This window comes from Scylla paramamosain, chromosome 45 (genome assembly GCF_035594125.1).
Source record: "Scylla paramamosain isolate STU-SP2022 chromosome 45, ASM3559412v1, whole genome shotgun sequence".
Classification (NCBI taxonomy): Eukaryota; Metazoa; Arthropoda; class Malacostraca; order Decapoda; family Portunidae; genus Scylla; species Scylla paramamosain.
This window is the reverse complement of record NC_087195.1, coordinates 11073591-11145679: the sequence shown is the minus strand read 5'-3', so window position 1 is coordinate 11145679 and position 72089 is coordinate 11073591. Positions and strand designations below refer to the sequence as shown.

The 72089-nt window shown below is 40.5% G+C and overlaps 2 protein-coding genes and 1 long non-coding RNA gene across 3 annotated transcripts in view; all 3 read left to right on the top strand.

The window, feature by feature from the left end:
* Positions 1-13153: 13153 nt before the first annotated feature.
* On the top strand, positions 13154-18388 carry LOC135094404 (uncharacterized). The gene is made up of 3 exons (XR_010263793.1): positions 13154-13543; positions 15263-15435; positions 18328-18388. It is a non-coding gene; the product is annotated as an uncharacterized LOC135094404 (long non-coding RNA).
* Positions 18389-54843: 36455 nt separating this feature from the next.
* Positions 54844-56533, top strand: LOC135094403 (uncharacterized). Its single transcript, XM_063994460.1, has 3 exons — positions 54844-54988; positions 55321-55518; positions 56107-56533. Exons 1-3 carry the CDS (start codon positions 54875-54877, stop codon positions 56236-56238), a joined length of 444 nt encoding a protein of 147 aa, XP_063850530.1. The 5' UTR covers positions 54844-54874; the 3' UTR covers positions 56239-56533.
* Positions 56534-70750: 14217 nt separating this feature from the next.
* LOC135094242 (uncharacterized) overlaps positions 70751-72089 on the top strand; it is a 6419-nt gene continuing 5080 nt past the window's right edge. Inside the window, exons 1-2 of the mRNA XM_063994167.1 lie at positions 70751-71096; positions 71658-71764. The gene's annotated coding sequence lies outside the window, so the exon portion shown is untranslated. The remainder of the gene's footprint in view (positions 71097-71657; positions 71765-72089) is intronic.

Sequence of the window (72089 nt, the reverse complement as noted above, 5' to 3'; positions counted from 1 at the left end):
TTATGAATATTTCTCGTCTGGATAATCTAAAGGAACAAATGAAATTACATATAAATGAAAATATTCACATATCTTAAAGTTTATTAGGAAATTGTAAATAATATTAATAAATAGTGATTATATTAATGAATTTAGTATTTATTTGTGTGCTGAAATCGTAATCGTGATTGTTATCATTTGATTCTTAAAGGAACGACGGTTCTTTTATTTTTTTCTTTTAGAATTGTAAATATTAATGAAAAATAATGATAATAGCTATTATTTGATTATGTGCTAAAATATTATTGATTATTATTATTGTTGTTATTATTTTTTTTATCAAAGGAACGGATGTTCTTTTACTCTTTTCAAGTTCTAAGTATTAATAAACAAATAATAATAATAATAATAATAATAATAATAGTAATAGTAATAATAGTAATAATAATAACAATAATAACAACAACAACAACAACAACAACAACAACAACAACAACAATAATAATAATGGGATAACGGGGGAAGAGACAGGGAGAGATTAAACTTAAAGAGAATTTGTGTTGATTAAAATTTAAGTGGTTTTTTTTTATTTTAGTTTGGGGTTAAAAGTGGCGGTTTTCTATGGGTTTTCGAGTTAAAATAAGAAAATGTGTTTTTTAGACGAGTTAAGAATTTAAGTATTTTGGGGCTTTAACATTCTAAAATAATAATCATTTTTTTAGTTTTTGTGCTCAAAATTAGAGTATTTTGATTTTCACTTTAGTTTGGAAATAAAAGTTTTTTTGTTTTTTTTTAGTTTGAATTAGAAAATAGAAGCTTTTTTTTTATTTGAAGTTAAAATTTAGTAATTTCAAATTTCAAAGAGAGTTTTGGCTGGTAAAATAGTGGTAGTTGTGGTATTATTTAAATAGTTGTGGTATTATTATTATTATTATTATTATTATTATTATTATTATTATTATTATTATTATTATTATTATTATTATCATTCAACTAGTTAGTATTATAATCACTACTACTACTACTACAATTCTCCTCGTCCCCCTTCTCCTCCTATCACTACTACTACGAAAATAGTAGTAGTAGTAGAAGTAGTAGTAGTAGTAGTAGTAGTAATAGTTTGAAAAGATTTCTATATTGTAAGCAATAGTAATAATAGATAAAATAATTATTTTTTAACGAAAAATATGCAATTTGTATTTGATTGAAGAAATAAAATAATAATAATAATAATAATAATAATAATAATAATAATAATAATAATAATAATAATAATAATGGATCACCTGAAGATCCGCCACCCCAGCCGCACTCGGGATGGCAGATCTTCAGGTGAGACAATCTGGGGTGGCGGATCTTCAGGTGATCCCATACTTTTAATGAAGTAAACTTTTTTCTGCATTTTTTATATCCACTCAGTTTTTTAATGCGTTCATGTTGTTAGGTTAGGTTAGGTTAGGTTAGGTTAGGCTAACCTAACCTAACCTAACCTAACCTAACCTAACCAAGTGAGAGAGTCTGGGGTGGCGGATCTTCAGGTGAGACAATCTGGGGTGGCGGATCTTCAGGTGATCCATAATAATAATAATAATAATAATAATAATAATAATAATAATGATAATTTTAGAATATGATTTAATTTCTCTCTCTCTCTCTCTCTCTCTCTCTCTCTCTCTCTCTCTCTCTCTCTCTCTCTCTCTCTCTCTCTCTCTCTCTCTCTCTCTCTGTAGAAATTGTAAATATAATTGAAAAAGTCCATTATTATTATTATTATTATTGTTATTATTATTATTAATATTATTATTATTGCAAAAAAATATATAAGTATATGTAAATAAATATTGTAGTTGTGGTTGCTGTAGTTGTTGTTGGCGTTGTTTTTGTTGTTGTTTGTTTGTTTGTTTGTTTGTGGTGGTGTTGGTGGTGGTGGTGGTGGTAGTGGAAGACGAAAGAAATTATTATTATTGTTATTATTATTATTATTATTATTATTATTATTATTATTATTATTATTATTATTATTATTATGTAAATATATTCAAGTTAATTTATATTGTATATTTATCGGAGGGAGAGAGAGAGAGAGAGAGAGAGAGAGAGAGAGAGAGAGAGAGAGAGAGAGAGAGAGAGAGAGAGAGAGAGAGAGAGAGAGAGAGAGAGAGAGAATTTTTTTATCTTTCAAAAATGTATTGAGAAGACTGGCTGTGCATTCCTTCTGCTAAGTTGGATATCTTGGGGTGTAATTTGTAACTGCCAGTGTCATGCAGTCATTTAGGTGACTATCAGTGAGACGTGACCTGTACTTGGATTTGAAAATGTTCATTGTTGAAAATCACGATTCACACGCGTATGTTGACCCAAACCACGAAACGTAATCTCTGATAAGCTTCCTTCAGAAGTGGAAATTTGTCCAACACTACTAATGTGCAGAATTCTTGGTGATTTGGTTTGCTTCTCAGTCCCAAGTCACCCTGCAACGCAATCATTGCAGTCTGCAGGTGAGAGACGTTCAGGGTGAGAGGCAGTGTGAGGTGAGGTGCAGTGTGGCGGATGTCACCTATACAAGATGGGTTTGACATAAATGTGGCTGCTGGCACAACATTACTCAAGTGTGCAAATCTTTTATTAAACTCATCCAAAATTATGTTGAGCTGATTTGTGTATGTATGAATACTGCACTTCAATTTTTCTGTGTTGAGTCTTTTTGCAGCAAATGGAAGTGTTGTAAGAGCCCTTTAGAGATCTGGGACATCCAGAGCTTCAGCTTATGTATGAAGGTATTTACTGAACTTATCATTTGTGACACAGTCTTCACTCGTCCTTGCAACTCTAGATTTAACTCACTGAGCCTAGATGTGATGTCAGTTAAAGATGCTAGATCAGCTTGCCATTGTGGATCATCAAGGTGTTCATGTGAGTCCCCTCTTTCTTGCAAAACTCTTGATTTCAGGAATTAGCTGTTCAAACCTTTGCACAACTTTCCCCCTGCTTAGCCAATGCACTTGTGTGTACAAGGGAAGGTCACCCACCATACTGAGCACTCACTTCATCCAGAAGTGCTTTAAACAACCTGTGCTGAAGAGGTCTAGCACACACAGAATTAATGATCTTCACAACCACCTTCATTACATGTTCACAGTGAATAACTTTTGAACAGAGCACTTGCTGACGTATGATACAATGACAGCTAACAAACTGAGGGAACGCAGGATCATTCTTGCACAGTGCCGCAAAGCCAGCATTGCTACCAGTCATTGACAGGGCATCAGCTGTTGTTACTGACACAAGCTTTTCAAGAGGTAAACTGACCTTGTCTACAAAATTCTTAAAAACTTCATAAACATCCACACCACGCGTTTTCCCCTTCAGCGGTGAGACCACTAAGAAATCTTTTACGCTGTCATCAGAAAAAAAATCATTCGCACAAATACACTTAATTAACTGTGCTGTGTTCACAACACCTGTCCATTCATCAACTTGCAGGCTGAACCGCGTACATTTCTCAAGATTAGCTGTTATTTGATCAAACACATTTTGCGCCATCATTTCTACCCTACGTGTGACTGTGTTTCCTGATAGAGACGTGGATTTTATAGCAGTTACAATTTCAGGTTTATTATTAAAATGTTCAAACAAGGACTCAGATGCTTCAAGCCAACATTGTTTCACTGTTTCACCATTCCTCAAGTAGCTTTCCTTTTTTGCACGGACATGAGCAGCACTGAATGATGCAAGTGTTGATGCTGTAGCTTTGGCAGGTGGCTTCTGGAAGGTGTCTTGTTGGGCCTGCAACTCAGATTTTACCTTCTTCACTTTCTCCCTTCTTCTGTCACTGTGAGAGAGATATTTAGTAGCATAATTTTTGTAAAGTTTAACAAAATGTCTCTCTTTACATTGCTCTTCTTGGACACTGCAACAGTGGAGTGACAAATTAAGCCACACACTTCTCTCTCAAATTGACAAAAAAATAGGTTTCTTCCCATTCTTCATGAAAGATGTAATTGTGGCTTCATTTCTCTGAAGTAGAAGCCATTACTGTTCTCTTCAGTATGAATGAAATCAACATGAATAACACAAGTGTTGAATATGCAGTGGTTTAGCAACACTGTGAACTGCTCCACGCCACGCAAAAAGTAGACACCAACTGCGCTGGTGAACGAATTGAGTAATGGACCTGAACACGACACGTGCCGCTAAGCATCGTGTGTAGTACTTGTCTGTCCTACACCCTCACTCACACACACACACACACACACACACACTCTCTCTCTCTCTCTCTCTCTCTCTCTCTCTCTCTCTCTCTCTCTAATCGTGTGTGTAATAAGTAATAATTTTATTGGATTTATATTACATATTTTCTTAATTGTTATTGTCCGAATAAAAATAAATGAAACAAGAACAATCTAGTAATGTTAGAATGAAGAATGTTTGACAGTTTTGTGGTTGAGCCTTGCGGGTGCCATAATATAGTTCCGAGGGCGCCATGGCACCCGCAAGCTACAGGTTGGGGACCACTGGTATAAGGAATGAGGTCCCTGCAGAGCAACTAACCCATCAGTGCAGTCATCGAGGTAAAATGTGTCTCACACAGTCAAAGTTAAGGTGAAGGAAACGGCTCATCAGATGACTGTGTGCAGATTACATGTGGTACAAGTAGACGTCATCTCTTTCTTACGGTTACGGTTACGGTTACACTCTCATGAATAAAATAATATAATTAGAGAAAAAAATAGTGTTAAAAACCATACGTATGGAAACTTATGAGACACCCTGTGTGTGTGTGTGTGTGTGTGTGTGTGTGTGTGTGTGTGTGTGTATATATATATATATATATATATATATATATATATATATATATATATATATATATATATATATATATATATATATATATATATATATATATATATATATATATATTGAGAGAGGAGAATGGTGCGATAGCGGAAGAAACATCCCTGTGTACGCTTTGTGACAATGTGAAACCGTAAAAGCCATGTTCCCAGATTGTTATGCGGGTCATAAAAAAAAAATAATAATCCTATCACAAGATGTCGTAAGTTAAGTGGACACGTGTAAGAACTGATAATTCTGTGTAATTATGAAGAAATTCTGAGATTGGTGTGTGAGGTCTAAATTTGTTAGTATACAGTGTTAGGGCCCAGTTGTATGTGGGACCATCAGTTAAAATGTTCAACAACAATTTGAAGGTGCAGGAGGCTGATAAACTTGTAGGGATATTACAACAACAACAACAACAACAATAATAATGATAATGATAATAATAATAATAAATATAAATAAATAAATAAATAAATAAATAAATCTTGAAGGTGAAGGAAGTTGTTTGTATAGGGTGCGGCCTGAAGGTTCAGTTGTGTGCAAGTGTTCCCTTCAGCTGCTTGCTTCACTGACCCTCCCATGCAGCTCTTGGCCTGCCTCTCCATCTTCCTCCTGCCACTTCTCCAAACATAAGTCTTCCAGGTGTTCTGGCTTCTGTTATCCTCTCTGCGTGCCCCAGCCATCCTCTCTATCTGTCCTCTGTCACCTTCACTACATGTGTGTCAGTTTGCGTCTTGTGCACCTCACTGTTGTCTTGAACCTTAGTCCTCGTGTTTGGCGTTTGGCGGAAGTCGTATCTTACGCTTCTCCTTTTCTTCTTTTTCCCTCTGTTCCTCCTGTTCTTTCTTTTTTCTTTTTTTTTGTTTCTTCTTTTCTTCTTCTTCTTCTTACTACCATCATTATTATCATCATCATCATTATTATTATCATCATTCTGCCTTTCCTCCTCCTTATCGTCGTGGCCATCATCGTCGTTGTCCTCGTCGTCCTACTTTTCCTCGTCCTACTACTACTACTACTACTACTACTAATACTACTACTACTACTACTACTACTACTTTCCCACTTATCTATCACGTAATGGTTTATGTCCCCGTGACGTCGTACTTTCCAACAGCAAAACTGATGACAATATACTGGTACAGCCTGGCCCCGCCACCCCATCTGACCGCTTATCTATTTTCATAATGATTACATCACAACAAATTAAAATCTTTTCTCCACCTATAAACGATCTAAACAAAACCAATTGGGATGAATTTAAAAGTAAAGCTTAAAGCCAGCAACATCAACACAAACCCTCACATGTCACAGGAAACACTACACAAATTTCTCAGGGAACGAACTACACCTATAACTTCCACGATGAGAAATCATATTCCTACAAAAAATTATAAAACCAAACAAAAACCTATTTATAATAAAAAAAATAAAGGAACTTTAGAGGTCCCCTCCCTAGATGGGTACTCCGATGCTGGTGCAGGAGTCGCCATGCTAATTTTGACTTTTGAGTGAAGGATGTGTGTATAATTAGATGTTTGTATCTATAGTGTGAAGGAAGAAGGTTGTCTTTAGAGGGCAGGCTGTGACTGTCCCCTTGTGTTGTGAGACACAAAAGGGAAACATTCAGTGAGGTGACAGCTGGGTTTAATGACAGGTTCACAGCACTTCCTGGTCCAGTGCTTTAGACCTCACTGGGAGTAATTATCATTTCGGCAGGTGTCTACTGCCTCCTTGCAGCCCCGCGTCCTTGCCCGCTCCTTTGCACGGCCACATGTCGCTGTAGATCATGAGTGATGCTCCACACAATGGCTCCTCACGTAATGATGGTGCACAAGACAGTGGTAGCAGGGACGCATTTTCAAATTTATCTCTGTATATACAAAAACAACAACAACAACAAGGACGAAGATGAGAACAGTGAGATCAAGAGCTGTAGGAGTTGTTGTTGTTGTTCTTCCTCTTCTCAAGTTTGCCGCTGACTGGGTAACGTCTCGAGGCTCAAGTCGGGGAGGAAGGTGAAAAATTACGCCCCAGTAGCACTTACCCGACAGGCCAGGGAGTCACGTATGGGGGAACGTGCTGGCAAGATAGCGGTTGCAATTCCAAGCTAAATATACAGGTGTCTGCTTTCCAGTTTATGCTAAATGTAGCAAGCCGCCCAAGAGATTTGTCTGCCATAGGTGCAGCGCTTTATTCGTCTGAGAGGGAAACTTATAAAAGGAATGCTAAGAGGAAGAACAACAAGAAAATAGAAAGAAAAAGAAAAAAAAGAAGGAGGAAGAAGAAAAAAAAAAGAGGAAGAGCAGGTAGAATAGGAGGAAGAGGAGGAGGAGGAGGAGGAGGACGAGGAGAAATACCACACCGAAAAAAAAAAAACTGAAGAAAAAAATATCAAGAACATAAAGGAACAATAACAAGAAAAGAATGATAAAGTGATAATGACAGAAACGACATAGGTAACGTAATGACGACAAGAGAAAATTACAAGAGATAAGGAAAAAAATAATGTGGCAAACAGTGAGACAGACAAGTGACAGTAAACCCACAGCAATAGGAAGACACAGTGCATGATGCAAGTGTTCCCAGGGAGAGCGTCATTAGTTTGCCTACAGCTGAGAATAACAGATACTTCAAGCAACACGCAACTTCTTCCTGCTAGGCCATCCAAGTTGTAACCAGACCCAACGCTGCTTGACTTCGCTGCTCGGAGGAGAAGCAGTGCGGACGGCGGTGTGTTCAGCGTGGTGTGATCGTTGGCTTAGCGTGTTGCAAACCAAAATAAAAGTGACTCGTATTCTTAAAGGCTTTACATTTTCATAAGGACTATTTTCAAAGACTGTAGTTATGATTGCCTCATTATCACGAGGATTTGTCCTCATTGGTGATGTAAAATCCTTGTTAAATTATAACATTAGAATTTTAGAACATTATCCGAAACTGCTATTTAGATGCTACATAGATGTGTGTGTGTGTGTGTGTGTGTGTGTGTGTGTGTGTGTGATTCATCTATGGGCGTCTGCTGGTCACCCAGCCAGCCGGTAACTCAGAGCTCATAGTGACCAATGTCACTATGCAAACAAAAAGATGTGTCATGTTTTAAAATTTATGTCTTTTATCAATAGGAATAATGATGTACCATTTTATATTAAGAGAAAAGTTTTTGATGCTTGCGTTACTACTTCGGTGCTATATGGATGCGAATCGTGGCTCAGCTGTGACTTAAAACCTATAGAGAAACTATACAAATGGTGCATAAAATAATTATTAGGTGTGAGAATAACTACTAATAATGACATTTGCATGGTGGAATTAGGTTTACCCTCACTTAAAGCGCTTGTTAAGGAAAAACAAAGGAAATATTTTCATAAAGTGTGGACAGAAAGAAACGATATAGTTGATGACCCGTTGATGCACGTACTGAGGTTAGTGTTAAATTACAACGATCAAGTGTCTAGGTATATCACAGATATGACTATAAATGATTTTAACGATGTGGAAGATGCCAAGCACAGAATGAGACTTAATATTAGGAATTCGTTGTCAAATAGGTTGACCTTTTATAAACAAATTAACCCGAATCTAATAGTACATGATATATACACAAGAAGTACTAGAGTGAACGAGATAGAGCGTGTGTCATGGACAAGACTTCGTCTCAGTGCTCATTCCCTGGCGGTAGAAACAGGTCGCTGGAACCGTCGGGGACGTGGTCGCCTTCCCATGGAGGAGAGGCTGTGTCCCTGCGGCCTCGTGCAGACCGAGACACATGTCATCGAGACTTGTCCCTTGTCTTTGACCCTTAGATTAACATATAATGTCACAACTGTTCATCAATTGTTGGTAGACAGAACTGATTATGATAATGTGTGTTTTATAGTGCATAAATTATTAGCGTTGTTTAAGTGATAAAGTTATGTATGCATCTCCAAGTCTTAAGATGTTACCCCCGTAGTGTGATGTTTGCTGGATTCCTGCCCCATCTTTAACGATTATTTTAGGTGTTTTACTTATTTTTACTATTGCATTTGTGTTTTAAATGTGTTATAAAAGTTTTAATGTATATCATTCGCATAGTGCTATTAAGAAAAGTTACTGTATTTTGGACCAGAACTGTATGTATTTTAAATTGTATAATTTTTTTTTTTTTTTTCCTGTGGTCAATAAACTATCTGAATCTGAATCTGAATCTAATCTGGGCAGGACTCAGACCCGTGACACACCACACAAGGGGACAGCGAAGCCACAATCCCTCGGGTTACATCTCTGAATATATATATATATATATATATATATATATATATATATATATATATATATATATATATATATATATATATATATATATATATATATATATATATATATATATATATATATGATGCTAGGTGAACAGGTACTACGTATTAAAAGGCTTGCTCATTTGCCTCGCCTCGCCGTGTGTGTGTGATATTAATGGTATTTGACTTCTTTACTTAGTTGTTACTTAATATTCTCTCTCTCTCTCTCTCTCTCTCTCTCTCTCTCTCTCTCTCTCTCTCTCTCTCTCTCTCTCTCTCTCTCTCTCTCTCTCTCTCTCTCTCTCTCTCTCTTAAACAAAATCCCTATATTAGCATAGTCATCATTACTACACTACACTACACTACACTGGAAGTGTTGTAGAAGTGTGTGTGGGAGGGAGGGTGTCAGTAAAGGCCCCTATTGGCTGAGTGCCCCCGTGAGGAGGACCAGCTTAGAGTTAGTAGTGATCTCGTCCACCAATCAGAGAGCTCTCTTTTTGCAGTCTTTTTGCGATAATAATTTTTTATTATGTGTCGCCCTCAGACCACCCTGTCACTGGAAGCAACGAATACAAACCATGTGCGCCGCTGTGATCGCACCAGCCACCGCGTCCCACCGGCCCAGCCCGCGTCGCCTGGGCGAGGCAGACAGCCGCAGCCTGGGAGCGACGCCAGGTGCAGGTGAGGAACGAAAAGGATGTCGAGAAGCGAGACAGGGATGTGCTGGGGGAGGCGTTCCCGTCCAGTCCCTTCCCTTCCCCTCTCCTCTTCTTTTTTCCTCTCCTCTCCCATTCCCTCCCCTCCCCTCCCCTCTCCTCTTCTCTCCTCTTCTTTTCTCTTCTTCTCTCCCATCCCCTCCCCTCCCCTCTCTTTCCCTTCCCCTTTCCTCTCCTCTCCTCTCCTGTCCTCTCCTCCCATCTCCTCTCCTCTCCTCTCCTTTTCTCCCATACTGCTTTGTCTTGTCCCGTCCCGTCCCGTCCTGTCCTGTCCTGTTCTGTTCTGTTCGTCCCGTTCTGTTCTGTTCTGTCCGTCCCGTCCTGTTCTGTCTCTTCGTCTTGTAAAGTCCCGTCCTGCCCTGTCTTGTCCTGCCCTGTCCTGTCCTGTTCTGTCCGTCCCGTCCTGTTCTGTCACTTCGTCTTGTCCTGTCCCGTCTTGTCCTGTCCTTTCTCTTCTCTCCCCTCCCATCTTTTCCTGTCTTGTCTCTTCCTCTCTCCTCTGATCCCCTCCCCTCCCCTCCCCTCTCCTCTCCTCCCCTCCCCTCTCCTGTCCTGTCTCCCCCTCACATTCCGTCTCATCTTGTTCGTCTGGTCTCGCTCGTCATGTCCCTTTCACTCGTCTCGTCTCGTCTCGTCTCGTCTCGTTCGCCTCGTCTCGTCTGGTCTCGTTCGCCTCGTTCGTCTCGTCTCGTTCGCCTCGTTCGTCTCGTCTCGTTCGTCCCGTTCATCTCGTCTCGTTCGTCTCGTTCGTCCCGTTCATCTCGTCTCGTTCGTCTCGTCTCGTCTCGTTCGCCTCGTCTCGTCTGGTCTCGTTCGCCTCGTTCGTTTCGTCTCGTTCGTCCCGTTCATCTCGTCTCGTTCGTCTCGTTCGTCTCGTTCGTCTCGTTCGTCCCGTTCATCTCGTCTCGTTCGTCTCGTTCGTCCCGTTCATCTCGTCTCGTTCGTCTCGTTCGTCCCGTTCGTCTCGTTCGTCTCGTTCGTCTCGTCTCGTTCGTCTCGTTCGTCTCGTTCGTCTCGTCTCGTTCGTCCCGTTCGTCTCGTCTCGTTCGTCTCGTCTCGTCTCGTCTCGTTCGTCTCGTCTCGTTCGTCCCGTTCGTCTCGTCTCGTTCGTCTCGTCTCGTTCGTCCCGTTCGTCTCGTCTCGTCTCGTCTCGTCTCGTCTCGCTTTACACTTGTTTCTCTCTCGTTCGTCTCGCCTGTCCTGTCCTCTCTTTTCTCTTGTCTTCTCTCCTCTCCTCTTCTCTCCTCTCCTCTCCTCTCCTCTTCTCTTCACTTTCCTCTCCTCTCCTGTCCTCTCTTTTCTCTTCTCATCTCTTCTCTTCTCTTTTCTTTTCTCTCCTCTCCTCTCCTCTCCTCTCCTCTCCTCTCCTTTCCTCTCCTCTCCTCTCCTTTCCTCTCCTCTCCTCTCTTCTTTTCTCTTCTCTCTTCTCTTTTCTCTTCTTTTCTCTTCTCTCTTCTCTTCCCTTCTCTTCTCTTCTCTTCTCTTCTCTTCTCTTCTCTTTCCTCCCCTCTCCTCTTATCTTCTCTTCTCTCCTCTCCTCTCCTTTTCTCTTCTCTTCTCTATCCTCTCCTCTCCTCCTCTCTTCTCTTCTGTGTCCTCTCCTCTCCTCTTCTCTGCTCTCCTCTTTTCTTTCCTCTCCTCTTTTCTTTCCTCTCCTCTGTTCTCCTCTCCTCTTCTCTTTCCTTTCCTCTCCTCTCCTCTCCTCTCCTCTCCTCTCCTCTCCTCTTCTCTTGTCTATCCTCTTCTGTTCTCTCTTCTCTTCCCTTTTCTTCTCTTCTCTTACGTTTAGATTTAGGTTTATCAGGGGATCGATAGTAGGGGGGAATAAGAAGACAATCGGGTGAAGATAATAGGTTGGGTTAAGTGACGAAGGAAAATAGAAGATAAAAACAATATATGCTGTATTTTAATGTAATTATTTAATGTATGTATGATTTGTTGTTTTGTTCAATATTGTGTCAGTATTACATTCCCCTCGCGTCCCCTGTCTGTGCCGCATGGTGCTGCCTTGCAAGGCTGACACCTGTCTAGTTCCAGGCAACACCACGACTCAGGGCGCAGTAGTGGATGCCCAAACTTGTCAAGATGTGTGTTGTCAGCCTTGCATGTGATGACGAGTGTAGGTGGTAGTGAAGTGTTTTATTTGGTGTATACTGGATTAGGTGTTGCTTGTTCTCATTTTTTTTGTCAGCCTGGCGTGTGATGACCAGTGTATGTGATAGTGTAGTTTCTAGTGATTGATGTAGTGTTGGTGATGCAGCACTGACTTGATAGATGTAGTGTTGATAGATGTATTGTTGATAGATGTATTGATAGATGTATTCATCCTCTAATTATACATTTTACCCACAATTATTATTATATATCTAAGAAGCATTTACCCTCCAATTACTCTTTTTATCCACTATTATTATTATTAATCTTCAATATTCCTTTTATTATTGTAATTACCTTTACTGTCTGTCAATGTTATTATTATTATTATTATTATTATTATTATTATTATTATTATTATTATTATTATTATTATTATTATTATTATTATTATCATTATTACTATTACTGTTACTATGTATATATAATATTTATACATGGAAGTTTATATTTCTATTATTTGTATATATATATATATATATATATATATATATATATATATATATATATATATATATATATATATATATATATATATATATATATATATATATATATATATATATATATATATATATATATATATATATATATATATATATATATATATATATATATATATATATATATATATATATATATATATATATATATATATATATATATATATATATATATATATATATATATATATATATATATATATATATATATATATATATAATGTTCTTCATTGCATTTAAAATGTATATGTTTTCTATATGTGTATTTAGAATATTATAGATTTAAGTTCATGACCAAAAAAGCTATATTTATATATGTGATGTCTGCCAGTCTTTCTCTATGGAATCATAATTAAGTGTGAATTTATAGGTAAGCGTAATAAAGTGTTTTAAGTGTTTTCCAGCGAGATATATTCAGTTGCTGGTCACTGCAAGGCCATTGGCCCAACAGTCTCCGCTGCTGGCCCTGGGCGTTAATACCTTTGACCTGCTGATCCAGCTGGCGAGGGGGAGGGGGGGGCGTACACCCCTCACTACAGCTTGCAGTCACCCGCCTCACTTGTGCCTTCCTGAAGGAGGCAGGGCAACCACCAAGCCTGTGGTTGGCTCACAGGAAGCTCCCAGAGCATAAAAGTGACGATGCAGGGGCATCATTGCAGCCCTAGAGAGGAAGAGGAACATGGCTGAAGACTTGGTTAAAAGATTAGTCAAATAAAGGGTTGAAACAGATCTTTAAAGTGTTCACAGCAATTCGGCTTTCATTTGTAAACAAAGAGCAGACAGCTAGGAAGATGACACCAGCAGCGGCAGGCGGCGACAGGCAGTGTGACACCGTAGCCCTCCGCTCTGCCTGACATGTGCTGCGTGCCACGCAACCAAACTCAAGTGGAACATGCACTGTTACATGTACCAGATTATCGGACACGCCTAACAAGTGTGGCGCCATTCGTAAAGCAACAAAACTGCTTGTCTTGAAAGAAAGTCCAGTGACAGAGACAACCTTGGCCAGTGTTGTGTTCGCTTCCTGACAGGGCGGGGATTGTGACCAGGAATTTGTCCAGCTTCCTCTGTAAGTGTTTGGTATTCACGCCCTTCATGTCACGGTGTGTGCCGGGAGGGAGGTGAACAGGTGGGTGTCCCTTGTTGCAACACTGCTGTGCTGGAGGCTTCTGATACTGGTGTGGCAGTTTGAAGGGAGGTGGGGTGGCCACGCTTATTCCTTCCTGATCGTGCTTTGGAGTGAGTGCATGTCATGGGTTCAGATTTGGGCGGGACAGTCTGGTTAGTAATAATTATTTTCCACATATTTATAATTTGGTATTTTTCATTCTTCTTTCTACTGAGTATAATTTGTATTGTGTCTTGTTTGGTAATTAACTTTTCTTTGTTGTTTTCTTCTCTCTCTCTCTCTCTCTCTCTCTCTCTCTCTCTCTCTCTCTCTCTCTCTCTCTCTCTCTCTCTCTCTCTCTCTCTCTCTCTCTCTCTCTCTCTCTGCTACTTCTGAGATCCCTCCTTGTGCTAGGTGTGAGTTAGATGGTGGCTGGGATGGTATTGGCTAGTAAACGTCATCTGTGGTTTCTCTCAAGCCTGTCATGCTTATTCTGCAGCCTGGAATTCTGGTTGTGTCTCTGACCTCAGACTATTGGAGTCAGTTAAGAGACAGTGGGCGAAAAGAATTCAAGGATTTGAGAACATGTCATGATCAGCATTTTAAAACCTTGAACTTGTATTCACTCTAAGGGAGAAACTATTACGGGTTGATCTTATTATTAAATTTGGAAGATATTTTCATGGACTCTCCCCAATCACTGTTCACCTCAGCCCCCTTGTGTCAACACTAGAGGCCATCCATACAGTTAATGCAGCAGACCTGCTCATCTCAGCCACTGCTGTCAGCGCTAGAGGCCATCCATACAAATTAATGCAACAGACTTGTACACCTCAGCCACTACTGTCAGCACTAGAGGCCATCCATACAAATTAATGCAACAGACTTGTACACCTCAGCCACTACTGTCAGCACTAGAGGCCGTCCATACAATTAATGCAACAGACTTGTACACCTCAGCCACTACTGTCAGCACTAGAGGCCATCCATACAAATTAATGCAACAGACTTGTACATCTCAGCCACTACTGTCAGCACTAGAGGCCGTCAATACAGTTAATGCAGCAGACCTGTTCATCTCAGCCACTTCTATCAGCACTAGAAGCCTTCCATACAAATTAATGCAACAGACTTGTACACCTCGGCCACTGCTGTCAGCACTAGAGGCCGTCCATACAATTAATGCAGCAGACCTGTTTATCTGAGCCACTTCTGTCAGCATTCCTTATAGTTGTTGTGATACCAGACACACATTTTTCTCAAGAGTGATGAAAATCTGGAATTTTCTTGCTAACAGTGTGCCTGAATCTAACTCTGTTGATGGTTTTAGGTACAGTTTGTCCAACTTCTCAGGTGTACATCTGATTCTTGCTGGTGACATATACGCTGTGCTGCTAGTCAGATTTATTATTTATCTTGGGCTGATAGCACACTTGCCAGACAGTTAGATAAGCATGTACAGACTTTGGTGTCTTTTTGATAGTGGTGGTGAGCTGACCCTGAACTGGCCCTGAAGGGGTTCTCTCTTGTGAGACCAGCCAGGTAAAAAATATGTTGAAATGTAGCCACATTTACTGTTCTGAAGTATTTACTATTCTATTCATTTCTTCTCTGTTCACAGGTGCTCTGGAAAATCAATTCAAGGCTAATTATTATTTTTTCTTTATTCATTATCCACAGTTGCCTTGGAAAGTGCATTCCTGGCTGAGTGTGGTGCGTGTGCCTGCTACTTGTGTGGTGGTGCTGCTGCTGCGTGAAGCCTCTGCCGTGGGAACCCACCACAAATAGCTAATGGATTCTGTATGACGGGATCAGCAGCAGACAGAATTCCAGTGATGTATTAACATGCCTAGGTTTGGTCCTAAAGGATTGATTTGATGTTGTATTTACTACTCATTTTTCTGTAGTCTATATAGTTTTACTACTACTGGAGTAGTAGTAACACTGGGGCTTTTTTTTTCTTTTTTATTCAAAATTTGTGTTGCCCCTGGCCAGTGCCCCTCTTACAGGAGAAAAGTAGTAGTAGTAATATTTATTTTTGTATGTGTTTGTGCCTATCATAGTATACTGCAGTGTAGGAAAAGTTTTATGAGGAAGGTGTGTTAATCTTGACAGTCACTGGTTTGAACCTGAAGCACAACTTTCCAGAAACAAGACCTTGCATTTAGTATACAACAAACTAACTTACCAGCTTCCTGTGTTAGTATAATTCTATCTTGTTTGTATTCTTAATGCTTTGCTTTCTCATAAAAAAAAACATTTTCAAAGGCCATACAGATGATCACCAAAATTCTCATGGGGCATTTTCTTTCTCTCTTGCAAAATCCTTGCATTGTCAGTCATGAAAATGCCCCTGGAGACCACAACAACACCACCTGAGTAAAGATAAAGGTGAAAATAATGATAGTGGTTGTGGCAGTGGTGGTGGTGGTGGTGGTGGTGGTGGTGGTGGTGGTGGTGGTGGTGGTGGCTCTGAGGAGAATTAAGTACTAATATCAGAAGGATGTGGTTTTCATGTTGCAGAAGAAACCAGATGGAAAAAAGGTGTGTGTGTGTGTGTGTGTGTGTGTGTGTGTGTGTGTGTGTGTGTGTGTGTGAGAGAGAGAGAGAGAGAGAGAGAGAGAGAGAGAGAGAGAGAGAGAGAGAGAGAGAGAGAGAGAGAGAGAGAGAGAGAGAGAGAGAGAGAGGGTGGCTGGGTTAGGGAGAGAGAAGAGAAAGAGAAAGAGGTAAGTGGAGATATGGAGACAAGGGAGAAGGAAGGAAAAGCAGAGGAGTTATGGGAGAGATGGCAGAAAGGGAGGAGGAGGAAGACAAGGAGGGAGGGAGGGTAGATGAGCAGTATGTAAGTGAGTGTGAGTGGAGTCAACATATAAAAGGGAGAGAAATGAACACTCTAAGGAGGGAAGAAATAAAGAATTCATGAAAAGATATTATAGACATATGAAGAATAAGAATGGGTTCAACAAACTGAAAATAAATGGCAAACATGTTGAAGAAGAAGCACAAATTGCAGAGGTTTTGAATGACTTCTTTCAAAGTGTCTTCACTGGAGAGGGAACATTTGGTAGACCGGTGACGGCAGATGTGAGAGTAGAAGAGTGAGTGAGATTGAGGTAACAGTGGATGAGGTAAGAATAATGATGGAAGACTTGGATGTGAGGAAGGCACAGGGACCTGATGGAGTGTCTGATTGGGTGGTGAAGGAATGCAGAGATCAAGCTGCACACATGATTTACAAACTCATCATAACTTCATTAAGGGAAGGAGTGGTGCCCAACATTGGAAAAAAGCAGGTATAGTCCCCATATATAAGAGTGGAAGCAAAGAAGAACCATTTAATTATAGACCACCATCATTAACAAGTGTAGTGGCAAAATTGTGCCAAAGAATAGTGAAGCAAAGATGGAGTGAATATCTGGAAAAGAGAGAAATATTAACAGACAGACAATTCAGATTTAGGAAAGGAAGGTCATGTATAACAAATTTAAGGTGCTTCTACTTCAGTCATATATATGGTACAAGAAAGAGAGGGATGGGCAGATTGTGTTTATTTTGATAAGGTGCCTCACAGCAGACTGTTGTGGAAATGAGAAATGTCTGGTGGGCTGAGAGGAGCACTCTTACATTGGATCAGTGACTTTCTGAGAGGAAGGGAAATGAGAACAGTGGTCAAAGATAAAAAGTCATCATGGAGAGAGGTAATTAGTGGTGTTCTGCAGGGTTCAGTACTACCACCAGTCATGTTTGCTACCTGTGTGAATGATGTGATGGAAGGGGTGAATTTGCTGATGATGCAAAATTGATGGGAAAAGTGGAGAGGACAGAGGATTGTGAAGCTCTACAGGGAGATCTGAATGTGATTTGGGATTGGAGTGACACTTGGAAAATGGAGTTTAACATAAAAAGATGAGGAGTGCTGAAGTTTGGGCATAGTTGTGTGATGCCAGTCTTCAGTTATAAATTGGGTAATGAGGAAATAAAAGTGAAGAGTGAAGAGAAAGACCCTGGAATTACTGTCACTGATAAGTTGTCCTCAGAGGTACATGTAAGAAGAAAGACAGGGGAAACATATAATCTGGTGAGAAACATAAGAACAACATTCAACTACCTGGATGAAGAGATGATTAGGGATGTAACTGACAATGATAAGACCTAGTTTGAAATATGCAGCAGCGATGTGGTCTCCCAGCACTAAAAGGGACATAAAGAAATTAGAAAGAATACAATGAGCAGCTACAAAGTTGCCTCTGACCCTATCAGACTTATCATATGAAGAGAGACTAAAACTAAACCTACCCACCCTTGGAAGAGAGAAGAGAGAGAGGTGATCTGATGGCATTATATTGGATTTTGTCAGACTGTGAAAAATTGGACCAGAGTAATTTGGTGGTGAGAGACTTTAGAAGCACGAGAGGGCATGAGAAGATGAAGAAGAAGGGTGTGTGTAGGAGGATATTAAGAAGAACAGTTTCCTGCAAAGTACTGCAGAAATCTGGAAACACACACACACACACACACACACACACACACACACACACACACACACACACACACACACACACACACACACACACACACACACACATACATACACACACACACACACACACACACACACACACACACACACACACACACACACTCTTAAAAACATCTGAAAATTTTTACTATAAACTTGTAAATTTGTTCATAAGTGTATGACTTCTTATATGTCACCTCTTATGTGACCTGTTATGACCTCTCAGGGACAGCCTTGGGGGCATCCATTACTGGCAGAAGCTCGAGTGTGCTGAGTGACGGGGCAGCATGACCTTGCACATCAGAGGGTCAGGTCAGTGTGTGCATTGTGCATATTGTGCCTTAGTGGCCTGTCATTCTCTCTCTCTCTCTCTCTCTCTCTCTCTCTCTCTCTCTCTCTCTCTCTCTCTCTCTCTCTCTCTCTCTCTCTCTCTCTCTCTCTCTCTCTCTCTCTCTCTCTCTCTCTCTCTCTCTCTCTCTCTCACACACACACACACACACACACACACACACACACACACACACACACACACACTCTTGATCATGTGAAGATAGAGATAGAGATAGAGATCAAAGAAGAAGTGCCAAAATTCAATGAGGAATATAAAAATGAGAGAAAAAATTATGCTAAGGCAGACTTTACAGGGTTAAAGAAATTCTACGGAGAGCTTGATTGGAATAATTTATTAAGAGGTATGGAGGTGCAGAAAAAATATGAAATGTTTTTAAGCAAGTTTAGAGAAGGTGTTGAAAGATATGTGCCAAGATATAAGGTAAAAGAAAATAAGAAAGTGTGGTTTAATGCAAAGTGTGCAGAGGCAAAAAAGAAAAAGGAGAGGGCATGGAAAAAAATGAGGAAACAATGGAATGAGATAAATAGAGAAGAATACAGGACAGCTAGAAATGATTATGTTAAAATAAGAAGAGAAGAAGAAAGAAATTTTGAAAGAGATGTAGTTGGAAAGTGTAAAGAAGAACCCAAACTTTTCTATAGATATGTAAATGGAAAAATAAAGCATAGAGATACTATTACAAAGCTGAAGGAAAATGGAGAAATTTATGAAACCACACAAGAGATGGCTGAGATACTGAATAAAAGCTTTAAGTCTGTATTTACAAGAGAAACTGTCTTTGCATCACTGGGAGATGAGGAACAACAGAAAGGAATAGCAAACATACAAGTGGAAAGAAAAGAAATTAAAAGACTACTGGAAGAGCTAGATACTAGGAAGGCGATGGGGCCAGACAAAGTAAATGGATGGATATTGAAAGAATGTAGAGAGGAATTGGAAGAACCAATATGGGAGATAATTAACAGTTCTTTAAAGGAAGGAAAAGTACCAAAGGAATGGAAGAGAGCAAATATAGTACCGTTATACAAAGGAGGTAATAAAATGGAACCACTGAATTACAGACCAGTCTCACTCACGAGTATTGTAAGTAAACTCTGTGAAATAGTCATTAAAAACAGATGGGTGCAATATCTTGAACAAGAAAATATAATAACAGAAAAACAATTCGGTTTCAGGAAAGAGAGATCTTGCGTAACAAACTTACTGAGCTTTTATACAAGAGTAATAGATAAACTACAAGAGAGAGATGGTTGGGTTGATGCTGTCTATTTAGATCTGAAAAAAGCTTTTGATACAGTTCCACATAAAAGACTCATATGGAAACTGGAACATCGAAGAGGGCTAAAAGGAAAAATACTTAAGTGGATGAAGGATTATCTCCAAGGTAGGGAAATGAGTACAGTAATCAGAGATAATAAATCAAGTTGGTGCGAAGTAACAAGCGGAGTACCACAAGGGTCTGTGTTGGCACCTATAATGTTTCAGGTCTATATAAATGATATGACGGTGGGTTTAAATAGCTACATTAATATGTTTGCAGATGATGCAAAATTGATGAAAGTAATAAAGAACCAAGAGGATTGTGAGGAACTACAGAGGGATATTGATAGAATTTATGAATGGAGTAAACGATGGAAATTAGAATTCAATATAAAGAAGTGCCATGTAATGGAGATGGGAAGAAGTAAAAGGAGACCTTCATGGGAGTATAAGATGGGAGGTATCACAATACCAAAGAGCAAAGAAGAAAAAGACTTAGGAGTAATAATTCAAGACACGCTATCACCAGAAAAACACATCAATGGAATATTTGGCTCTACATATAATTTGCTAGCAAATATCAGGGTGGCATTTAATTACCTAGACAAAGAAATGATGAAGAAAATCATGACACACATGATACGTCCCAAACTGGAATACGCAGCAGTGGTATGGTCTCCACACAAAAAGAAAGATATAAGGAAATTGGAAAGAATACAAAGAACAGCTATGAAAATGATACCTGAATTGGAAGACCTAAGTTACAAGGAAAGACTGGAAGAAATTGGATTACCAACACTGCAAGAAAGAAGGGAAAGAGGAGACCTGATAACAATGTTCAAATTAGTAAATGGCATGGAGAAGATAGACAGAGATGACCTAGTTGTAAAAGTGGAGGAAGGAGATAGACGTACAAGGGGGACATATGAAGAAATTAAAGAAGAGTCATTGTTTGGGAGATATTAAGAAATACAGCTTTCCGCATCGAACGGTTGAAATATGGAATAACTTAAAAGAAGAGGTAGTTGCGGCAAAGAGTGTGCACATGTTTAAAGAGAAATTGGACAAATTCGGGTATGGAGACAGGACTAATTGAGCTTTGGCTCGGACCCTGTATTATACAACTAGGTAAATACAACTAGGTAAATACACACACACACACACACACACACACACACACACACACACACACACACACACACACACACACACACACATACACACACACAGAAGATGTTGAAATAAGAGAAGGAATGGCGGAAGTAATTATAATTCAAACAGAAAGGAAGGGAGAAGGAAGAAGAGATTTTGCAGTGGCTTATGTACCCCCAAAGATGAATGCATGGACACAAGAGGATGGAATAGATGGAGAAAAAAGGAGGAAGTGAGAAATGGAAAGAATTCGAGGAGGTAAGAAACGAATATATCAGAATCCTGAGAGATGGAAGAAAGGAATTATGAGAAAGATATAGTTAACAAGTGCAAAGATGAGCCAAAGTTATTCTTCAGATGTGTGAATGGGAAGATGACGTTACATATGAAGATACACGGTTACAAACGGAATTAATGAACAAGTGCTTCCAGTCAGTATTCACCAAAGAAAGCAAATTTGAAGGAGAAAGAGCATGGCACAGAAACAATGTGATGAGAGAGATACAGGTGGACGTAAGTGAAATTAAGAACATTATGAAAGTTTTGGATGTAAGTAAGGCTCAATGACCGAATGGAGTGTCCAACTGGATACTTAAGGAATGTTGTGAACAACCAGCAGGGAGTATACACAATACCATAGTATGTTCTTTTAAGGAAGGAAAAATCCCTCTAGACTGGAAGAGAGCCAATATTGTGCCCATTTTTAAAAGAGGTAATAAAGAAGATCCATTGAATTACAGACCAATGTTCTTAACAAGTGTGGTGGCAAAAAATAGTGGAAAGAATAGTTAAAAACAGATGGATGAAATATTTAGAAGAAACACAAACATTGACTGACACTCAATTTGGTTTCAGAAGCGGAAGGTCTTGTGTCATGAATTTAGTGAGCTTTTATGGTAAAGCGATTGATATAATTCAAGAGAGAGAGGGATGGGCCTAAAAAAAACATTTGATAAGGTACCACACCAGAGACTGCTATAGAAAATTTAAAATATAAGGGGTTTGCAAGGCAACACACTGAATTGGATTACAGACTTGAGGGACAGAGAAATGAGAACAGTAATAAAGGGAGAACAATCAGAATGGTGTAGAGTTACAAGTGGAGTACCACAGGGTCTTAGCCCCTGTAATATTTCTGGTGCATGTTCAATATAGTGAATGAGGTTGACAGTTATATAAGTCTGTTTGCAGACGATACAAAATTATTGAAAAGAGTGGAAAACAATATGGATTGTGAAATATTACAGAAAGATCTAAATAAGATATATAAATGGAGTAAGAAATGGGAAATGGAATTCAATGCAAAGAAATGCAAGGTGATGGAATTAGGAAAAAAAGCAAAAGAAGATTGACAAGTTCGTACACCATGGGAGAAGTGGAAATTAAGAAAACCAAACAAGAAAAAGATTTGAGAATTACAATAAGTGATAATTTATAACCTGAAAAACATGTAAACAAAATAGTTTGGGAAACCTATGAGTTATTAAAAAAGATGAAAGGGGCATTTGCGTACATGGATGAAGAGATGATGAGAAAGTTGATGGAATATGTGATTCAACCAAACCTGGAATATGCCACAATTGTTTGGTCACCCCATAATAAAAAGGAAATAAGGAAAATTGAAAGGATCCAAAGAGTTGCAACCAAATTGGTACCAAGTTTGAGAGATTTAACCTATGAAGAAAGATTAAGGAGATTGAAGCTTCCATCATTACAAGAGAGAAGAGAAAGAGGGAACCTGATTGCTATATACAGAGCTTTAATAGGTAAGGATCAAGTTGACAAAGAAGACTTATTTGTGTGGGACTCAAGAGATACATGAGGATATGGATTGAAATTGAGGAAAACAAGTAGAAGAGATATTAATAAATATGGTTTCCCAAACAGAAGCATAGAAATATGAAACAACTTAGATGAAACAGTGGTACAAGCAACAAATATTCATGAATTTAAAGTTAAGCTGGATGCTTATAGATATGGAGACAGGACAGCACGAGCATATCTCTTTTCCTGTAAAACATAGCTAGGTAAATGCACATTTCCTGTCTCTACTGGCCCTAGGTATGGTAAAGGAAATGTCATGAGTCATACTACTACTACTACTACTACTACTACTACTACTACTACTACTACTACTACTACTACTACTACTACTACTACTACTACCACCACCACCACTAGTACTACTGCTACTACTACTACTACTACTACTACTACTACTACTACTACTACTACTACTACTACTACTACTACTACTACTAATACCTCCACCCCATGTTTATTGATGTGTCAGTTAGAGGCTCCATTACTTGGAGGTCATTAGCCCCAGCTCCGCTAATGACTGTGGCATCCAACCATATCTAATACTCTATAATATAAACATTGGTTGTTAACTATAAAATCATTCTACCTCTACTCTATCTACTCTTATGCCACTCTCCACCACTGTAGCCTCGCAGTCGAGGCCTCCTGAGTCTGCAGGTATGGGAGTGGAATGCCTTGTCCCCCTGAGACACAGGAGGGCAGATCTGAGGAGGGAGAATGAGAGGCAGCACCTCATCCATGCGACGACATGGCTCCTTGGCTGGTGCTTCTTTTCTGCCATTAGGTCGGCTAGTTTTGAGTAGAAGCACTGAGCCTTGGAGCCCATCCCGCCAGATGTGGTGAAGACCAGAGGTGTGAAGCTGCCCTGGTCAACGTGTTGGATTCTCTCCCCATACGCTCGGATCTTCTCCTGCTCATTCTTGCGGTGGGCGGCCTCCAGGGAGAGTTCGTGGTGACAGGCGGCCATCGGGTCAAAGATCCGTATGTCCATGAATGCTTTCTGTCCCCTTGTCCAGAACCCTCGTGCACTGATGTCGACTCGAGCCTCGTTGGTGGTGTTGGCTGTTCTGTAGCGCAGGTGCTCGCCGTCTAGCGGCAGGAGGGTCGGTTCAGTGGAGACATCGTGGCACACCTCCCTGAGCATGCTGGCGGTCAGATCTCTCACCTCATCGTGCCTGATACATACGAATCCCCCCTTTTTGCACGTCATGGTGTGGTTGACGTCATTGGGGGAGCCACACACACAAGTACTGGGGAGTCCTTCCATCGGCCAGCCGTACCTCAGAGCAATGGCGTCGACAAATTCTTGTTTGTTGAGGCTGAAGCCCTTCGCTCTGATGGGCAGTGACGTTAGCCAGTTAGAGGCTCCCGTTTCCTGTGCAGTGAGGATTTTTCTCACTGTGGTTGCAGGCAGGATGTTTATCAGGTCTTCGAGACAGTTTCGTTGATGTTGTTGCCTATCTCTAGATATAATTCGTCCTTGCTCAGTTACTGCACTTTGGGCTATTTCACCATGTGCGTCCTGAGCAATGATCTTCTCTATGAGGGACCTGGTGAGCTTGAGGGAGTTGAGGTTCTCCACAGTCGCCAACTTCTCAGGGGAGGTGATTCCCATCCCGCCCAGTCTTGGTGGAAGTTCGAGCAGCGCCCTTTCCCCATCTCCGATGGTGTGGTATCTCAGTAACGCTGGGAGGAAGGTGTTCCTTATCGAGACCTCCAGTGGTGCAAGGAGAGGGCTGATGCCTGGGATGGTGCGCATGGCGAATCTCCATCGATGCTGCAAGCCGTGGGTGTAGGCAGAGTAGGCTGCATGAGGCTCAGTCCTGGCCATGTCAGACAGGACTTCCACCTCATGTATCCACTCCTTCACCTTTTCTCCTATGTACTCCTTCTTGAACTCCTCTGTTCCTATGACAGCACCCAGATGCCGTTGTCCATCCTTTGTTATTATAACTCCACTGCCACTGAAGCTATCCACTGCACTGTCATAGTGTTCAGGCTTTACAATAAGGACGGACTTAGCGGCATTGGGTGTGTACCCTATGATGGGACCATTGTCGTTCACTAAGCCCCACCATTTTTTCAAGTCTGTTATTTTGCCGGCCCCTGACAGGTCATCCGCGTACGCCACTTGCTTCACACTCGTTTTCTCATATGAGATAACTTGTTGCAGCACTGAAAGTCCGAGGGCGTACATCGCCATGGCCACTGGGTCACCTTGTGTTGTCTCTTCTATGGACTTTAACACCTTAACACTATTACCACTATTACTACATATGTACAAATCCGAGGGGTCACTATATGTGTTTTCTACATATTGTGCCAGAGAGGGACATTTTACTCGAATGTTGTGAAGCATTGTTTTTCTGTTAATAGTGTTGAAAGCGTTTTTGGCGTCCACTAATAACACCGCTTCACAATTGTCTTCACTGAACATTTCCCTCATAGCGTGGATGGCGGCTTCCCCTCCTGCCTGCTGTCCTGCACATACTTGCAGGTTCCCCGCTGCCCTCCTTACGTCGTCCTTGACCACCGTCATGACGCATTTACCCACGATGCGTCTTATCACCTCGCCGATGCCAATTGGTCTGCATCCCGGCTTTTTGTCCAGCGGAATTAATCGGCATGCTGTGAGAGCCTCGACGTGGTGACAATTTGTGGTGGCAAGCTTCCTCGCCAGTGCTGCCAGGGCGCCGCATAGGTCGTTAGCGGCGCTGCCACAGAGTGCGCCGCTCAACAGGCGACGCCACCCTCTAGCGTCTAGTCCTGAGGGACCAGCACTGCCATGTGTCTGGAGAGACTTCTTCCAGATCATCTCTCCAGTTATCACCTCGTAGATGACATCATTGGGCTTGCGGAAAGGCCCCTGCATCCTGAGGCCCTCCTCGTCACTGGGGGGAGGATGTTTTTCCTTCAGCAGGTGGATGGTTTCCCTGGTGAGGGGCAACACTCCACCTGACTGCTGTTCATTAAGTGCCCGCAGAGCCCTGGACACCTGTCCTTGCCGCATATTGCCAGCGAAATTACGGGCTTTGTCTTCCTGCCCTTGTTGGTTTCCTTATGGCCTTGGCAGCCTCTTCTGGATGGCTCGGGCTTCCTCCAGGAGCTCATCCAGTTGGTTGTTCTGCCATAGACCCACTCTTCTTGCGACGGCTTTCACGTTTTCCGCCACCTTCGCATTTCTATGTGTCTTTTGAAAGAAGAGTTTTGGCAGTGTGAAGAATAATTTCATCGCATACGGTGCGAGGGGTGACTCTTGTAAGTAATTGTTGAGGAGCATGACCATCTCTTGTACAATTTTGTTGGTGGCTGCACACTTTGGTGGATCGAACAGATGACATGTCGACCACCCAACTAATTCTGTGTAAGTGTTGTTCACCCACATGGTTGTTTCTTCTTTTGTTAGTCCTTTCCAGACTAAGTTTCTCCTCCCGTTTGTATGTCTCGCGGCGTACACATTGTGTTGCGGTAGCGATGGGGTGTGTTGTGACGGTGTTGATGGCAGGGCAGCCTCCCCTCCCATCTCTGTCTCCATCGTTCGCTCTTGTTCCTCATCCTGCTGGGATTCCTGGCTGTCCCCTGGCTCCTCCTCCCTCTCACTGCCTTGGTGGTCACGTCCCAGGGGGTTTTGGCATCCATCTCCCTTTCTACAATTTATACACTTTTTGTTTTGTCTCACACATTGACAATTAACACATCTGTGTTCCTCTTTTGTACACTGACAACATCTTCTTTGTGCAGGTGGGTTAGACATTGTATTAATAACATGACATTATTAGAGAGAGAGAGAGAGAGAGAGAGAGAGAGAGAGAGAGAGAGAGAGAGAGAGAGAGAGAAGTGAAGGAGGGAGGGGAGGGGAAGAGGTAGGAGGGAGGAGGGAGAGAGAAGGGAAGTAGGGGGAGAGGGAGGGTAAAGGGAGGGGTAGGAGGGAAGGGGAATAGTGGAAGGGAAAGTGACAACAGAGAGAGAGAGAGAGAGAGAGAGAGAGAGAGAGAGAGAGAGAGAGAGAGAGAGAGAGAGAGAGAGAGAGAGAGAGAAAAGTGAAGGAGGGAAGGAGGAAGGGTAGGGGAAGAGGTAGGAGGGAGGAGGGAGAGAGAAGGGAAGCCGGGGGAGAGGGAGGGGTAGGAGGGAGGGGAAATAGGGGAAGGGAAAGTGACAAAGTGACAACAGAGAGAGAGAGAGAGAGAGAGAGAGAGAGAGAGAGAGAGAGAGAGAGAGAGAGAGAGAGAGAAGTGTGAGGGAGGGGGGCGAGAGAGATAGGGAGAGAGAAGGGAAGGAAGGAGGGAGGGATGGTAGAGGGAGAGGTAGGAGGGAGGAGGAGTAGGGGAGGGGGAGTAGGGGAGGGGGAGGCGACAACAGAGAGAGAGAGAGAGAGAGAGAGAGAGAGAGAGAGAGAGAGAGAGAAGGGAAGGAGGGAGGGAGGGAGGGTAGAGGGAGGAGGAATAGGGGAGGGGAAAGTGATAGCAGAGAGATAGAGAGAGAGAAAGAGATAGAGAGATGAGGGAAGGAGAGAGAGAGAGAGAGAGAGAGAGAGAGAGAGAGAGAGAGAGAGAGAGAGAGAGAGAGAGAGAGAGAGAGAGAGAGAGAGAGAGAAACATTTATGGTAAATATGGGACTTAGATATGTATTACAGGCACTTTACTCAGTATTCCCTACAATGTTTAGCGGCAGTAGTAGTGGCAACAGCCGTCTTAGGAGTACCGTTACAACAGTTAGAGTGATAGTATATTACTACTGAAAATTTAATGAAGATCTGTAATTTTGGGTACTCACGTGGTGTGCATGGCTCCAATAAAATTAAACAGAAAGATTTATACCTAGTATTATAACAGAGATATCAGTCTATAATATATAGTAAGATTTATATAGAAATATATGGAGTAGGTGGCACCTGTATCCCCGACGGAGAGTGGATGGGCAGCCGCGCGGGCTGCTCGGAGTTTGCCCTACGCGATTTATCACCTGATAACCCTTCCGACCTAGTTCGACCCTTTCAACGGTCGCTCCGTGACGCTCACAACAACCACTGATTTCAGAATATGATAAATCAATATTTTTCACGTGATTTATACGAGTATTGACACTGATATTACACTGGGCCCACCCTCTCCACTTCACTCATCTCTGTGTCTTTTGTCACAAAATTTCACAAAATTTTAACCTTAAAAATACACCTTAATCACGGAGCCACACACCCACACGTCTTACCCCTACCAAGCCTACTATTACTACTACTACTACTACTACTACTACTACTACTACTACTACTACTACTACTACTACTACTACTACTACTACTACTACTATTACCACCACCACCACCACCACTACTGCTACTACTACTACTACTACTACTACTACTACTACTACTGCTACTACTACTACTACTACTACTACTACTACTACTACTACTACTACTACTACTACTACTACTGCCGCCATCACCACTACCAACACCAGCACCACCACCACCACCACCATCACCACTACTACTACTACTACTACTACTACTACTGCTGCTGCTGCTGCTTCTAGTAGTAGGTAGTAACACAACAACAACAACTACTACTACTACTACTACTACTACTACTACTACTACTACTACTACCCCTGCTATTATCACTGTTACTACCACCACCACCACCATCACCACTAAATCAGTATTTATTATTTTTCTTCTTGTCTATGAAAAGACGTGGAAAAGTGCAGGGTGGTATCATCAGCGTAGGAGTGGATAGGACAAGAAGTTTGGTTTAGAAGATCATTAATGAATAATAAGAAGAGAGTGGGTGACAGGACAGAACCCTGAGGAACACCACTGTTAATAGATTTAGGAGAAGAACAGTGACCGTCTACCACAGCAGGAATAGAACGGTCAGAAAGGAAACTTGAGATGAAGTTACAGAGAGAAGGATAGAAACCGTAGGAGGGTAGTTTGGAAATCAAAGCTTTGTGCCAGACTCTATCAAAAGCTTTTGATATGTCCAAGGCAACAGCAAAAGTTTCACCAAAATCTCTAAAAGAGGATGACCAAGACTCAGTAAGGAAAGCCAGAGGATCACCAGTAGAGCGGCCTTGATGGAACCCATACTGGCGATCAGATAGAAGGTTGTGAAGTGATAGATGTTTAAGAATCTTTCTGTTGAGGATAGATTAAAAAACTTTAGATAAGCAGGAAATTAAAGCAATAGGACGGTAGTTTGAGGGATTAGAACGGTCACCCTTTTTAGGAACAGGTTGAATGTTGGCAAACTTCCAGCAAGAAGGAAAGGTAGATGTTGACAGACAGCTGAAAGAGTTTGACTAGGCAAGGTGCAAGCACGGAGGCACAGTTTCGGAGAACAATAGGAGGGACCCTATCAGGTCCATAAGTCTTCCGAGGGTTTAGGCCAGCGAGGGCATGGAAAACATCATTGTGAAGAATTTTAATATGTGGCATGAAGTAGTCAGAGGGTGGAGGAGAGGGAGGAACAAGCCCAGAATCGTCCAAGGTAGAGTTTTTAGCAAAGGTTTGAGTGAAGAGTTCAGCTTTAGAAATAGGTGTGATAGCAGTGGTGCCATCTGGTTGAAATAGAGGAGGGAAAGAAGAAGATTGCCCAGAGAACAAAACCATGAAAACTCAACTGACCTTGTTGTGAATTCAGTTAAAGATAATCTGCACATCAATTTAAGTCATGCTGACATCAATGTTGCTCACAGGTTAAGTTCAAAAAGTCAAAACAAAGAGAGACCAATAATTGTAAAGCTGCTAAATAGATCAAAGAAGGCAGAAATAATGGATGCCTGTGTAAAAGTTAAACCTAGCCTCTATATTAATGAAAGTCTCACTCCAAAACGACGCAATATCTTCAATACAGTTTGGGGTATCAGGAAAAAAAACAAGGAGCTTTTCCAACAGTGCTACACAAGGGATGGAAAGATCTTTGTTAAATTAAAAACATCTAATCAAAAACACATGATAACCACTGAACAGTCTTTGAACATTTTCCTAGATAAATATCCTGTTCTGTCCCAGTCTTAAATGTGCTCTCAACTCAACATGATGCAATATTTCCTACCAAACATTCTAGAAATCTTTGTCTATTTAATTTATATATATAATGTATTCATTATCCTTTCCTGTGTATATATTTTATATGTCATATCCTATGCATGTCTCCAACTTATTATTATTCATCTTAATTTTTTCTAGATTTCATCATATGAAACTTTCTTTTATCATCTACTACTTTGCCTATTTATCTATTACTTTGCCAATATCTTGGGTATGAAGCTTTATTCTATCATCTTTACTTTGCCAATATCTTGAACATTTATAGTTTTATCAACTTAATCCTTTTGATCACCAAATTCTGCAAACATTTTGCAATCTACCTTCCACCCTTCTTATGACATACCTGGTAAGCCTTCCAATTTTTTTTTATTTAATTTTAATTTTTATTTTTTATTATGTATTTCCTTATTCTTTGATTATTCTTCTCTATCTCTACTTATCATATCCTTCCTTTCCTCTCCCTTAAACTTTTCCAAATCCCTTCCACTCCCTCCTCCCTCTCTGCTACCCATACTTGCCCCCTTTTCTACTAGCCTTTCTTTAATTCCCCTTTCTATATCATGAACTTTACTAGTGAGAATCTCCTCAATACACTTTTCAACGACTTAGAAGACAACAATGAATCTGATAGCATCGGCATAGAAATAATAAATTCCATGTACTTATCTCTTGAGTTAGATGATATCTGTAATTATCATGACCTTACCTCATACATGAATGTTATACCAAGAAGTAGCGCTGACTATATCAATATTCTCCATATAAATGCCCGCTCACTAAACAAAAATTATGACCAAGTAATCTCTTTTATCAAATCTCTTCCCAAACTCCCTGATATCATATGTATAAGTGAAACCTGGCTCAATGCAAATAATGTTCACCTTCACGAAATTGATGGCTATAAGTCATATCATGTTCACAGGCCTTTATACTCTCCAGGTGGGGGTGTTGCAATTTATGTAAATATTGACCTACAAAGTGAAATTATTAAGGATTTTTGCATGTGTGATGAAAATGCTGAACTATGTAGTGTGAAAATTATTCTACCTACTACCTCCTACTCTGTTTCTTGTATTTACAGACCAAATAGTAAACATGCTAAAGTAAATGAATTTAATGCATATATTGATAATCTTCTTTCAAATAACTTTTTCACAAACAACAGGAATATACTCATAGGTGACTTCAATATAAACCTTCTTGAACATGTGTCACACCCTCCTACTAACTCTTTCATTACAACTATGCAATCAAACAATTACTTCCCACATATATCTCGACCAACAAGATTTTCAGACATAAATACAACTGCAGCCCCATCTTTATTGGATCACGTCTGGACAAACTTCAATGAACCAGTCTCTTCTGGAATTTTTCACTTTTCTATCAGTGACCACCTTCCAGTGTTTATCAATATTCCAGTCTCTGATGAAGTGTGCAATACTCACCACAAAGTTGATTTTAGGCTACAAAATAGAGTAAATCGGTTGAAATTCACACAGACCCTATCAAATACAGACTGGAATCTCTACCTCACTAGCAGTGACACAAACACAAACTGCGACATATTTCTGGATAAATTATATAAAATATACTATTCCTGCTTCCCCAAAATAACCAAAACTATCACATCCAAAAGACTAAGTAAGCCTTGGTTAACACAGGGGTTAATAAATTCAACAAAACATAAATATCAGCTGTACAAACTATATAAACTATGGTCAATTACAATGGACCACTACAAACATTACAGAAATTATCTAAATAACTTAATAAAACGCAAAAAATCTGAATATTACCTACAAAGGTTTGAAAATTTTAGACTTAACACAAAAAAAGTTTGGGAACTAATTACCGAAATAGAAAACATTAATAATAATAACAAGACGGTCTCCCACACACTACACTATAATGACACAGTCTTACACACTCCACATGAAATTTCAAATGCATTCAACACCTATTTTTCACAAATTGCACCTCAACTTAGCTCCCAGCTTCCTAGAGCTCAAAACTCACACATTTCTTATCTCGGAGGTAATTTCCTAAATTCCATGAATATTCCCATAGTGACAGGAAATGACATAATCAGAGCTATTTCTGCCTTAAAAAATAAAAAGTGCCCTACGGATGAAATACCTGTGAAAATAATCAGAGAACAAAAATCTTCTAGCAGAGCCACTCTCAAAATTATTCAATGATTCAATAAAAGATGGAGTTTTCCCTAATAGATTCAAGCTGGCAAAAATTATCCCTATCCATAAATCGGGAAGTAAAACTAATATCTCAAACTACCGACCAATCTCTATTTTACCAGTGTTCTCTAAAATATTTGAAATCATTATGAAGAACTTCCTCATGAACTACCTCAATTCACAAAAATTCTTAAATAATAGGCAATTTGGTTTCCGCCCCGGACTAAATACTTTTGACGCTATAAATGTGTTTACCTCTGACCTACACGATGCCTTGAATAAACATAAGTCTATAATATCCATTTTCATTGATTTCAGCAAAGCTTTTGACACAGTTGACCCAAACATTCTAATAGACAAATTACGTCACTATGGTATTCGCGGTTGTGTGGAAAATTGGTTCAAATCATATTTAACTGGCCGATCTCATTTTACATCCTACAATAACTCTAAATCAACCATCTAACCTATACATCTTAGCGTGCCACAAGGTAGCATCTTAGGCCCTATTCTTTTCCTGATATATATCAACGATATCAGCAATGCCTCTACTGCTTTCAACACTATACAGTTTGCTGATGACTCCACCTTGTACATGATTGGTGATAATCCCACTGACCTAATCTACAGAGCCAACCTAGAATTATCTGCCTTTTCTGAATGGTGTCTTGCAAATCGCCTAACAATTAACACAGCTAAAACTTTCTACATGTTATTTACAAATACCACCACCAAATACCAACCCTTACCTAGACTTACCATATTAGATAAAGATATCACGCAAGTTTCTAAGACAAAATTTCTTGGAGTCACATTTGACAATAATCTTACCTTTAAATATCACATATCAAACCTTTGCCTAAAATTATCTAGATCAATAGCTCTATTGCTGAAAATAAAAAAACTTTGTTCCAGTGGAAATTATGAAAATCATGTATTATGCCCATATATACCCACACTTAACCTACTGTAATCCAATTTGGTCCACTACCTACCCATGTCATCTACAAAATCTAAACATCCTCCACAAGAAAATTATTAGAATCATGACTAATAGTGACTTCCTCCAACACACACCTCCACTCATTAAATCTATGAAAATCCTTCAACTCTCTGACTTACCAAACTTCTCTATTGCATCATACATGTTCAAATTGATAAATTCCAACAACAACAATACCCTGACCCTAACTCATAACCACTCCACACGCTACAGGCATTCTCTACAGATTCCCCATCATACCTTAACTCTCTACCAACACTCTCTAATGTATAAAGGTCCCAAAATATGGAATAGCACCCTGTCACACATAAAAAATTCATTAAGCGTAAATATCTTTAAGAGAAAACTAAAAGAATATTTATTGTCTCAATACTGACACATCTTGTACTTCAATCAATTTTTATCAATATCAATTATTTTGTTTCTTGGTATTGTAACCAAATAGTTCATATCCTCTGTAACTAAAATAGTTTATAACCTCTAGTATATATACATATTTATTTCTGTTTGTTTAATTATTCTCAAAACTAATATTTGCTTGTTTATAATCAGATTCCACTTCAATTTTTTCTATTTCTCATGTATAATTATGATTTTTCTCCTTTCCTTCCTGTTCTTGCAAAGCCATTTATCCCTAAATCTTTTGTCATTGCTATTAATTTTTTTTTTTTACATTTTCTTCAATTAGATTTTTAGTTTAGTGTTGTTTTACATTTCAGTATTAAGTAGATATTAAGTGTGCCCAAAAAGCTTGTGCTTCATAAGGGGCTGTTTGTCTTTCAATTAATTGTACCTTAAGCTTATATATGTATTACAGACAAACATAATAAAGTGTTTAAAGTGTTTAAAGTGTTTAAAGTGAAGAAGCAAAGTTATTGGAGATATTTATGGCTAGATGCCAGAAATCACGAGGGGAGTTAGATCTTGAAAGGTTTTGACATTTTCTATTATTGAAGGAGTTTTTGGCTAGTTGGAGAACAGACTTGGCATGGTTCCGGGCAGAAATATAAAGTGCATGAGATTCTGGTGATGGAAGGCTTAACTACCTTTTGTGGGCCACCTCTCTATCATGTATAGCACGAGAACAAACTGTGTTAAACCAAGGTTTAGAAAGTTTAGGACGAGAGAAAGAGTGAGGAATGTACGCCTCCATGCCAGACACTATCACCTCTGTTAGGTGCTCAGCACACAAAGACAGGTCTCTGACATGGAAGCAGTAGTCATTCCAAGGAAAATCAGCAAAATACCTCCTCAGGTCCCCCCAACTAGCAGTGGCAAAATGCCAGAGGCACCTTCGCTTAGGGGGATCCTAAGGAGGGATTGGAGCGATAGGACAAGATAAAGATATGAGATTGTGATCGGAGGAACCCAACGGAGAAGAAAGGGTGACAGCATAAGCAGAAGGATTAGAGGTCAGGAAAAGGTCAAGAATGTTGGGCGTATCTCCAAGACGGTCAGGAATACAAGTAGGGTGTTGCACCAATTGCTCTAGGTTATGGAGGATAGCAAAGTTGTAGGCTAGTGCACCAGGATGGTCAGTGAAGGAAGAGGAAAGCCAAAGCTGGTGGTGAACACTGAAGTCTCCAAGAATGGAGATCTCTGCAATAGGGAAGATGGTCAGAATGTGCTCCACTTTGGAAGTTAAGTAGTCAAAGAATTTCTTATAGTCAGAGGAGTTAGGTGAGAGGTATACAGCACAGATAAATCTAGTACGAGAGTGACTCTGTAGTCGTAGCCAGATGGTGGAAAACTCAGAAGATTCAAGAGCGTGGGCACGAGAGCAGGTTAAGTCATTGCGCACATAAATGCAGCATCCAGCTTTGGATCGAAAATGAGGATAGAGAAAGTAGGAGGGAACAGAAAAGGGGCTACTGTCAGTTGCCTCAGACACTTGAGTTTCAGTGAGGAAAAGAAGATGAGGTTTAGAAGAGGAGAGGTGGTGTTCTACAGATTGAAAATTAGATCTTAGACCGCGAATGTTGCAGAAGTTAATGAAGAAAAAGTTGAGGGGGGGTGTCAAGACACTTAGGGTCATCAACAGAAAGGCAGTCCGACCTGGGGACATTTATGGTCCCCTCCCCAGATGGGGACTCCGAGGCTGGTGTAGGAGTCGCCATTATGATTTTGAAATTTTTGAGTGAAGGGTGTGTGTGTTATTAGGTGCTTGTAGTTTTGTGTGGAGGAAGAGAGTTGTGACTGCCCCCTTGTGTTGTGAGACACAAAGGGAAACATTCAGTAAGGTCACAGCTGGGTTTAATGATAAGTTCACAGCACCCCCTGAACAGTGCTGCACACCTCACTGGGAGTAATTATCGTTTCGGAAGGTGTCTACTGCCTCCTCCTTGGAAAGCAGTAGGGAATTTGGGAAGGCAATGGGGGATTTGGCAAGCCAGTGGAGAGTTTGGGAATTCAGTGGGGAGTTTGGGGAGGCAGTGGGAAGTTTGGGAAGGCACTGGGAGTTGACTGGAGTTTTTAAGACAGACAGACAGAGAGAGAGAGAGAGAGAGAGAGAGAGAGAGAGAGAGAGAGAGAGAGAGAGAGAGAGAGAGATTATAAATAAAGATACGCACAGAAGCTGATAAACGGGCAACAATGCATAAGGAGACTCCACAACAAGATATCAAGTATTATATCCATGAACAGCACCCCACCTACATTCACTCACTAACCAGGCTGATCTATACTGTACTTCTGTGTATGGCAATGAACTGCAGTAAATATGAACCAGTATTTTTTCTGTCATTCTTGTTCTCTTTTACCTCAGGCAGTGCAGTGCAGTTTCCAAGGCTCCCCGAGTGTACAGCATTGTTGTGTGTGTGGATGGGGTGTGTGTGCCAGACTCCTCACACTCTGTATTGGTAGGTTGGGAGAGAGAGAGAGAGAGAGAGAGAGAGAGAGAGAGAGAGAGAGAGAGAGAGAGAGAGAGAGAGAGAGAGAGAGAGAGAGAGAATCATTACCTGTACATTTGTGTCACATGTATATTTTAGCTATATAAAGTGATTAAGTCCGTGTGTGTGTGTGTGTGTGTGTGTGTGTGTGTGTGTGTGTGTGTGTGTGTGTGTGTGAACCATTTCCTCACTGACACAAGCCCTTCCAGAGACATTTTTCCTTCATTCAAATAAACCATAGTAATTTCATTTCACTAAGCTAAAATAAAAATAGTAAAACATGAATTAATCTGCATCCATCCCTTCTTTGAACTTTAAGTGGTATGTGTCCTTTGAAAATACCATTAACTTGTATCTTTTTATTCAGCTTGGGCAGCTACAACAGCCAGATTTGTACACCAACTCTCTCCTTCTCTCATCTCTTTCTCTCTCAGCATTCGTCTCCCCACTTACCTCTTCTCTTCCTCCTCTCATCCTTCTCTCTCTCATCATTCTGACCTTCATTTATTTTTGTCTATGCATGTTTTCTCATATTTGCATGCACTAACTCATTCTCTCATCTCTTTCACTATTCTTCTCTCCATTTATTTCTGTTCTTGCATGCTCTCTCTCTCTCTCTCTCTCTCTCTCTCTCTCTCTCTCTCTCTCTCTCTCTCTCTCTCTCTCTCTCTCTCTCTCTCTCTCTCTCTAGCACTCTATTCCCTTCTTCCATTCATTAGAGGTCATCCCCTTACACCCACAGCATGTATTGCACTCATACACATCTCCTCCCTTTCTCTCCCAGTTCTACATGTTTCTCTCATGCCTCATCTCATCTCCTCATCTCCTCATCCTCCTGTGTCACTCTCTCCTTAGTATCGCTGGGCAAGGTCACCTACTATTGAGACAGTAGCTCTTCTTTGGTCATTGCCAGGCTCTCTTTTGGATCTTCATGGCAGTTTCCACAACAGCAAACACTGCAAGCTTGACCACACTGATCTTGTCTCCAGTGAAGCTAAGAGTGGGAATGTTTTTACGAAGTATGTGTTGTGTTGTGGAGTTTTTAGTTTAGTTTTAATAACTGTCCTTCCTTAATCTGTTACTGGAATCATGAAAACACCCTTGCAAACCATAACAACATCTGCTAAAACCTGTTAAAGTATCATTAACCCTTTTAAACCATTACTTGAATCACAGAAACATCCTTGCAAACCCTGACAACATCCACTGAAACTTGTTAAACTGTCACTAGCATTATTAAACCATTACTTGATCATAAAAACACCCTTGAAAACCCTGGTAATATCCATTAAAGTCTGTTAAACTATTACTAACCTTATTAAACCATTACTTGAATCATGAAAATGCCCTTAAAAACCCTGATAACATCCACTAAAGCCTTTTAAATTACCACTCCAATCAGGGGAGCTCCAAACACTATTAGAGCCTGTTAATAAAGAAAAGGCACTGGGATATTGGGGAACGCACATTTCAAGCTGTAGCCTTACCTCACATCCTTAACTCTCATAACAGGGCCTTTGTTGGAGGCGTCCCCTGTGATATAGTGGACGACAACCTGGAGCTCTGTGACACACTGACAAGGGAGAAGGTTACTTGTCGCTCCAAGGCTAAGCTGGTCGGCCCCATGAATGTCACTGTCTGCATTACCGGAAGAGGCGTGTCTGAAGTGACCAAGATAGGAAGGTACGTGGACTCCCAGGACAGGCTGTACCAGTTCCTCACATAAGCTGGTGTGTACATATAGTGTGCCTGCACGTGTATGCATGTGAATCTAGTCTTACATTATGTTACCTAAACCAGTGTAACCTGACTTTATCCTGACTACTGGAAATAACTGTATAGGAATTAAGCTTGTAATGCCCTGTGTTTTAGCAGTAGATTGTTGTGTTTTTCTTAGTTTTCACAGGGTGTCCTGCAAGTTTAGGTACACACTTTAGGTATGATAGTTCAAGTAATTCTAAGTTGAAAATACTCTATACACATATGCTGTGTTTTGTTTTATTTTGTGAGAAATTAATGTGTAGCTAAGTTGTGAGTTGCGGGAGCTGCTTGCCTGGGTGTGCCTCTGCCTCCTTCCTCCCCTCCTTGGCTCGCTACGTACTCTCGTGATGCTGCGTAGCATTAAGTGATCAATTTTTGTGTACATTGTATGCAGTCAAATCCTTACAGGAAATAGCAAATAACAGATTAAATTTTTGTATGTGCCAGTGAAGAAAATGTGCAGGTAACACAGCAATACAGCGGTTATTCAGTGCCACTTTTTAAAACACACATGGCAGTTCACTGCAAATGTCATCCCCTTTGACAAATATCATCTTGACATTTAAATGGCAAGCCTTGTCAATCAAGTGATAGCCAAAGTGCATCTTTTTGCTCCTGTCATTCCTTATCTGCTCTGCAGCTTCCTTAATGCTGTGAATCAACTCCTCTCTGTAACGTGATTTGTTCTTGTATACCAAGGATTTCATGAGTCCCCAAAGGAAAGAAATCCATTGGTGTTAGGTGAAGGGATCTTGCTGGCTATTCCTGTGGGCCTCCACCACCTATCCATCATCAGGAGACTGATCCCAGGGAAGCCACTCCCACAATACACAACTTACAGGTTAATTTCTCACAAAATAAAGCAAACAGCATGTGTGTGTATAGAGTATTTTTGACTTAGGATTAGTTGAACTATCATATCCTAAGGTATGTACCTTAATTCATGGTACACCCTGTATTGTTAGTACACACACACACACACACACACACACACACACACACACACACACACACTGTGCTGCCCAGCTAATTGGACACATCCACAGCAGCTCTAAGGAGTTACCTAAGTTTTGGTTGTACAGGGGGCCCGAGCTTGAGTCCTGTCTCTATAATAGGGAATTGTGTGATGTGTGAGTGCAGGGGAAGTGAAGTGTAAATTGGGAGGTGAGCAAAAAGGTGAATGGGAGAGTAGTGTATGGGTAAACATTGTCTTGTCAGTGATACCAAGAAGGAAGATGGTGGTGGACACAGCAAATATTTTTGAGGGTTTCAAGGAAGAAGACCTCAGTGTAGCTTATACAAATAAACAAATATGGAAAATTGAAGAAAATGTAAAAATATGATAAAATCATAATTTAGTAGCAATAATAAAGACATGGAAGGAAGAGAGAGAGAGGTGGGTGGTGGCAATGTAAAAAGATATCCAGTGATATAATAGAGATGAAGAAGAGGAAGATGGAAAGAGAAAAAGAAAACAAAGAACTGAGAGAAGAGGTGACAATAATAGTGAACTTAAACAAGAAGTACTATAAAGAAATCAAGAAACTCAAGGAAGAGAACGAGGAGTTAAAGAAAGCTTTACAAGAGAGAGAGAGAGAGAGAGAGAGAGAGAGAGAGAGAGAGAGAGAGAGAGAGAGAGAGAGAGAGAGAGAGAGATTAAGGTTGGAAAGTGAAAGAGTCAGTGACAGCAGAAGTCAAAAGTTGGAAAGAAGAGAGAGAACAACAACAAAAGGTGAATATAGATAAGATCATAAGGCAACAGCAACAGGAACACAATAAGGACATGGAAAAGCAATTGATTAAAATAATAAAGGAAAAAAGTAATCTTGTGAGAGACATTGTACAGAGAAAGATGTTTGTGGTGGTATTTGGGGTCAAGGAGAAGAACTTACTAATGAAAATAGGTAGAGAAAAAGAAGAGGCAAAAAAGACTAAGGAAATTATAGCAGAAGTGGCGGAGGAAGGAGAGGAGATAGTTGAACAAATTGAAGAGGTTTACAGGATTGGAAAATACAATGAAAATGGAACAAGACCAATGAAAATAAGATTCATGGCACAAACAGCAGTGAAATATGTCTTGCAAAGAACAAGAAAATTGGCAAAAGTAGAAGGAATGAATAAATATGAATAAAGGAGAGAGAAGTAAACTGAAAGAGTAAAGTAGAGGAAAGTAGTAGAGTAGAGGCCCAGTCAAAAAATGAGGAGAGAACACAAGAACAAGCGAGGAGATTTGCTTGGAAAGTTGTGGACATGAAAGTGAGGAAATGGTGCCACAAAGATACCACACCAAGCAGAAGTTTAAAGATTATGTATACTAATGTAGATGGTTTGGTGTTGAGCCAAATGGAACTTAAAGGCTATCTAAAGAACAATAAACCAGATGTGGTTTATTTAATGGAAATTATACTAAGAGGAAATAAAGTTGGAATTTGCAAAGGAAGGTTGTAGTGCATGGAGGAGAGACAGAAAAGGAAAGGGAGGAAGAGGAACAAAGATATTGGTAAAAGAGGATATTGTTGTTGAGGAAGTGGAATATGTCGATGGAATGGCAGAAACTTTGAGTATTGTGATTAAGATCAAATGAAATGAAAAAAAAGGAAAGTTACTGTGATGTACATACCACCAAAAACTAATGCATGGGAGACTGATGGATATAAAACTATACAACTAAAAACAAGAAATAGCACAGGAAATGATAAGGAAAAGTAACAAAGTGCTTTTAGTAGGCAGCTTCAACACTAAAGGAATGAACTGGCAGAAGATGGAAGTGAAAGAAAATGTTGGGTCATGGAGTGAACTTATTTTTCATATATATTTACTTATTTATTTTTTTTTATGTAGGAGGGACACTGGCAAAGGGAAACAAAAATCCAATAAAAAAAAAGCTCACTGTGATACCAGACCTGGATTGGGTCAGAAGTAGTAGTCAAGAATTGAAAGATATGTGTTTTGAAACCTCCCTCTTGAAAGAGTTCAAATCATAGGAAGGTGGAAATACAGTAGCAGGCAGGGAGTTCCAGAGTTTACCAGAGAAAGGGATGAGTGACTGACTGAGAATACTGGTTAACTCTTGCATTAGAGAGGTGGACAGAACAGGGGTGAGAGAAACAAGTCTTGTGCAGTGAGGCCATGGGAGGAGGGGAGACGTGCAGTTAGCAAGATCAGAAGAGCAGTTAGCATGAAAATAGTGGTAGAAGACAGCTAGAGATGCAACATTGCAGCAATGAGAAAGAGGCTGAAGACAGAAGAGAGTTGATGAGATGAAAAGCTTTTGATTCCATCCTGTCTAGAAGACTGGTATGAGTGGAATCCCCCAGACATGTGAATCATACTCCATACATAGACAGATAAGGCTCCTGTACAGAGTTAGTAGCTGGAAGGGTGAGAAAAAATAACGGAGATGTCTCAGAACACCTAACTTTATAGAAGATGTTTTAGCTAGAGATGAGATGTGAAGTTTCCAGTTCAGAATATAAGTAAAGATGTTCAATGTAGAAGAGGGGGACAGTTGAGTGTCATTGAAGAAGAGGGGATAGTTGTCTGGAAGGTTGTGTTGAGTTGATAGATGGAGGAATTGAGTTTTTGAGGCATTGAACAATACCAAGTTTGCTTTACTCCGATCAGAAATTTTTGAGAGATCAGAAGTCAGGCGTTGTGTGGCTTCCCTGCATGAACTGTTTTCTTCCTGAAGGGTTGGACGTCTACGAAAAGATGTGAAAAAGTGCATGGTGATATCACCAGCATACCATGCTTACCATGATGGTGAATACAATGAGACAGTGGGTGAACGAACTTACAAGATACAAAGAAGAAGAACCATCACAGTTGGACTTAGTGTTTACAAAAAATCCCAGAAAGTAGACCAAGTATACATTGTCTGAGTCCACTGGGAAGAAGTGATCATGTGACAATAGAAATAATGCCACAGGAGGAAAAAGTGTTGCACAGGAATGAACAATTTTGAAATGGGAGACAGAACTATTCTAAGGCAAACTTTGCAGAACTTAATAAATTTTATGGAGAAATTAACTGGGAAGAACTATTTAAAGGTAAAGTAGTGCAAGAAAAATGAGATATTTTTGAGTAAGTATAGAGAGGGGGTGCAACAGTTTGTGCCAAGTTATAAAGTGTAAATTGGGAAGCATGAATGGTATAATGGCAGGTGAGTAGAAGCAAAAAGGAAAAAGGACAGGGCTTGGAGGAAATGATGAGACAACTGAACACAAATACTAGGGAAGAATACAGAAAGGCAAGGAATGAATATGGTATAATAAGAAAAGAAGAAGAAAGAAATTTTGAAAGTGAGATAATAAGAAAATGCAAGGAAGAGCCCAAACTCTTCTACAGATACATAAACAGGAAAATGAAACATAGGGATGACATAAACAAGTTAAGAAGAGAAGGAAGAATTTATGAAACTACTGAGGAGATGAGTGAACTAATGAATGAGAGTTTTCAGTCCACATTTACAAAGGAAACTGATTTTGTGGCACTGAAAGTGGTATCACAGAATGAGGGAATACAGGAAATACAAGTAAAGAGACAACAAATCAAGAAACTGCTGAAGAGCTGGATGTTAGAAAAGCTGTGGGACCAGATCAAGTAAATGGATGGATATTAAAAGAATGCAGAGAACAAATGGAAAAACCCATATGGGATATAATTAACAGCTTGTTGAGAGAAGGAAAAGTACCAAGGGAATGGAAAAGAGCTAACAAAGTCCCAATATACAAACAGGGAAGTTAAATGGAACCATTGAATTACAGACTAGTGTCACTAACAAGTATTGTAAGCAAGCTTTGTGAAATAGTAATTAAAGACAGATGGGTGCAGTATTTAGAAGATGAAAAGATAATTACAGAAAAGCAATTTGGATTCAGGAAAGGGATATCCTGTGTCACAAATCTACTGAGCTTCTGTACAAGAGTAATAGATGGAGTGCAAGAGAGGGATGGATGGGTTTGTGCAGTACACCTGGATCTCTAAAAAAGCATTTGATAAAGTTCCACACAAAAGTCTTATGTGGAAGTCAGAGAATGAAGGAGGGCTAAAGGGAGCAATGTTGAGATAGAAGATTATTGACAAGGGAGGGAATTGAGAACAGTAATCAGAGACACTAATTCAAGTTGGCGCAAAGTGACAAGTGAGGTACCACAAGGATCTGTGTTGGCACCTATTATGTTTCAAATATATGTAAATGATATGACAGAGGATCTAAATAGTTATATAAACCTTTTTGCTGATGATGCAAAAATAATGAAAATAGTAAAGAATGAAAATGACTGCAAGGAGTTACAAAAGGATATTGACAAGATACATACATAGAGCCAAAGATGGAAACTAGAATTCAATGCCAGAAAATGCCATGTGTTGGAAATAGGAAAAAGTAAAAAGATATCTTCATTGAATTACAAAATGGGAAGAGAAATAATAACAAAAAATTCATGAAGAAAAAGAAGGCACATAAACATAATATTTGGCTCTACATACAGCTTTTTAACAGACATTAGGGTGGCATTTAACTATTTAGATAGTGAAATAATGAAGAAAATTATAACAAGAATGATATAACCTAAATTGGAGCACGCAGCGTTAGTTTGGGCTCCAAATAGGAAAAAAAGATATACAGAAACTGGAAAGAATACAGAGGATAGCAACAAAGATGGTACCAGAACTGAAAGACTTAAGCTATGAAGAAAGACTTGAAGAGATGTGATTACCAACGCTACAAGAGAGAAGAGTAAGAGGAGACCTGATAACATTGTACAAATTAGTAAACAATATAGGAAGAATAGACAGAATTGACTTGCTATCACAGATGGAGGAGGGAGAGAGATGGGCGAGGGGACATGGGAAGAAAATAAAGAAGAGTGGATGTTTGAGTGGCACCAAGAAATGCAGCTTCCTGTATCAAACTATTGAAATCTGGAATGATTTGAAGGAAGAGGTGGTTGTGGCAAACAGTGTACACATGTTTAAAGAGAAACTGGATAAATATGGTTATGGAGACAGGACAAAATAAACTTTGGCTCGTGCCCTGTACAATGCACATGCACGCACACACACACACACACACACACACACACACACACACACACACACACACACACACACACACACACACACACACACACACACACAGATACCAACATCACCCTATTCACGTCATACATTATATAACTTCATAAACAGTGTTTCTCATCTGTTTGAGAATAAAATAAGGAGTGGATGTTTGAGCTACATCAAGAAATAGTTTCCCGTATCGAACTCTTGAAATCTGGAATGATTTGAAGAAAGAAGTGGTTTTGGCAAATGGTGTACACATGTTTAAAGAGAAACTGAATAAGCATGGTTATGGAGACAGGACAAAATGAACTTTGGCTCGTGCCCTGTACAATACAACTAGGTAAATACACACACACACACACACACACACACACACACACACACACACACACACAGACATCAATGTCACCCAGTTCATATTGCCATGCATTATATAACATCATAAACAATGTCAAACAATGTTTCACATCCATTTCTGATGTTTTTTCACATTTTCCTCATGTGTTGGTGAGTCTTGTGATGCCCACTCATCACAAAACTTCTTAGCCACTCCATTGCCTTCTTGTTTACTGTATAAAACTTTGTGTTCTTGTTATTTATTACATTAATATGCTCTTTTACCATGTTAATGAGGATTTCCTTATCAAAAAATGATAAAGGAGTAGCCCAACAAACCGTCACTTCTTTGCTGGTTGCCATGGTGACTGCAGCAGATGTAAACAAATTCGTGTTTCTCATACATTTTTTTGTCAGTGATGTGCTGAGTTGGACAGGAATATGAGATGTAAGCATTGGTGATCACTCATGCTTGCCCACCCCGCTGATTGACAACCTTGGTGAACTTTGGATTTTTGAAAGTAAGGACTTCCCCACTATCTTGATTGTCTGGTGCAGTTTGGCCAGGTGATCACCAGCATTGGCAGAAGGTTTAAAAGTATGGCAATTAAGCATATGATACAGCAACATCAGAAAATGTCTGTTTCATATAATTCCCCACTGGAGCTTCTCTATTCCACTTGATTGTCATTGCTTTATGTGAAATTGACTAGGTTTAAATGTGATAAATGCACCTCAAACATTTCAGATTTAGACAAACTCGATATATGCATCATTAATGCACTCCCCTTGAAAAATCTTTGGTGCCTGAAAAATATTGCATTATAATTTGAGAGATGAAGGGCTACATGTAGTACAATCAGCAAATAAGTTATTTTGCATATCTACGGACATAAGTTTTTTTTATTTACTCATGAGGACTATGGTCACAGGTTTCCCTCTCTGTTTAGCAGTCTTAACTCTTCATGATGTGTCACTGGGCTTGCATAAATATATATATATATATATATATATATATATATATATATATATATATATATATATATATATATATATATATATATATATATATATATATATATATATATACCAATCGGAGTACAAAAAACTATTGAGCTTATGACAACACTAAATCAGTGCCTAATATTAGCCAGCATGAATGAAATATTTTTATATTGTTTATGCAGTTTCTTCAAATGCTGGATGCAGACACTTATTCGTATTTCATTATACCATAATTAATGGCTTATAAGACACATGGACTCAATAAGACGCACCTCAGTTTGGGCAGGCATAAAAAAAAAAAAAAAAGGTAAGTAAACAGGTTTAAGCTCTGAATATGAAGTGAAGGGTTTCACCTGACATTTGAAGCCCTCTTATATGTATTCAGATCCTTATTAGATCTCAGTATTTTACATTTAAAAGACCTTAATATTTGCTAGGACCTACCAACACTAGTACTTAGACTAATCCTGCTGTGAGATGTAAACAAATGTGGCATAGACAGTGACATTGTCAGAGGCCAGATTGTAATAAAGTTTGTACATCACATTTTTTTATCATCATTCTACACATGATCCTAGTTGTATATTTTAGTACATTTTCAAAGCATAAGGATGTGTGAAAACAGATTCACCTTATTCTCTACAATGTATTTTTATTTGAAATATTCAGTACAAACCATCACCATGAGTCGCCCTACTTCATGACACTCTCTTCACTTATAAAATCTTTTATTTTGTTAGGTAGTAAGCTATTTTTTAAGAATGCAATAGTTTCTCATTAGCTTCAAGTTTTGTTGAACATGTATGAAAGGTAAGAATCTTAAAAGATAGGTACAATTCCAGTTGTATGGAGGTGTGTCTTACCTCAAGGAATAATGGCATCATACTAAGAAACGCAGTGAATCCTGCAGCTGTCACCAGGTTTGGTTTGCAACCAACTGCAGGTTTGTTTTGGTACATGAAATGTAAGAGTCATCACCTAATTTCTTCTTGACTGGTGTTATTTTATGTGAATTACTAGTAAGTATGACCTGTTATGCATTGTTATCTTGTAAAAAAGAGTTGTTTTTGTGGTATAGAATTGATCATCACTTTGTTTATGTATGTGAAGATGTTTGGGATTTAATCTAAGGGCCACTGTTGCCACAGACTTACCACTGGCCACTGTCCCAAAGCTGAACCTTGGTCTTATAAGATGCAGGCTCATTTTCTGAGACATTTTTGGGGGAGAAAAAAGGTGCATTTTATGTCATCAAAAACAATATTTTGTTCATTCGTAAATATCTTTTGCAAGACTTCCAAAATAATGTTAATGATTGCATACATATTTTAAACATTTGCAACATGCATTCTGGAGCCAGTTCCCACCCAGTCCTTCTCACCACCTCTCCCACCACACTGCTCTTCTCCACTCAGTGTTATTACTCCACATCCACAGGCCATCACTAGCAGACCTCTTGGGTGGTTTCCAAGACCCCAGCTTGGCTTTCAAGACACTTAACCATACCAGGGTCTTCCTCCAGCAGCTCACCAGAATATAACTGGATAACTTTCCTGCTGCCAGCACCTCCAGGCCTCTAGAGGTTGTGGCACCACAGCCTGCACAGCCCCTCAAATCCCCAACAAGAACAAGAACACAACAGGGTAGTGGGAGTGATGGCTTCAAGACACACTGCCACTGTACAGGGCAGCTGTTACTCTTGTAAATCATGTGCTGCTTACAAGACTGTGCCTAAAAATCTGAGAGGAAAAAGTAAAAGCTCACAGGACTGGTTGACGAGACAGCTAAATGACCCTTATGTGAAGTTGACCAAGCAACATCAGCGCAGGTGAGCCTCAGCCCTCTCTTTTACCCCTTCCTTTCCCACATTAGCCATCTTCCCACTCCCTCCCCAGGAAGGCCCCTATGATCATTAGCCAATGCAAGACACTGCAATAGAGTGACAGTGTATACCTGTTTTTTGGGGCCACTTCTTGGTAAATATGTTGATCATGATAATTTTTCAGACTGAGATAAATTTTTTTACTGCTCAAAATATTATGCTTTTTCAAAAGGAGATAGTGACATTGAATAATCTTAGCTATAGCAGCTCCTCATGAAGCAGCTAAATTATGTGGATATTGGTGATGAATACATACTGTACAATATGGGTGTGAGGGTTGTTTTAGGGTCACTCACGGTTACATTAGTGACGTGATCCATCGTACACTGTGTCACAAATTGTAAGTCCATGCTGACAGGGTTTACTTGGAGAGATATAGTGTGATGCATGTGTTCGTATGTTTGTTTCCAGTATGTAATGATGCATGCTCTCTTGCATCTCTTTTGTTCAGCAAATGAGAACTGTACTTTTAATGACATTAGAATGTCGTTAAATGTCACTTACTTCCAGGCAATGCATCATTTATTTTCAGACAGTCACCATGTGTATATGTTGCAGCCACAGCAGTCAGCTAGTTACCCACAAGGGTACTCAGTGTCACAATGGCAACTGAGTGTAGTGCACACAAATTTAAATACTTGGATTTTATCATGCAGTTCCATAAGCAAGGCATACAATTCTTAAGATTGCACAGTGTTTTGCCAAAATTAGTTGAGTGCTGAACAATCGATGGCACCAGTAACCTTTGAGGATGAGGAAGAGGAGGTCTGCAAACCACACCTTGGACTCTTTATTTTTTCTATTAAGGTTTAGGTCTGGTTATGTTAGGTTAATGTCCTTAACCCATAAACTGCAACATTTATCATATGATGAACAGCATGTAACTGTGACTTACATCATATGATATGAAGGCTCTTTTTAATCTTGGCAGCCTGTATTTTGCACCCATATGTCTTGAAATGATGTTTGGCAACTCAGAGTGAGCGAGCCCACACTCTCTCTCTCTCTCTCTCTCTCTCTCTCTCTCTCTCTCTCTCTCTCTCTCTCTCTCTCTCTCTCTCTCTCTCTCTCTCTCTCTCTCTCTCTCTCTCTCTCTCTCTCTCTCTCTCACTACCATGTGTGTGTGTGTGTGTGTGTGTGTGTGTGTGTGTGTGTGTGTATTTACCTAGTTGTGTGTATCTAGTTGTGGTGTACGGGAGGGGAGTAATCTCATAGTACAGCGTCTCTATATCTATCAGTTTGGTTTTAAAAGCACTGACAGTTTCGGCATTCACAACGTCTTCACTGGGTTCATTCCATTTGTTCTCATTTCAGTGAGGAAAACTATACTTCTTAATGTCTCTTCTACAGTTAACTTTCTTCAACTTCTTGCTGTGACCCCTTGTACTCTGTGCGTCTAAATTTATAAAAACCTTCTTTCTTCACATTTTCCATACCATTTATCATTCTATAGATGTTTATTAAATCTCTCTCTCTCTCTCTCCTATTTTCAAGGGTAGGAATTTCCAACATTCTTAATCTCTCTTCATAGGTCAATTTACTCAACTCTGAAACCATCTTAGTGACTGCTCTTTTTGCTTTTTCTAATTTTATGATATTCCTCTTTGTATGATGAGACCACACCACTGCTGCATATTCCAATCTTAGTCTTATCATGGAAATCAACAACTTTTTATCATTTCTTCTTCCAAATATGAGTGCCATTCTTATTCTTTTTAACAATTTCACTGTCTCCAGTAATTTTATCAATGTGTCAAATTTTCAGTAACTGTTACTCCCAAATCTACTTCCTCTTTTGACTTCTTTAACTTCACACCATCCATATCATAATAATATTGTATTCTTTTCTTACTCTTACCAAACTCCATTACTTTGCATTTACTGAAATGGAATTCCATTTGCCAAGATTTACTCCATCTATTTATCTTATTTAAATCATCTTGCAGTACCATACAGTCATTTACATTATCTATCCTTCTCATCAGTTTAGCATCATCTGCAAATAAGTTCATATAACTATCTGTTTCTTCATTTATGTCGTTCACATATATTACAAACTTTATTGGTCCTAAATCTGACCCCTGTGGGACACCACTAGTTACTTTTAGCCAAGATGAATTCTGTTCTTGTATTACAGTTCTCATCTCTCTATCATCCAGATAATCCTCCATTCACTCCAGCTGTCTTCCTCCAAATTTTCCATAATTTTTTAATCTTCCTTAGCAATCTTTGGGATGTACTTTGCTTTCTTCAAGTCTAAGTAGACACCATCCACCCATCCGTCTCTCTCCTGCACAATATTAACTATCCTTGAATGAAAGGACAGTAAGTTTATGGAGCATGATCTTCCCCTTTTAAATCCAAATTGACAATTTACTAAAACTTCATCTTTTTCCAAGTGTTCCATCCATCTTTCCTTTATTGTTCTTTCACATAATTTTCCTTCAGGAGGAGGCAGTAGACACCTGCTAAAACAATAATTACTCCCAGTGAGGTCTAAAGCACTGGATCAGGGGGTACTGTGAACTTATCATTAAACCTACCTGTGATCTCACTGAACTTTTCCTTTTGTGTCTCACAACACAAGGGGGCAGTCACAGCCTGCCCTCTAAAGACAACTCTCTTCCTCCACACAAAACTACAAGCACCTAATAACACACACAACCTTCACTCAAAATTTCAAAATTCATAGCAACTCCTACACCAGCTTTGGAGTCCTCATCTGGGGAGGAGACCACAAATGTCCCCTGGTTGGACTGCTCTGCTGATGACGCCCCTAAGTATCTTGACACCCCCTCAATTTTTTCTTCATTTACTTCTGCAACATTTGTGATCTAAGATCTGATTTTCAGTCTGTAGAACACCACCTCTCCTCTTCTAAACATCATCTTCTTTTCCTCACTGAAACTTAGGTGCCTGAGGCAACTGACAGTAGCCCTTTTTCTGTTCCCTCCTACTTTCTCTATCCTCATTTTCAATCCAAAGCTGGTTGTTGCATTTATGTGCGCAACAATTTAATCTGCTCTCATGTCCATGCTCTTGAATCTTCCGAGTTTTCCACTATCTGGCTACGACTACAGAGTCACTCTCAAACTAAATTTATCTGTGCTGTATATCTCTCACCTAACTCCTCTGATTATAAGAAATTCTTTGACTACTTAACTTCCAAAGTGGAGCACATTCTGACACTCTTCCCTTTTTGCAGAGATCTTCATTCTTGGAGACTTCAATGTTCACCACCAGCTTTGGCTTTCCTCTCCCTTCACTGACCATCCTGGTGAACTAGCCTTCAACTTTGCTATGCTCCACGACCTAGAGCAATTGGTGCAACACCCTACTTGTATTTCTGACTGTCTTGGAGATATGCCCAATATTCTTGACTTCTTCCTGACCTCTAATCCTTCTGTTTATGCTGTCACCCTCTCTATTCCATTGAGCTCCTCCGATCACAGTCTCATATCTGTATCTTGTCCTATCACTCCAATCCCTCCTCAGCATCCCCCTAAGCAAAGGTGCCTCTGGCATTTTGCCTCTGCTAGTTGGGGGGACCTGAGGAGGTATTTTGCTGATTTTCCTTGGAATGACTACTGCTTCTGTGTCAGAGACCCGTCTTTGTGTGCTGAATGCATAACAGAGGTGATAGTGTCTGGCATGGAGGCATACATTCATTCCTCTCTCTTTTTCTCGGACTAAACCTTCCAAACCTTGGTTGAACACAGCTTGTTCTCGTGCTATACATGATAGAGAGGTGGCCCACAAAAGGTACTTAGGCCTTCCATCACCAGAATCTCATGCACTTTATATTTCTGTCCGGAACCATGCCACGTCTGTTCTCCATCTAGTCAAAAACTCCTTCATTAATAGAAAGTGTCAAAATCTTTCAAGATCTAACTACCCTCATGACTCTCTGACATCTAGCCAAAAATATCTCCTGGCATCTAGCCAAAAATATCTTCAATAACTTTGCTTCTTCTTCTTTCCCTCCTTTATTTCAACCAGATAGCACCACTACCATCACATCTATTTCTAAAGCTGAACTCTTTGCTCAGACCTTTGCTAAAAACTCTACCTTGAACGATTCTGGGCTTGTTCCTCCCTCTCCTCCACCCTCTAACTACTTCATGCTACCTATTAAAATTCTTCACAATGATGTTTTCCATGCCCTTGCTGGCCTAAACCCTTGAAAGGCTTATGGACCTGATGGGGTCCCTCCTATTGTTCTCCGAAACTGTGCCTCCGTGCTTGCACCTTGCCTAGTCAAACTCTTTCAGCACTGTCTGTCAACATCTACTTTTCCTTCTTGCTGAAAGTTTGCCTACATTCAGCCTGTTCCTAAAAAGGGCGACTGTTCTAATCCCTCAAACTACTGTCCTATTGCTTTAATTTCCTGCCTATCTAAAGTTTTTTTAATCTTTCCTCAACAGGAAGATACTTAAACATCTGTCACTTCACAAGCTTCTATCTGATTGCCAGTATGGGTTCTGTCAAAGCCGCTCTACTGGTGATCCTCTGGCTTTCCTTACTGAGTCTTGGTCATCCTCTTTTAGAGATTTTGGTGAAACTTTTGTTGTTGCCTTGGACATATCAAAAGCTCCTGATAGAGTCTGGCACAAAGTCTTGATTTTCAAATTACCCCCCTATGGCTTCTATCTTTCTCTCAAGTTTCTTTTCTGACCATTCTATTGTTGCTGTGGTAGACGGTCACTGTTCTTCTCCTAAATCTATTAACAGTGGTGTTCCTCAGGGTTCTGTCCTGTCACCCACTCTCTTTTTATTATTCATCAATGACCTTGTAAATCAAATTTCCTACCCTATCCACTCCTACGCTGATGATACCACCCTGCACTTTTCCATGTCTTTTTATAGACGTCCAACCCTTCAGGAGGTAAACATTTCATGCAGGGAAGCCACAGAACGCCTGACTTCTGATCTTTCTAAAATTTCTGATTGGGGCAGAGCAAACTTGGTATTGTTCAATGCCTCAAAAACTCAATTCCTCCATCTATCAACTCAACACTACCTTCCAGACAGCTATCCCCTCTTCTTCAGTGACACTCAACTGTCCCCCTCTTCTACACTGAACATCCTTGGTCTGTCCTTTACTTATAATCTGAACTGGAAACTTCACATCTCATCTCTAGCTAAAACAGCTTCTATGAAGTTAGGTGTTCTGAGATGTCTCTGCCAGTTTTTCTCATCCCCCCAGCTGCTAACTCTGTACAAGGGCCTTATCCGTCCATGTATGGAGTATGCTTCACATGTCTGGGGAGGTTCCACTCATGCCGCTCTTCTAGACAGGGTGGAATAAAAAAGTTTTCGTCTCATCAACTCCTCTCCTCTAACTGACTGTCTTCAGCCTTTCTCATCGCCGCAATGTTGCATCTCTAGCTGTCTTCTACCGCTATTTTCATGCTAACTGCTTTTCTGATCTTGCTAACTGCATGCCTCCCCTCCTCCCACAGCCTTGCTGCACAAGACTCTTCTTTCTCTCACCCCTATTCTGTCCACCTCTCTAATGCAAGAGTTAACCAGTATACTCAATTATTGATCCCTTTCTTTGGTAAACTCTGGAACTCCCTGTCTGCTTCTGTATTTCCACCTTCCTATGAATTGAATTCCTTCAAGAGGGAGGTTTCAAGACACTTATCCTTCAATTTTTTTTTACTTTTCTGGGACTGGCATCTCAGTGGGCTTTTTTTTTTTTTATTGGATTTTCGTTGCCCTTGGCCAGTGTCCCTCCTACATAAAAAAAAAAAAAAACACTATTCTATATTTTAGTGTATTTTCCTTATTTCCTCTTTTGTATGTTGGTGTAATATTTGTTCTTTTCCAGTCTTTTGGTTATCTTCCCTGTGATAGTGATGTCACCACTAGACTGTGAATTTTATCAGGCAGTTGTTCTGTACATTCCTTCAATATCTTGTTTGGTACTCCATCTGGATCAGATGCTTTAATTACTTCAAGTTCTTCCATCATCTTAAGTATTTCCTCATAACTGACTGGGACTGCACTCAGTATATATCTCACCAACTTATCCCTTCCAGCATCAAACTCCCCTTCCACAGTAAATAACAATCTGAAACTATTGTTCATAACCTCCACCATGTCCTGTTTGGGTTCATTTATACACTTATCTTTTATATCTCTTTTATAGTTTCTTCTCTCCATTCTTATTATCTCAATGTACTTGTTTCTAGCATCAATATATTCCTCCCATCTGCTCTCAGTTTTCCTCTTCTTCCATCTATTCCAACCATTTGATTTACAATTTGTAGTTTCTTTGCATTATGTATTGAACCATTCTTTACCCTTTCTACATCTCACTCCTCCTTTAGGTACAAATTTCTCCACAGCAGAATTATATTTCCTAATAAATTCATCTCATTTTCTGGAATATCTACATCTTCAAAGTCTTTCCAGCCCATGGCAACAAACTACTTTCTTAATTTTTCAAAATCATCTTTACTATATTTAAATCTTCTTACCTTATAATTTTCATCAGTGATTACATTTTCATTTTTCAAATTAAATTCCATCAACATGTGATCACTTTTACCTAGAGGGCTATCATAGTGTATTGTTTCAATAATTTCCATGTCCTAGGTAAACACTAAATCAAGTCTTGATGGTTTATCTCTTCCACTAAATCTTATATCACAGTCTATCCACTGAGTCATCAAGTTTTCCACTGTTCAGGTTAACAGTCTATTACTCCATGAGGTCTTACTTCTAGTAGTTGTCAGTGTTTCCCACTTTATCTCCTTACAATTAAAATCACCAACAATAACTATATCACTACTTTCCATCACTATCTTTTCAAGACCTTTTAACACATCTACCAACATCTCTTCGTGCTCTTCTTTTTGCCAAGCATTGGTCACAGGTGGCACATACACTCCTACATAATTCATTATCCTTTCTTTTCCACTTCTAATCATCACTTGTAGAATTTCAGACTTGTCTTCACTTTTTATTACCCTCTCCACTTCAACACACTTTTTAATCAGAATGATCACTCCCCCCTCCTCCCTTGTCACTTCTGTTTTTCATCCATAAATCATATTTACCAGTGTCAGGAGTTCCCCATTCATTTTTCCATTTTGTCTCACATAATACAGCAACATCCGGTGCAGTTCTGTTTAATAACTCATTTAATTCCATCTTTGTTGACATTAATCCATTTACATTAGTATAACATACTGTTTGATGTACCATTTCTTTATTCTCATGTTTCTTACTCTTCAGAAAAACTTCTCTTTTTGTTGTTTGTCTTTTTGTTTAGCCTCATTTATCAGCTCCTTTTGCTTCAACCTTTCAATCTCATCCATATCCCTGTTTATCCATACATTTTTATATTCTTCATCTCCAAACAACCTCCAAGACCCACTAATTACCTCTTCTGCTTGTACCTACATTGCAAACTTTGTGTGTGTGTGTGTGTGTGTGTGTGTGTGTGTGTGTGTGTGTCAGATATACACACAGCTCTGCAACACACACTTGTGCACACACACACACACACACACACACACACACACACACACACACACACACACACACACACACACACACACACACACACACACACTGCACCCAAATCAGGCAGTTAAAAAATTAAAGACCTGTTGTTGTTTGAGATCCCTTACCACTCCCCGTACTCTCCTTTTGTCTCATCCCACAGGCATTGTCCATGATGCTTCCTGTGTTGTGGTTCCATCATGGCAGGCATGGAAGTGCCTCTCACTGCATCACCGCCTCATGATCATTGAGAGCATGGACACAGACACTGAGGTGCGGCGCCTCTCCCCCATCACCCTCATTGCCAACACAAGCCACTTTTTTTTATCTTGTCCTTATAAATCTATTTACCAGATTGTCAGTTCCTCATGGGATTTTTTGTGAGTGTTACTAATGCCTCCTCCTCCTCCTCCTCCTCCTCCTCCTCCTCCTCCTCCTCCTCCAGGCCCTAGTGAGTACGTGGACCTCCTCAATGGACAGATGGACAGAGGCTGGTGTGCTGGCTACATGTATCAGGAGCAAATCTCAACCTTCTTCTCCGTTGTGGCAACAGGGATGACATATGAGATGGCCATGACCAGCATGCCCCTTCAGGTACTGCTGTGGTGCTTGTAATGGTGTTGTAGTGGTTGTAATGGTGGTAGTAGTAATAGTAGACAGTGATTGTAGCTATGGTAATAGTAGTTGTAGTAATTTTCAGTGGTATAATAATAATAGTAATTGGAGATAAACAGCAGCCAATTTACACCAATCTTTTTGATGCATAACCTAACATCATTTAACCCAGCCTAACCTCACAACCTAGCACAATCTCACCCAACACTAAGCCAACCTAATCTAACTTAACCCAATCAATTATCATTTCAGGAGCTGCATCTCTAACCTAACCTCACCACACTGACCCTCCACTCACATCACATCTTCAGGTGCTGCGTCTGCACCTGCCACACAGTCCATCCTCTGAGGCCGTTGTCCTGCTCATCTTCCCAAAGCCTCAGCGTTATGACACCTATGTGGATGGTGTCTTTGTTCCCCCAGCCAACCTCAACACCTCTGCAGCCGGCTACAAGCTGTTGCCTGAGAACCCCACCCATCCTCAGGCTTTCCTTCCCATGTTGGACAATGTAAGGGATGGCTGTGTGCTGTGTTGTGTTGTGTCGTGTTGTGTTTGGAATGTAAGGGATGGTTGTGTGTTGTGTTGCATTGTGTTGGGAATGTAAGGAATGACTGTGTGTTGTGTTGTGTAGGGAATATAAGGAATGGCTGTGTGTTGTTTTGTGTTGTTTGAGGCACTGGAGCTCTGTACTTTGCCCTGTCAGTTTGGGGCAAAGGACCAACTGCTCTGCCTTGTCTCTTCCTGCTGGTAACAGAACAACCACTCAGCCTTGCCTCTCCCTGTCAGTTTTGTCATGCCTCCCTATCTGTTTAGTTTTGTCATGCCTCTCACTGTCAGTTTTGTTATGCCTTTCTCAATTTTGTCATGTCCCCATGTCAGTTTTGTTGTGCCTCCCTGTCAGTTTTGTCATGCCTCCCTCTCAGTCTTGTCATGTCTCTCCATGTCAGTTTTGTCAGGCCTCCCTGTCAGTCTTGTCGTGTCTCTCCCTGTCAGTTTTGTCATAGCTCTCCCTGATAGTTTTAGGCAAGGGAAACACTATTATGCCATGCCTGTCTCTGTCGCCACCTCTCCAGCTCACCCAGACCCTCCCCTACAGGCAATGGGGACCAGCTTCTTCCAGCGCAGTGCTAAGCTGGTCCATGTGGTGCTGTGCGAAGGCCACATCCTTGACATCAAGACCACACCCATGATCACCCTCACCAGTGGCTCACATGGTGAAGGAAGATGAATTTTATGAGCAGAACTTGGTGTTGAATCTGGCCAGCCTGTTTGAGGTATCCCCAAACAACATCAGGGTCATCAGTGTTATGCAGGAGCTCTCCAAGAGACAGCAGGGAAGGCTGGAGGTGGGCACAGTGAGGATGCATGTTGGGTCTGGTCTGTGTTGAGTCTGACTGTGGTGGGTGCAGCTGTGTTCAGTGTGGCTGTGTTGAGTCTGGCTTTGTTGGATCTGTGTGTTGTGCGTGGCAGTGTTGGTCTGTGTGTTATGTGTGACCATGTTGTTTGTGGCTATGTTGGGTGTGGCTGTGTTTGGTGTGGCTGTCTGGGCTGCCTGGTCTCCCTTACTAGTAGGAGCTCAACATGCAAGACTTATTCTCAAATGTTTGGGAGTCTCAACTAATTGGAGATCTAATGGAATTTATCTGAGTTTTCAAGGTAATTTTTATGACACTTGTGATAGGGAATGATCTCACCATGAAAGGGCAGGATTAAACCAGTTTATGCTGTGAGGCTTTGCTGTGGAAGTATGTGGACAGCTGTGGTGTGCCTAAGCTCTTGGGATGTAGCAGGGTGGTCCACAAGACTGTCCCATTACACTAGGAGCCAACAGAGCTAAGAGTGTGAGTGATGTGTGCAGGAGTGTGTGGTGCTTTGTGTGGGCCATCCTGTGTGAGATTGCCAGCCTGGTATATAGATAGATAGATAGTGGTAGTTTAACAAGGACTGTGCCAAATGAATGGGAAAGTTGCTTATGAGATTCTTACTATTCATTATATCTGAAAATAATTACTAAAGAGAACAAAATGTTTAAGAATACAACTTAAATTTACTTAGGCTGAAGTGGCCAGCGCTCACACTACAAGCCTGAATGATGAGGAGGAGGAGGGAGCAATTGGTGGGGAGGTGATTCCCTACAAGAAGCTGGTGCAGAGTCTGGAGAAAGCCGTCAATAGATTCCAGGATGGATCATGCAGCAACTGTGCCTCTCTCTCTTGGTAAAGTGAACCTCTGCTCTTTGTTCCTTTGTGATCTTATGTTGTCTCTTCCCCCAATGCTTCCTCTTAAGGCAAACACTACTCTGTCTCTTTACTGCCTTAAGTCATCTCTCACTCCTGTAACTCCTTTTGGTAAAATAACACTGTTCTCTGCCCCTTTACTGCCTTGAATCATGTCCTCATGCACTTTGTCATCAGCTGAACCATTAACAGAGGTAGTGTGTTCCTCCAATACCCACCTCTCTTCCTCAGGTGAGTGACCCCATCGAGCCACCACCCAAGGAAGCCCCTCCAAAGGCCACAGAGGAGGAAGGCAGTGTTGTCATTCTGGATGCCAAGCTGTTCTACAAGCAGCAGGAGAAGGAGGTGGCAGAGAAGATCAAGGAAAGCCTGGCAGTGACTGAGTATGCCAAGCCATCCAGTGCATTGGTGCTGAGTGGTGTGTCCAGCAGTGTGGTGCAGTACACAGTGTTTGAAATGCAGCTGTCCTTTACTGTGCTGGATACAGAGGTGTGTGTGTAGTTGTAGTATACAGGGACTAAGCCACACGCCTCTGGTTCTGTCTCCTCCTTTATTCATCCATCAGTTTATGTACATTTCTTGCCTCTCTCACCTTTGTTTTTCTACTTGTGATAAACAGGGGCTGGGCTACATTCCTTATCCCATCTCTGTATTCATTCAGTTCTTGTGTGTGTGTGTGTGTGTGTGTGTGTGTGTGTGTGTTTACCTAGTTGTATTTACCTAGTTGTGAAATACAGGACAAGATCCACACTAGGCTTGTGCCGTCCCGTCTCCATATCGACTTTATCTAGATTTTCTTTAAATTTATGAATTGTCTTTGCACATACAGTCTCATCCTTAAGTTCATTCCACACTGTTATACTTCTGTGTGGGAAGCTATGTTTCTTGATGTCTCTTCTGCAAACACTCCTATTCAGTCTCCTTCCATGTCCTCTTGTGTCTCTAGTATCTGGTATCAAGAGGTCTTCTCTGTCCGACTTTTCCATTCTTTCCAGTATTCTATATATATAGCTATCAAATCACCTCTTTCCCTCTTTTTTCTAGTGTAGTCAGGCCCAACCTCTTCAGCCTTTCCTCATAACTATACTCTCTTAAGCTTGCAAGGATTTTAGTTGCAGCTCTGGATTCTTTCTAACTTTCTTGTATCCTTTTTCAAACTTCGACCACACTGATGCTGTGTACTCCAATCTCGGACGTATCATCGTTGTTATCAGTTTTTTTATCATACCTTCATCAATATAGGAGAATGCTATCTTGATGTTTTTCAGCAGTTTATATTTTTCTCCTATAATTTTTGTTTATGTGCTTCCAAAATGATAAATTATCAGTAATAATTACTCCTAGGTCTTTTTCTTCTGATCTTATAGAGATTTCCTCATTCCCTAAGTAATAGTTGCCAACTGGTCTTTTCACACTTTTTCCAAACCTCATCACACTACATTTTTTTAGCATTAAACTCCATGTTCCACCTCATTAACCCTTCATTAATCTTAATTAAGTCCTGATTTAAAGCATTGCAATCCTCTTCATTTGTTACTTTCCTCATAATCTTAGCATCATGAGTGAAAATGTTCATGTAACTTTCTACACCTTCTGTCACATCGTTTACATAAACTGTGAACAAAATAGCCACTCGTTACTGTTCTCCAGTTTGACCTGCTGCCTTTAATTACTGTCCTCATTTCTCTGTTTGTCAAAAAGTCAGTCATCCACTTTAACAGTAATCCACTGAGTCCTCCAGTTTTTTCCAATTTCCATATTAGTCTTCTGTGTGGAACTTTATTGAATGCTTTTCTCAGATCTAAGTATATGCAGTTGGCCCATCCATCTCTCTCTGGCACTATATCTAATACTCTTGAGTAGAAACTTATCAAATTTGTAACACAAGATCTTCCTTTTCTGAAACCAAACTGTTTCTCTGTTATCACCTTGTTGTCTTCTAGGTACGAGTATTTCACCCATCTGTTCTTGATAATCTTTTCACAAATCTTTGCCACCACACTTGTGAGTGATACAGGTCTATAATTTAATGGATCTTCTTTACTTCCAGTCTTGTGGATTGGGGTAATATCTGCCCATTTCCAATCTATGGGTACTCTACCTTTTACCAGGATGGTGCTAATTATATTGTGCAATGCTGAGACTTATTGTGAGCTATGCTCTTTTAAAATCCAACTGGAGACACCATCAGGACCCATTGCTTTCCTTACATCCAGGTCTTCCAACATATTCTTTACTTCATCTACTGATGTTTTAATCTCCTTTAGGTCGGTCCCTTTTTCTAATGCTGTCCTCTCATCTCTGAAATCATTTTCCTTAGTAGACACAGAGTGGAAGTATCTGTTAAACACTTCAGCTACCTCTTCTGGGTTATCCACTGTCTCTTCTCCAGCCTCTACTGTGCTTATTTCATCTTTACTCTTTAATTTTCCATTAATGAATTTATAAAATAATTTTGGTTGGTCTTTACATTTCTCCACAACATTCTTTTCAAAATTTTTCTGCTCATCTCTGCGAGTTTTAAGAAATTCGTTCCTCTTCCTTATATAATTGTTCCACAGGTCCAGTCTCCTGTTTTTCTTCCACTTGTTCCATGCTTTTTCTCTCTCCAATCTAGCTGTTGCACATCTGTTGTACCCATTTCTCTACTCCCTCATTATAAATGTCCAGGAAAGCTGTCCACTTTTCCTTTATGTCCTCCTTTTGAATAACCATGTTCCAATTCACTTCACTGAAATACTTCCTAAATTGTCCAAAGTTAGTCTTGCTGTAGTTTAGCCATTCTCTTCTGTGGTCCTCTTTTCTTATACTGAGGTTATTATCCATAGCTGTGAACTGAATCAGCTCATGATCACTTTTTCCTATTGGGTTTATGTATTTAAGGTCTTCTACTATTTCTTGTTTCTTGGTGGAAATTAGATCGAGCCTTGAAGGTGCTTCATTTCATCTAAATCTTGTGTCATCTGTAACCCATTGTGTCTGGAAATTTTCAGTAGCCAGGTCTAGTAGCTTGTTCCCGCCATGATGGCTCACTGCCTTCTGTGGTCCAATTCTCCCAAGATATCTCTTTACAGTTAAAGTCCCCCATCAGGAGTATATCGTCATTTTCCTCAAATAACTCTGCCAAACGTGTCCTTGTGTCCTCAAGCATTTTGTTATATTCGTCCTTTCTCCAAGAGTTGGAATAGGGGGGAACATAAGTCACCACAATGTTACAGTATCTTACAATATTCTGTCTTAAGTTTATTTTCAATACTTCTGCCTCCTCCACCCCATATGTGACAGATTCCACTAATAAATCCTTCCTGATTAGAAGCATCACACCTCCTCCCTGTTTATTTTTTTCTATTTCTCATCCAGAGGTTGTATTTTCCTTCACCAATATTTGATATATCCCTTCACTTGCAAATTTAATTTCAACAATTCCCATGATGTCCGGTTTCTCCTCTTTTAATTTCTTCGATCTCTCCAGTTAGCTCTTTTTCTTCTTGTAATGTCCCCACTAATTTTTCCACACATGTCTTTTCCTTCTTTTCTCTTTCAGTCCACTGAGGTGTATACTCTTCCTTCAGACCGAATACCACGACAGTTTTTTTCTTATCCTCAGTTTCTCTCACCAAGTTTTCTTTGTTTTATAACTTGAACAACTTTTTCTGTTAGCTTTTTGTTGTTTGCCTTTGTTTGTTCCTCCACAATTTTCCTAAAATCTATCTTTTCTTTCTCTTGTTCTTTCTTCCAATTTTCCTGTTTTACATTTAACTCTTCCACTTTGCCTTCATATTCCATTGCTTTCTTTTCATATAACGTTTGTTTTTTTATGTAGATCGTCATATGCACCTCTCCACACCCCCTTCTCGGTGATCAAAGTTCAACCATCTTCTCCATCTTGTCAAATCTATCCTTCATTTCCTTCATTTCAGTTTCCAGTGTGATAATTCTCCTTCTCATCATTGCTTTCCCGACCCTTCAGTCCTCTTCCCCAAATCCCGAGGTCTCTCTGTCTAGCCTTCGAGACGGTCCCCATTGGCATAAACAACATAGTGGGGACCGAAGTAGACCCCTCTTCACCGCTCATTATAACAATTTAACTGCTTTGGAGATGGAACAGCAACGAGTAGAACCAGTGTGAACTCTCATACTCTGTATTTCCACTAGGGCAACTCTCAGTGACGTAGATGGCTGGATTTTTAGTGTATGTGTGTGTGTGTGTGTGTGTGTTTAGTAAACTTTCAGGCCTTTTTGGTTCCCATGAAAGGACTCAAAGATTTTTTTTTTTTTTTTATGTAGGAAGGATACTGGCCAAGGGCAACAAAAATCTAATAAAAAAAATGCCCACTGAAATGCCAGTCCCTAAAAGGGTCAAAGCAGTGGTCAAAAATTGGTGGATAAGTGTCTTGAAACCTCCCTCTTGAAGGAATTCAAGTCATAGGAAGGTGGAAATACAGAAGCAGGCAAGGAGTTCCAGAGTTTACCAGAGAAAGGGATGAATGATTGAGAATACTGGTTAACTCTTGCGTTAGAGAGGTGGACAGAATAGGAGTGAGAGAAAGAAGAAAGTCTTGTGCAGCGAGGCCGCGGAAGGAGGGGAGGCATGCAGTTAGCAAGATCAGAAGAGCAGTTAGCATGAAAATAGCGGTAGAAGACAGCTAGAGATGCAACATTGCGGCGGTGAGAGAGAGGCTGAAGACAGTCAGTTAGAGGAGAGGAGTTGATGAGACGAAAAGCTTTTGATTCCACCCTGTCTAGAACAGCAGTATGAGTGGAACCCCCCCAGACATGTGAAGCATACTCCATACATGGACGGATAAGGCCCTTGTACAGAGTTAGCAGCTGGGGGGGTGAGAAAAACTGGCGGAGACGTCTCAGAACACCTAACTTCATAGAAGCTGTTTTAGCTAGAGATGAGATGTGAAGTTTCCAGTTCAGATTATAAGTAAAGGACAGACCGAGGATGTTCAGTGTAGAAGAGGGGGACAGTTGAGTGTCATTGAAGAAGAGGGGATAGTTGTCTGGAAGATTGTGTCGAGTTGATAGATGGAGGAATTGAGTTTTTGAGGCATTGAACAATACCAAGTTTGCTCTGCCCCAATCAGAAATTTTAGAAAGATCAGAAGTCAGGCGTTCTGTGGCTTCCCTGCGTGATATGTTTACCTCCTGAAGGGTTGGACGTCTATGAAAAGACGTGGAAAAGTGCAGGGTGGTATCATCAGCATAGGAGTGGATAGGACAGGAAGTTTGGTTTAGAAGATCATTAATGAATAATAAGAAGAGAGTGGGTGACAGGACAGAACCCTGAGGAACACCACTGTTAATAGATTTAGGAGAAGAACAGTGACCGTCTACCACAGCAGCAATAGAACGGTCAGAAAGGAAACTTGAGATGAAGTTACAGAGAGAAGGATAGAAACCGTAGGAGGGTAGTTTGGAAATCAAAGCTTTGTGCCAGACTCTATCAAAGGCTTTTGATATGTCCAAGGCAACAGCAAAAGTTTCACCAAAGTCTCTAAAAGAGGATGACCAAGACTCAGTAAGGAAAGCCAGAAGATCACCAGTAGAGCGGCCTTGACGGAACCCATACTGGCGATCAGATAGAAGGTTGTGAAGTGATAGATGTTTAAGAATCTTCCTGTTGAGGATAGATTCAAAAACTTTAGATAAGCAGGAAATTAAAGCAATAGGACGGTAGTTTGAGGGATTAGAGCGGTCACCCTTTTTAGGAACAGGTTGAATGTAGGCAAACTTCCAGCAAGAAGGAAAGGTAGATGTTGACAGACATAGCTGAAAGAGTTTGACTAGGCAAGGTGCAAGCACGGAGGCACAGTTTCGGAGAACAATAGGAGGGACCCCATCAGGTCCATAAGCCTTCTGAGGGTTTAGGCCAGCGAGGGCATGGAAAACATCATTACGAAGAATTTTAATACGAGGCATGAAGTAGTCAGAGGGTGGAGGAGAGGGAGGAACAAGCCCAGAATCGTCCAAGGTAGAGTTTTTAGCAAAGGTTTGAGCAAAGAGTTCAGCTTTAGAAATAGATGTGATAGCAGTGGTGCCATCTGGTTGAAGTAGAGGAGGGAAAGAAGAAGAAGCAAAGTTATTGGAGATATTTTTGGCTAGATGCCAGAAATCACGAGGGGAGTTAGATCTTGAAAGGTTTTGACATTTTCTGTTAATGAAGGAGTTTTTGGCTAGTTGGAGAACAGACTTGGCATGGTTCCGGGCAGAAATATAAAGTGCATGAGATTCTGGTGAAGGAAGGCTTAAGTACCTTTTGTGGGCCACCTCTCTATCATATATAGCACGAGAACAAGCTGTGTTAAACCAAGGTTTAGAAGGTTTAGGACGAGAAAAAGAGTGAGGAATGTACGCCTCCATGCCGGACACTATCACCTCTGTTATGCGCTCAGCACACAAAGACGGGTCTCTGACACGGAAGCAGTAGTCATTCCAAGGAAAATCAGCAAAATACCGCCTCAGGTCCCCCCAACTAGCAGAGGCAAAACGCCAGAGGCACCTTCGCTTAGGGGGATCCTGAGGAGGGATTGGAGTGATAGGACAAGATAAAGATATGAGATTGTGATCGGAGGAGCCCAACGGAGAAGAAAGGGTGACAGCATAAGCAGAAGGATTAGAGGTCAGGAAAAGGTCAAGAATGTTGGGCGTATCTCCAAGACGGTCAGGAATACGAGTAGGGTGTTGCACCAATTGCTCTAGGTCAGGGGTGGGGAACGTCCGGCCTCCGGGCCGTATAAGGCCCCCAAGACAATTTGATCAGGCCCGCAAGGCAGTTCATAAATGCTATTTCATATCTCATGAATGAATAATATATAATGTAATTTTATTATGTGCTGGCTGCAGGTTATTTAAATTCAATTAATTATAGTATAGTATTATAGTATAATTCAATTATTATAGTACCACCTAACATCACGCGTCTCGCCAAAGAGAAGCAGTTCCAGCCGTCACATTAGAGGTGAGTTAAATGAGTGAAAAAATAATTGATAACTTTTTATGGCCCGCGAATTATATTAAAAATATCTAAATGGCCCTTGACAGAACGAAAGTTCCCCACCCCTTCTCTAGGTCATGGAGGATAGCAAAGTTGTAGGCTAGTTCACCAGGATGGTCAGTGAAGGGAGAGGAAAGCCAAAGCTGGTGGTGAACATTGAAGTCTCCAAGAATGGAGATCTCTGCAAAAGGGAAGAGGGTCAGAATGTGCTCCACTTTGGAAGTTGAGTAGTCAAAGAATTTCTTATAGTCATAGGAGTTAGGAGAGAGGTATACAGCACAGATAAATTTAGTATGAGAATGACTCTGTAGTCGTAGCCAGATGGTGGAAAACTCGGAAGATTCAAGAGCGTGGGCACGAGAGCAGGTTAAGTCATTGCGCACATAAACGCAGCATCCAGCTTTGGATCGAAAATGAGGATAGAGAAAGTAGGAGGGAACAGAAAAGGGGCTACTGTCAGTTGCTTCAGACACCTGAGTTTCAGTGAGGAAAAGAAGATGAGGTTTAGAAGAGGAGAGGTGGTGTTCTACAGATTGAAAATTAGATCTTAGACCGCGAATGTTGCAGAAGTTAATGAAGAAAAAGTTGAGGGGGGTGTCAAGACACTTAGGGTCGTCGACGGAAAGGCAGTCCGACCTGGGGACATTTATGGTCCCCTCCCCAGATGGGGACTCCGAGGCTGGTGTAGGAGTCGCCATGATTTTAAATTTTTTTGAGTGAAGGGTGTGTGTGTTATTAGGTGCTTGTAGTTTTGTGTGGAGGAAGAGAGTTGTCTTTAGAGGGCAGGCTGTGACTACCCCCTTGTGTTGTGAGACACAAAGGGAAACGTTCAGTGAGGTCACAGCTGGGTTTAATGATAAGTTCACAGCACCCCCTGAACAGTGCTTTAGACCTCACTGGGAGTAATTATCGTTTCGGCAGGTGTCTACTGCCTCCTCCAATAATTATTCTCTCTCTCTCTCTCTCTCTCTCTCTCTCTCTCTCTCTCTCTCTCTCTCTCTCTCTCTCTCTCTCTCTCTCTCTCTCTCTCTCTCTCTCTCTCTCTCTCTCTCTCTCTCTCTTGCTTCTCTTCTCTTCTCTTCTCTTGCAGGGTGCACCCACCAATGACCTGGGCCACAAGAGGGATCCCTGGCAGGTCACGGCAAGTCTCTTGGGAGGTCCGCCAGGTGCCATCCTCATGGGCACCACAACAGTTCCCAACAGGAATGGCACTGCCATCTTCACCAACCTGTCTGTCAGCAAGCCCGGGGAAGGCTACAACCTCACTTTCACCATCACCTACCCCAGCTATGCTCCAGCCCTCACCACCACCCTGGAGGAGACCTTCAGGTAGGTGCAGGTCTTTATTTATGTAAGAGGGGGACTGGTCAAAGGCAACAAAAAGTTTAAAAAAGCCCAATGAGAGTGCCAGTCCCTAAAGAGAGGTCAAAAAGAACCATCCAAAGCTGGAGCACAAGTGTCTGGTGTAAGAACAGAAGAATAAGAAAATAAGTGATGCTGTAAGAAGCCATCAGGCCTACACATGGCAGTCCCTGTACAAAGCATGCTTACCTATTTCCACCTATCAGCCTCATTCATAAATTTGTGTAATCTTCTTTTAAAGGTCACTAAATAATCACCTTCATTACTGAGTCCATTCCATTCATCCACCACTCTATTTAAAAACCAATTCCTTCCTATCTCTTTTAAATTCAACTTAATCAGGGTACATTAATGGTGTCTCTAGGGATTAGACCTTGACAGGATACTGAGGGAAATGCAAGTCTGACATACCAAAAAGGAGAGAAAAGGATCTCAGTATTTACCAAGATACAATTACTATTGGAGTCACATAAGTGATCTAATAGTTGGTCTTCTTTTGGTCTCCCCTCAGTGCATAAGTGATGTAATAGTTGGTCTTCTTTTGGCCTCTCCTCAGCTTGACACAGATGAGTGCAGCAATGGTCCTGCAGCAGCCCAGCATAGTGCAGGCCGGACAACCCACCACCATCACTGTTCACTTTGTTGACAAGGACTCTGGCTTGGTTTTTAATGGCCTGCCTTTCAAGGTGAGGAGACAGACAGGCATGATTGACTTAAATGTTGCATATAAAGAGTAATAAAATAATATAATCTTTGTTAACATGATGTGAGGAAGTGAGGAGACAGACAGGAATGATTTTTTTTTTTTTTTTTTATAGAGTAATAAAACAATATAATTTCTGTTATTGTTCAGTTTGTTGACAAAGATTCTGGATTGTAGTTTGATGGCAAGGCATTGAAGGTGAGGAGATGACAAAATCAAGTTAAATTTTTTGGGATAGCGTAATAAAACAATATTAATTCTGTTATCAAGAGGCATTCAGTTTGTTGACAAGGACTCTGGCCCAGTGCTTGGATGGCAAGACTTTAAAGATGTGGTAGACAGGAATAATCGAGTCAAGTTTATTTTTTGCATACATGCATGAAGTAATAAAGCAATATTATTTCTATTATCATGATACATTCATTCAGCTTGTTTACAAAAATTCTGGCTTAATGTTTAATGGTGAGGCTTTCAAGGTGAGGAGATGGACAGAAATTACTAAGTTAATTAAGGGACTGTAATTAACTTTTTTGAATGGAAATGTGTGCAAAAAGCAACTTTGGTCTGTGCACACTGAAAAATCATCCAGCACTTTGGCAACAATCTGCCAAAGTTTGAGCTGTGTGTCTGAGACATAGCAGACATAGCTTGTTTACACTCAGGCTTTAGATTACACCTTGTGGTACTCCTTATGTTTTGCTGTTTTTCATATACTGTATCTGTTTTTTTGTGTGTGCATGATTTTTGGAGACTTTTTCAGATGTGTGGCATGTTATCCCTAAGTGGTGGGAGGGGGGGGAGTGGGACAGTAATTACTGGATAATGAGTCAGTACTCAGTTGGCCTAAGGTGAGGCCAGGGCATGTATGTAATGCCACGCTGGTGCCAGACCATCCACATGACTCATAAAATTTATGAGAGGAATTGTGTTACTATCTTCTGTGAAGACCATAACCATAGCAGAGTCTTGTAAGTACAGTCACTAGGGTGTTGTAGGGAGGTCCACAACACTGTTCCTTCCCACCAGAGACCAGTGGGCCTAAGAGTGTGAGTGATGTGTGTGTGAGTGAGTGTTGCTTTGTCTGGGATTGGTGGCCTGGTGTATAGATAAGTAGACAGATGAAGGGAGTAAAATTATAGCCTCTCTGTTATCCTTCCATAAGAAAGCACAGAAGTTGAGAGGAATTGCATCTGTACTGTATTTTCTTTCCTGAGCCTCTTCTCTCTCCTCCTCAGGCCAGACATTTGTGGGCAAACTTCTGGCAAAGACTGCTGAGGGACACTTTGAGGTTATCCAGAGGTATGCCAAGTAAGAAACAGAAGAGAATGTTACAAGAAGGAGGCAGCAGGCACCTGCCAAAATGATAATTACTCCCAGTGAGGTCTAAAGCACTGGATGATGGGGTGCTGTGAACTTATCATTAAACGCAGCTGTGACTTCAATGAATGTTTCCCTTTGTGTCTCACAAGAAAAGGGGACAGTCACAGCCTGCTCTCTAAAGACAACTCTCTTCCTTCACACAAAACTACAAGCATCTAATTACACACACACCCTTCACTCAATTATCATGGAGACTCCTACACCAGCCTCATAGAGTCACCATTGGGGGAGGGGACAACAAATGTCCCCAGGTCAGACTGCTCTTCTGGTATCGACCCTAAGTGTCTTGACACCGCTCAACTTTTCCTTCATTAACTCCTGCAACATTTGCAGTCTTGGATCCAATTTTAAGTCTGTAAAAACACCATCTCTCCTCTACTAAACCTAATTTTCTTTTCCTCACTGAAACTCAGGTGTCTAAGGCAACTGACATTAGCCCCATTTTTGTTCTCCTACTTTCTCTATCCTCATTTTCAATCCAAAGCTGGATGTTGCATTTATGTGCACAACAACTTAACCTGCTCTCTTGCCCATGCTCTTGAATCTTCCGAGTTTTCCACCATCTGGCTATGATTACAGTCACTCTCAAACTAAATGTATCTGTGCTGTATACCTCTCACCTAACTCCTCTGACTTTAAAAAATTCTTTGACTTCTTAACTTCCAAAGTGGAGCATATTCTGACCCTCTTCCCTTTTGCAGAGATCTCCATTCTTGGAGACTTCAATGTTCACCACCAGCTTTGGCTTTCCTCTCCCTTCACTGACCATCCTGGTGAACCAGCCTTCAACTTTGCTATCCTCCACAACCTAGAGCAATCGGTGCAACACCCTACTTGTATTCCTGACCATCTTGGAGATATGCCCAACATTATTAACCTTTTCATAACCTCTAATCCTTCTGCTTATGCTGTCACCCTCTCTTCTCTGTTGGGCTCATCCAGTCACAATCTCATATCTTTATCTTGTCCTATCACTCCAATCCTTCCTCAGCATCCCCATAAGCAGAAGTGCCTCTAGGAATTTGCCTCTGCTAGCTGCAGGGAGCCAAGGAGGTATTTTGCTGATTTTCCTTGGAATGACTACTGCTTCCATGTCAGAGACCTGTCTGTGTGCAGAGTACATAACAGAGGTAGTAGAGTCTGACATGGAGGTGTACATTCCTCACTCTTTACCTTCCAAATCTTGGTTTAACACAGCTTGTTCTCTTGCTATACATGATAGAGAGGTGGCCTACAAAAGGTACTTAAGCCTTCCATCACCAGAATATCATGGGCTTTATATTTTTGCCCAGAACCATGCCAAGTCTGTTCTCCAACTAGCCAAAAACTCCTTCATTAATGGAAAGTGTCAAAATCTTTCAAGATCTAACTCCCCTTGTAACTTCTGGCACCAAGCCAAAAACATCTCCAATAACTTTGCTTCTCCTTCTTTTCCTCCTTTATATCAACCGGATGGTACCACTGCTATCACATCTATCTCTAAACCTGAACTCTTTGCTCAAACCTTTGCTAAAAACTCTACCTTGGACAATTCAGGGCTTGTTCCTCCCTCGCCTCCACCCTCTGACTACTTCATGCTACCTATTAAAATTCTTCACAGTCATGTTTTCATGCCCTCCCTGGCCTAAACCCTCAGAAGGCTTATGGACCTGATGGGGTGCCTCATATTGTTCTCCGAAACTGTGCCTCTATGCTTGCACCTTGCCTAATCAAACTCTTTCAACTCTGTCAGCATCTACCATTCCTTCTTGCTGGAAGTTTGCCTACTTTCAGCCTGTTCCTAAAAAGGGTGACTTCAAATCCCTCAAACTGCCATCCTATTGTTTTAATTTCCTGCCTATCTAAAGTTTTTTAATCAATCATCAACAAGAAGATTCTTAAACATCTTTCACTTCACAACCTTCTATCTGATCACCAGTATGGGTTCCATCAAGGCCACTCTACTGGTGATCTTTTGGCTTTCCTTACTGAGTCTTAGTCATCCTCTTTTAAAGATTTTATTGAGACTTTTGCTGTTGCTTTGGACATATTAAAAGTTTTTGATAGAGTTTGGCACAAAGCTTTGATTTCCAAACTACTCTCCTGCGCCTTCTATCCTTTTCTCTGTAACTTCATCTTAAGTTTCCATTCTGACCGTTCTATTGCTGCTGTGGTAGATGATCACTAGTCTTCCTTTAAATCTATTAACTGTGGTGTTCCTCAGGGTTCTGTCCTATCACCCACTCTCTTCTTATTATTCTACAGTGACCTAAACCAAACTTCTTGTCTTATCCACTCCTACACTGATGATACCACCCAGCACTTTTCTACGTCTTTTGTAGAAGTCCAACCCTTCAGGAAGTAAAGAGTTCATGCAGGGAAGCCACAGAAGACCTGACTTCTGATCTCTCTAAAATTTCTGATTGGGGCAGAGCAAACTTAGTATTATTCAATGCCTCAAAACTCAATTCCTCCACCTATCAACTTGACACAACCTTCCAGATAACTATCCCATCTTCAGTGACACTTAACTGTCCCCCTTTCTACACTGAACATCCTTGGTCTGTCCTTTTCTTATAATCTAAACTGGAAATTTCACATCACATCCCTAGCTAAAACAGCTCTTATGAAATTAGATGTTCTGAGACATCTTCACCAGTTTTTCTCATCCCCCCCAACTGCTAACTCTGTACAGGGGCCTTATCTGTCCATGTATGCTTTACATGTCTGGGGGGGGTTCCACTTGTACTGCTCATCTAGACTTTATGGAATCAAAAGCTTTTTGTCTCATCAGCTCCTCTCCTCTAACTGACTGTCTTCAGCCAGTTTCTCATCACTGCAATGTTGCATCTCTTGCTATCATCTACCGCTGTTTTCATGCTAACTGCTCTTCTAATCTTGCTAACTTCATGTCTCCCCTCCTCTGACGGCCTCGCTGCACAAGACTTTCTTCTTTCTTTCACCCCCTATTTTGTTCACCTCTCTAATGCAAGAGTTAACCAGTATTCTCAATCATTCATTCCTTTCTCTGGTAAACTCTGGAACTCCCTGCCTGCTTCTGTCTTTCCACCTTCCTATGACTTGAATTCAAGAAGGAGGTTTCAAGACACTTATCCTTCAATTTTTGACTGCTGCTTTGGACCCTTTTATGGGACTGGCATCTCAGTGGGTCTTTTTATTTTTTGGTGGGTGGAGGGGGAGGGTTGTTGCCCTTGGCCAGTGTCCCTCCTACTTGAAAAAATAAATAAATAAAAATATCACCACCCATATCTTCCCAACACAAATACTGACAACAGACCCTGTGTCAGGCTGTATGTACCAGATGAGGCCGTGTCAATGCTCACCTTTGAGAACGTCATATTTGAGGCGCCTGACGTGAGACAGCAACTCATAGCCAAGGTTGCTGTCGTCTCCGCTAGCTGGTACGTGGAGTCCTCTCGAGTATTGGTGTCAGTCTGGTAAACTCTGGAGCTCCCTGCCTGTGTCTGTACTTCCTTATACAAGACACTTCTTAAATTTAGGGTAATTCTTTTGGCTCTGTCTTCTAGAGATTGGTACCTCAGTGGGCCCTTTTATTTTTATTTATTTATTTATTTATTTTATTTCATTTTATTTTATTTCATTTCATTTCATTTCTTTTTTTTATTTTTTCCTCTCTCTCTCTCTCTCTCTCTCTCTCTCTCTCTCTCTCTCTCTCTCTCTCCTTTTTGTTGGCCTTAGCCAGAGATCCTCTTACATAAAGGAAAATCTTGTATACTGATGTACATACTTATGGAAGTTAGGATAAAATGTATTGCATGTTGATGTACTGTTTAAAACCCAAATACCTCACACTACAGACTATTAAAGATACAGAATCCTTGCTGAACCATCACTGGAACCATGAAAACACCCCTGAAAACACCATAACAACTGAAAGTATTGGAGGTAAGAGAGAGAGCAAAACATTTGGGAGTGCAGTTTATTATCTGTCTCCCATACAGGACTGGTGGTGTATCCCTCACATCTGGTCATCAAGGAGTACCCCATGGTCAAGTCCTTGCACACCGATCTGTTCTGATGGAAGCAGTTGGAGGGTGTGGAGGATGTGGTGAGAATGACTGTCCTTATCACCCATCTGTTATATCCTTCAGTATCTTCTTTTCTTCACCTGCACTGTGTTTTTTCCTCTTGCATCCTTCAGTAATATTGTTTTCTTCATGCCTCCTGTGTTCTTTTTTGCTTCTGTTCTATCCTTCATTATACTTTTCTGTTATATCCTTCAGTGATATCCTTTTTCTCCTGCAGTGTATTCTTTTTCCCTCTTATCATATCATGTATCCTTCAATGATATCTTTTCTTCATCTTTGCTGTATTCTTTTTCCTCTACCTTATCCTTCATTATCCATTTCTTCACTCATCCTGTATTCCTCTTT

Excerpts from the sequence above, each read along its gene's own strand:
- LOC135094403 (XM_063994460.1), top strand. The coding sequence starts at position 54,875 with ATGGACAGAGGCTGGTGTGCTGGCTACATGTATCAGGAGCAAATCTCA. Across the intron at positions 54,989-55,320 it reads TGACCAGCATGCCCCTTCAG|GTGCTGCGTCTGCACCTGCC; the intron begins GTACTGCTGTGG and ends TCACATCTTCAG. Across the intron at positions 55,519-56,106 it reads TCCTTCCCATGTTGGACAAT|GCAATGGGGACCAGCTTCTT; the intron begins GTAAGGGATGGC and ends CCTCCCCTACAG.